The sequence below is a fragment of the Papaver somniferum genome, chromosome 1, assembly GCF_003573695.1.
Source record: "Papaver somniferum cultivar HN1 chromosome 1, ASM357369v1, whole genome shotgun sequence".
In the NCBI taxonomy this organism is placed as follows: Eukaryota; Viridiplantae; Streptophyta; class Magnoliopsida; order Ranunculales; family Papaveraceae; genus Papaver; species Papaver somniferum.
In genome coordinates, this window is record NC_039358.1 from 241,039,697 (window position 1) to 241,111,785 (window position 72,089).

At 36.7% G+C, this 72,089-nt stretch overlaps 4 protein-coding genes across 4 annotated transcripts in view; 3 read left to right on the forward strand and 1 right to left on the reverse strand.

Annotated features, from left to right (window-relative positions):
* LOC113274514 (probable pectinesterase/pectinesterase inhibitor 61) overlaps positions 1-3,674 on the reverse strand; it is a 3,834-nt gene extending 160 nt beyond the window's left edge. Inside the window, exons 1-4 of the mRNA XM_026523883.1 lie at positions 2,993-3,674; positions 2,631-2,774; positions 989-1,312; positions 1-223 (exon numbers count right to left, since the gene is read on the reverse strand). The exon at positions 1-223 is cut by the window's left edge and continues 160 nt beyond it. Of these exons, the coding sequence (XP_026379668.1) occupies positions 1-223; positions 989-1,312; positions 2,631-2,774; positions 2,993-3,299 (998 nt within the window). The 5' untranslated portion in view covers positions 3,300-3,674. The remainder of the gene's footprint in view (positions 224-988; positions 1,313-2,630; positions 2,775-2,992) is intronic.
* A 12,044-nt stretch (positions 3,675-15,718) lies between these two features.
* On the forward strand, positions 15,719-19,228 carry LOC113274525. The gene is made up of 2 exons (XM_026523887.1): positions 15,719-15,922; positions 18,322-19,228. The coding sequence occupies exons 1-2, from the start codon at positions 15,719-15,721 to the stop codon at positions 19,057-19,059; spliced, it is 942 nt and encodes a 313-aa protein (XP_026379672.1). The 3' UTR covers positions 19,060-19,228.
* A 23,658-nt stretch (positions 19,229-42,886) lies between these two features.
* On the forward strand, positions 42,887-44,065 carry LOC113274548 (F-box/kelch-repeat protein At1g57790-like). Its single transcript, XM_026523923.1, has 2 exons — positions 42,887-43,265; positions 43,386-44,065. Exons 1-2 carry the CDS (start codon positions 42,887-42,889, stop codon positions 44,063-44,065), a joined length of 1,059 nt encoding a protein of 352 aa, XP_026379708.1.
* A 6,559-nt stretch (positions 44,066-50,624) lies between these two features.
* Positions 50,625-53,902, forward strand: LOC113321580. Its single transcript, XM_026569465.1, has 2 exons — positions 50,625-52,287; positions 52,534-53,902. Exons 1-2 carry the CDS (start codon positions 51,212-51,214, stop codon positions 53,756-53,758), a joined length of 2,301 nt encoding a protein of 766 aa, XP_026425250.1. The 5' UTR covers positions 50,625-51,211; the 3' UTR covers positions 53,759-53,902.
* Positions 53,903-72,089: the final 18,187 nt, after the last annotated feature.

Genomic DNA, 72,089 nt, shown 5'->3' on the forward strand with positions numbered 1-72,089 from the left:
GAATTATTGAACTCAGCATAAAATATAGTATCGGGAACAGTATCATTTATCTTACCACTCCATGGTATCCACCCCTGGGGACTAATATGATCTTCAATGAAACAACCCATGTAAACCACTTGGGAGTAATTAGCCCATGGACGTCCCAAGTAGGTCTGAAAAATGTTCTTAAACGGCTTAAGTTCTGGCGCAGGTAGAATCTGAGAATTATGGATGACTATTCCTGTTTCCAAAGAAATAAAGTTAAATTAGTTACTAATACGCCAAATTGGATTCTAAATAAGTAATTAGCTTGATAGACTCACCTAAATGTGAACTTTAGATAACAAGACTGTTTTAAGACATACTCAATAAAGACAAAATAAAGGCACTAAGTAGTAAATTCATAATCCATTATCGGTCATATTTTATAATGACAACAATGCTCTTGTCATTGTCATAATCTTATATTTTTCACAAAAAAAAATTAAATATCTTTTCTTTTCCATACCCAATAAAGACAAAATAAACCTGGAAGTAAATCCAATAACCCCATATCGGTCATATTTTATAACGGAAATAATGCTCTTATCATTCATAATTCTATATTTTTCACAATAAAATTTAAATACCTTTTTTTTTTTGGAAAACAAAAATCTAATTTTTCTAATTTTTTGTTATTTACAAAACCATGATAGTTAAGAAGATGATTGAAGAAATTTAAAGAAAACTTAAAACTAAAAAGAAACTAAAGAAAATAAAAATGAAAAAGAAAAGAAAAGGAAAGAAAAGATAATTCAGAAAAATTAAATGTTTTTAAAAAGTTAAAAACTAAAAATTTAGAAATTACTTTTTTGTAGAAATAAATTATTAATTACTCAAGGTCATTTGAGTAATTTGACTAGCCTTAGACACCCATATCAACCCACGCTAGTCAGGAAGATTAATCATTTTGTACGCATCAAAATTTTTGAGTTAAAAACAGTTTTGTTAGGTAATGATAAATTACCTGTGCTATCAGTTGAATTTTTCCTGTTTTGTGCTGTAATAGCGTTCCACTGTCCAGGCAATGGCTTACGAGCATAGATTCTAGAGCTTTGTATCACAACCGTTGAGTCGCCGAAAATGAAATCGATGGTTCCATAAATGTCGCATTCCCGAAAAAATTGATGTTTAGAGTACACGTAGAGCGTATCCTGAAATCCCCAGAAACTGCAGCGGTAGAAAATGGCTCGATCTGAACTAACCCTCACTGCTACGGCCTGTTCCTTGAGCGGGCCTGCCCAATTCTCAAAGGTAATATTCATTGCCATGAAGCCATCACCGGTGGCAGCTGCAAGATAATCAAAACACAAATTAGAATTTCTTCTGAATTCAGAAATTTCTTCATGCAAAGCAGATCTATAAATATTGTTATTTAGACTGTAGCACCAAAGTTCAATGGTGCTTATAAGAGCAAGTCTTACGGTGGAAGAATTTCATCTTCCATCTTCCATGCCACCTCAATATTTGGAATTGTAGATGAAAATGCAAGTGTAGTGGTGAAATAATAGAAACACTATTCTTAATAGCGTTCAGCGCTATTCTTAACAGCGCTAGATAGAGCTATTAAGAATAGTGCTATGGCGCTATTAAAATTAGCGTTTTTTTTCTTAGCCATTAGATTTTCAGTCGCTCGTATTAAATCTATAGATAAAAAAAGCGCTAGCGTTTTGTGCTATTCTGATTAGTGTTGAGCGCTATTCTGATTGGCGTTTTTCTTCTTCTAGTGCGCTATTCTGAATAGCGTTTTCATGAACCATCCCACGAAATCATGGAACACTGATTGGATTTTCTGTGGAAGACGCTAACTTGAAAGCCACTAGATTTGATATTTCATGATTTTTCCACACTTGGAATGACTTTGGTTCCATCATAGGACTTGCTCTAAGAAGCGGGAAATGTCCTTGACAAAATCCATATTCACGGACCAAAGGTCCAAAACCAACACACATGCCTGTATAAACACTAAACTTTAACCATATTAACTTCATTCTTTTCTTCAAAGCCCCTTCGAGTATTTTCCCCTACCAAATGATATGTTGCGTCATTTCACAAGATTAAGGAACATATCAACTTCCACGACATGATGAACGGGATATTTCTAATTTGTTCCTCTGTTTTTAATGAAGTTGGGCTTCATGTAACCTAAACTTTTGCGGGCTCCTGATTCTGTTATTGGCGTCGTACTAGGTTGACCTTATTCTTTCATTGTTTCCCACCCCTTCAGTAACCCCCTCGTAGGAACCATCTAAATCACCCAGAGGAATATGGTCACGGACATGTGCTCAAGTGTATACAGGATTGTGACATCTGTCCCGAGTCTATGTTTTTGACTCGCGAGTCAATGTTTTTGGATAACACGTGCAGCTCACATGCAAGCATCCACATGTGCAAGCTGGTCGTGCGGGAAAGGTTCAAAAAAAAGAAAAAAAAGTCAATGATGCGTCATGGCTTCTAAAAGGGGGACCATTTTTCTTTGGGTTATACACCAGATCCAATATAAGACAAACTATCCTTAACATATCGAACACTACGGCCCCAAGCAAAACTTGCCTCCTATTAGCGATTTCAGCGATGTCCGAGTTAAAACCAAAGGTTTGGAATCTTACCAAACGAAGCTGTGTGGTATGTCGATATATGATCGCCTTTTACGCTCTTGCCGCCGGTAATGATTGTCCGATTGATCCCATCTCCGATCATTACCACATTTGTCTTCTGGGATCCTACTTCTAGGTTCTGCTCTTCGTATTTTCCTGTATTTTTTTTTATCAGTAAAAATTATGATTAGTTATGTAAATAAATAGAATAGTAAGTGCATTGTACAAAGTCTCAATAAAATATCAAAGAAATGCTCAAGTCTAGAAAAGAACTAGACCATGTAAAATCCCAAATACAAGAAAAAGCCCCTATCCACGACTAAAAAATTGGGATAAATCCAATTGTGGATGAACCCTAATCGTTCCTTATGTACCTGCTTTTATATATATTACGGTGCGCATTGAACTACGATCAGGAACAGCGTTAATGGCTTCCGTGATTGTTCTGAATGTTCCGGTACCATCATTGGCAACGACGAAATCCGGCTTCATTGACGCCAAGGACATGTTCAAAAACCTCCATTCTTGAGTAATCGATCGGGAACCATTTCTTGACAGTACCCGTTGAAGGCCTTGGGCTGGTGAGGGTAATGGTGCTGAGAAAGTTGCGGGCCTTGCGGTGGTGGTGATGAGAAGAGAGAATAAAATAGTGAGGATAATGGATAAATCGTGTTTAAACATGGCTAGCTGATCACTGCAGAACTTGATAATCTAGCTGATATCTTTGGGGAGTAACTAATTATCTTGTCCAAAAGGTATTATGAGTTTCTCCTGAAATTGTTGAATTTATTGTTTTGTTAATGGGATTTATTGAATTTGTTATGGTTTTGAGAGTGACCAGAGAGAAAGAATGATGATCAGATCATGACTTAATTGGGTTTGCACATTCTTGGGAAATATCAAAACAGATTTTCGTTGCAGAATTGAGAGAGAAATAGAGAGTAATGATCATGTTAAGATAAAATCATTTGTTTCTCTTGAAATTGTTGAACTTGGATTTGTTGAGGGTTTTGAACTTGGTTTGTTTTGATTTTTATGTTGGTAGAGAAGGAAATATCACAATGATGCCAGGAAAAGGTCATCCATTGACACTTGAAGCTGGTTAAATGGAGAAATACCTGCCCTTGATGTTGTTTGTCTACAGAGGGATTGAACTAGGTTAGTTTGCTTTTGGAGATGGGTGGAATTTGTGGAAACTTCAGTCTGTAAGTGTTGTTTTTATGATGCATATTGCCTTTTTTTTAATTAGTAAAGATGATATAAATTGTTTTGTTCGATCTGAATGGTTTGTCTATCTTAATTAGGGTAAAACATGAAAAAATATTGACAATTTTCTCAACGTGTCACCGTAACATTGGTAGAAAGGTTACTAGGTTTTAATTCAGGGAAGGTGTTAGGAAACAATAATTCAAACCCATTGAATATGGTATATTAGAATTTTCAGAATACGATAGTAATCCAAACCCACTCATATTAATATATATGCCGATTTCAGTCCCTTGTTAATTATTTAACATCTTGGAAACCCTTGTTTTCAACTGCTTTTTCTTCAATGTGAAGGTTTTTCTGCTTTGAATTATTACGACGTAAATGCTGCCAACAACTGCAAGCTACACTTTGATGTTTGGTATGACAAAGTCTAATAGTTCAAACGGTCTAGCTGTTCACATCAAAATCTCCTTTTGAAGTTTTTTAGCTGCCCAAAAAAAAATCCTTGGATGAGGGTTATATCTCTAGCTAAGAGTGTAGAGCAGTAGTGATTTTCATTCATAGTTATGGAGCAGGTTTAATTAATGCTCGGAATCTACTGTTTTTCAACTGAGAAGATCATTCAGACGAGAAATTAACCTTTTAATTTGGTTCATATAATAACCCTTAACCCTTCAATAATAACCCTCCACATTGAGCTATAGTTGTTAGAAAATCATATCAAGGTATTAAGTTAGAAAACCCCAAAAAGGATATATAATTAATGGTGGGATACATCAAGATGCATGTTCATTGGTTGTTGTTCGAAAAGGAATATCTATTTTTGCCTATATGTTCGCAGTCTGTCTGTCTGTCTGTGGAGTATAAGTAAGGTACACATGCTTATGTAGTTTAAGAAGAAAAAAATGTAATGATTTAGAACAGAAACCCTAAAATGGATTACTTGTATCTCCTATTTCAGGGGCCCACGTTTCGTCATCCGAAAAAACTCATTTCCTAAGAGCAAGGGCTATGCCATCCCTTTCAAAACGAACGAGACACCAAGTGATCGGCTGAAAATCTCACCATGGGGTAGAGGAGATGGACACATTATACGGTACACAAAATATGCTGTCCTGTATAACGTATTTGAGGATGAAATAAACGGACATGATTAGCTGATATGAAAAGTTAGGGTTAGGAAATATGACCCGCTATATCAGATTTAATGGACGTGTATTCTTAAAAAGAGCTTAGTTTTATAGTAACAAGCCCCATTACCTCCGTTTTCTGAATTTTTTCTCAAACAATGGAAATAGGCCGTCTTAATTCCTTTTGTTTTTTTACCAAATGGGCAAAGACTTATTAGTTACTCAACGTGAAACCATTTGCTAAGACTTTTCCATCATTTTTGTCGACATTTGACTGGAATCGCTCACAAGCTATTTGCTAGTTTCATTTATATCGGCAAGTTCATTTCCTGTGCTCATGCCAAATGATTATTGCCACAGTTTTTGGTTTTTGCTGATTCATTTTCCTCCATAAAGTGAGTTCATAATTATGTATTTGGACTTTATTTTGGTAATTACAAAAACTAGAGGCAGGAAACGGAGTTACGGCTGGTGATTAGAACTAATTAAGATCAACGGGAGACCATAATAAAGTGACACTAGTACAATTATGTTTTTTGGTCACGGTTAGCCTTGTCACGGTTCGACCTATAAACGAGACCAAAATATTGATAGTCCCGGGTAAATATGATTCCGTAGCCATTTCATACATCTTTGGATACGGGTTCATCGGATTCGCGTCTAATCTGCCTACATCAATCCATAACACGATCAAAAGTTAGAACCGCTTTGGATTCTTAACCCACCTTCTACCCAGTCTCCCACGATCTCTCCTTCAACTCCGCCCACCTTCTTACTTCTTCTCTCTATGTTCAGTTCAGTCCCGAATAAAAACTTTATTTTATCTGTATTGATTCATTGATTGTTCGATCTGATATCTTGTTCTTATGGAGTTTGAATAGGAAGTTCCAATCAGTCATTCAATGTTTTTGTCTCCCTCTACATAGAAATTACATAGTTCAGGAAATCTTATGGTTAACTTTAGAAGAGGACAGAGTAAACAACGCATTTAATGATGAATCTGATGTTCGATTTGGTTCAAGCGGCTTGGGTTTTTCTGGTAAGAGTCTGAAATCGTTAATTTTTGGATTCTCTGTTGGTTAATAGATGTAATTTAGTGTTGAATTAGTGAATTCTTTGTATTTTAGGGTTTTCTTATTTATAATCATGGCACTTTATATTTCCGATTTTGATTTTTTTGAACTTATAATTAGGTACCCTAAGATAGCCATTGAAGTGTGGGAGATCCATGCCTTTTGTTTATGTGAACGGACAAATAAGAGGATCGAACCATTTCTTCTGACTCTTTTTCAAATTCGATAAATGTTGATTGATTGTATATTTCATTATAGTTCTATGATTCAGCGTTTCATTTCTTATTTGATCCCTTTGAATTCCATAAAAGGTAAGTTATATTCTCCTCAACATCTTATTTTAATGATGAACTGGTTTTGTAAATTGCTTTGATAGTGAACCCAAAGATCATAATGGAAGTTAATCCAGTTGATATCAGATTATTGCACTTATAAGGATGTACAAAGTATCTAACTCCGCTTCCTGAGATTACACTCCTTCCTTGGTGCTTATTTCAATGTATTCGATATCCTTAACCTAACGTGACTTTGATTTGATTTTGCAGTATGAGGCCTTTCCGTATGTAATTTTAGAGCTCTGGTTTTGTTATCGTTCAATTATATGTGGTTCAATTACAGGTAACTTTTGTCTCCTCAGCTGAGATTTGCAATATCTTTTGTAGCTTCAGTTGGAAGTATTTTACTGATATTTAAGTAGGGTGATAATTCAGTGGGAAGTATTTTACTGATATTTAACTAGGGTGATAATTTTTTCCTGCATGTCTTTCATCCACTTGTCATACAAAATTCATTTATCTGAAAACTTGGATGCATAATACCATATCAAGGGCAATTGATGCAAGTTTTATAGACTATAAACCCGTTGTACATGTTGAGTTTGTTTTAGTGGGATGAACTGCAAAGGTTCCTGAACTAATTCTGAGTTCTGTAACTTCTTAATGCAACACTAAGTTAGTTTGGCCCGAAAATTTGCACTATTTCCTCTAAGGATGCCATTTTTTGGCTTAGGAAAACAACTGTAAGGCGATGCTCCATAACCAAATTTACATTTTTTAATGAACAATGACTTCGTTGATGAAGATAATCCTAAGACTGAGTTTATTCTGACAGGTTTGTTTGTAAGCCTACTTTTTATCCATCTAGAGCTTATTGGTCTTGGTTCTTACATGATCTCTTTGATCTGAGGCACCTCAGCAGCAAAGATCCTTAATAACATGATAAGAGATTGGTTGCTCAACCAAATAGAAACTAGCTATATATACAAGTCTGGTCTGGGATTTAATCATTACCCTTTTTTTTTAAAAATCTTTTTCATGTAAAGCTTTATGCCGCAACCACAGGTGTCCGTTGGCAAAGAATTAAGAAATATTAGGAAAATCCAAGTTGCGAACCCTTTCAATTTACTGATATGAAATACTTATACTTGATACTTGATAGTTGCTTTTGTTGTTTCAGCAACACAACACTAGGCATTACATCCAGCAATCACGTACGGAACTATCTTGTTACAACTAGCCTTTTTTTGTAACCCATCCATAATTATGTATTTGTTGGTTCTCTTACCTATTTTTTAACATTTTGCGCCCTTAGGTCAGTCCCTGACTTCCAGGTACATTTTAGTGGAACCTTTTGATGAAGGGTTTTTTACTGGTTGTATTGTTTGATAAACCTTGTACCGGTAGTTTATTTTGTTTTAAAACAAGAGAAATGATGAATATATAGCTGCGGAAAGGTACACTATACTTCAATATCTGTCTGTTTGTGCTGGTGCACATGTATCTTTTGATTCTTTTCAATTGCAATATGGATCTTTATTATCCATCTTTGTCAAGGAAAACCACTTATCATTACATTTGGTTACTCTTTCCTTATATCAAAAATTATTCTCATAATCCAACTTTAAATGATGCTTGGTACCTTAGAAAGAAACAGATGTGTTTCTGAAGGTACCACTTACTGCCACATGCTCATGTTCTTTTTTTGTAATCCAGGCACCCTTCTCCATTATAATTTATTATTACTGGTTTCGATTTTACCAGTGTATCAGTTCCATATATTTGCTCTGAGGTTTGCAAGCTAAAATCAACGCTGCCATCAATGATTATTCCCTCTTTTGTATAGTTGGAATGATAGAAAATTTACATGCATGTTTTCAGTGGGTGCGCATCTTAATTATGATGCTTGCTTAGGCTTTTCAGATTAGCTTCACTGAAGATTTAGAAATTTCGACGTATTACTACACACTTCCGCAGTATATATATGATCTTGTATTGTAAATTTAGTCATATTGTTTTAGTGTTATCTTCGTTTGCAGCTTTGTTGGAGGCCGCCTTTCCTACTCTTTTAGGAGAAACATATTTTGATACTGATTGTATTCACTCTAGTAAAATGTATATATATTAAGAAACATGTAAAATATTGTGATTTTCCACCATATAATCATATTCAGTTCCATGTTTGGTGTAATTATATTCAGATATTGTTACTGCTTTGCCTATTTGTTTTGTAAGCAAGGAGGAATAAAGATGTTTCCCAACTCAAAACTTTGTCCAATATCGAAGTATCTTATCAGTGCGTATTGTTTGGACACGGTGATGGGATCCTGTCTAATATACAAATTAGTTACGGTGTAAACAGATATTCGTGTCCATTAAATAGATCTTGTGCCGGTGTATTTTAACAGGAGTAGATTTGGGGTCCTTAAAAGAAAAATCTAAGTACGGAGAATTACCAAACAATCCGTTAGACAAGGGTTATTACTAATTCATCATGAACCAGACAGAAATGGGTCAATGACTCAATGGCAGATGACTCGAAGGCCTAATATTCCGTTTTATCGAAAAAAATCATTTTTGTATACAAAGTTTCTGCCGTCATTTATTTTGTGGCCGTTGATAAATTAACTAACACTTTTTCGGTGGATTAACCTTTGATTTTGGATTATATTTTGAAGACAAGTAAAGTTTGATAATTCAAATACACAAACTTCAAATAGTTTTATACTTTAACTGATTTTTTTAGCGGCCAACAAGAATACTCTTTATATATTTTTTTTAATTGCTAATCTTGTGCCTGAATATATGTCCAAATATCGCAATCACTAAAGAATTTATAAGGAACAAAGCTTCTTGCAGCTACACTTGCATTTGCGTCATATGGTTCTACTTCATAGAGGCTGGCTTGCGAGTGCTTATTAATTACTGACCGTCTGACAGGTTCTTGAATTGTGGTAGATAGAAAGTAAAGAGAGTGAACTACAAGTAATCTTCTCAAAGACCTAGTGATGCACAAGTACTCATAAATTGGGATCTTTTTTGTAGTAGTCCAGATCACTTTCATCTGAAAAACCACCTACCTTAATCATAAAGTGAGGTCTTGAAATCAATCTGGGGGCTTTTATAGAAGCTACTGGCATCAGTATCCTTCAAGTTGAGATGTATATTTATAGTTAAGCTCAGTTCGCCTGCACTAGGACCACTCAGAACACAACAAGTTGTAAAGGGCTCAAGTCAAAATTTTGCACTTCTTTTTTGCAACAATGATACTCGCTATATTTCTGATTTCTATTTACATATATATAGGAGCACCTTACAGGTAAAGACATTCTGCATTTATTCGTTCAATTTCTAGCTGACCGTCCTATTGATCCTACACTTTTATGTGTACTCCTCAGACAAAAGACATGACAAAAACAATAATCTAAGATGCTGGTCATGTAAAAAGAATTAGTCATGTAAAAAGAACGGCAAACAATGTGGCTCATGTAATAGCCAAAAAAGCTAGAACCACAAAGACTTCCTCTGATTTTGATTGTAACATCCCCAATGAATTTGCTAAGCTTGATAAAGGAAGTCAGTAAGAAGTTATGTAATATTTTGGCTTAATCTAATGGTTTTTAGCATCAAAGAAAGAAGATGCTTGAAGCATCAGAGTGCAGGTCGACAACAAAAAAAAGTGTCTGATTCGTTATCCAGCCTCATGGAAATTAAACCCATTTAAATTATTCCATCCTCGGAAACCTTTCGATGTCAATGGTTTTATCTAACTTCCACCACAGGTGCAAGTCATGTACATAGTAGGCGAAAGATTCTACGTCAGAAACGAAAGAAGGTAACTGAACTATGCCAGAACCTTAAACTGTGGCAATCCTGGAATTGAGATGATCTCTCCATCCGGTTTCGGAACCTTTAGCAGACCCCGGTATAGGTAATAATGGATACTTGTAACACCAACAGATTGAGTGAAAAAGACAGCTCCAACCAAGCTGAGTTTTAGGGTCACAATCGAAACGCATGGTACGAATGAATCATAAATCATATGTCGATGAGAAAAATTCATACTAATTAATTGCTTATTATATTAGTTAAAACAAATTTATACCATGACATAAACTTTCATAATAACAAGGACACGGCTGTATGAACAATATACTTACAAAGGGTTCACAAGCATCATCACAGGTTTATAGGCAATGTGTTTGTACAAATAAACAATTAGGCAGAGTGGAGTGGAGAAGGAAAGTTGGATTTGTACAGTGCCTCGTCGCCAAGTAGTAAGGTCCGAGTGTAGTGATGAGAAAGGAAATTAGAATATGGACGAGGAATCATTCCTCATCTAAGGATATTTTATTTACTTAAAATATTAAAAGTGGGGCCAAAATCTGTTATTAATATATTTTCTTAGGGTTTTTATTACAATAAAAGACAAAGCAATCCTCGCTTTTCACTTTTTTTGGGTAAAGGATTGAAACCTCGCCTATCTCTAAATCCCCTTCCACCTTCCCTGCTTTCAAGCAGAGAAAAAATCAACTCTTTTTAAATTAGACCTTTAGCAACTACGAGGTGTCACTATCATCCTCTAATTTTCATCCGCTCCACTCAGCCTTAGTAAAGAAACCATATGAACAAAAAATTAATAGAAAAAAAAGATCCAAACATAAAAGAAAGTTTGGGAGTTAATATAAGTGGCCAAAGTCCATAACTGACCCATAGCATATGCTTTTTTTTTTTTTGATAATGAAGAAATTATATTAGAGAAAGGGAAGAAAATACAGAGAAGCTTCTTACAAGAAGTAAGAAGCAAAAGAAAGCAAGGAAAAAATTACAATATTAAATAAAAATTACATCCCAGTTAAAGACTAAAGTTCTTAAGTTTCCTCTTAGATAAGATTTAAAAGTTGCAGCCCATGAAAGAAGCAAACCTCTAGCACTCTGACAAGCTTGATCAATGCTTTTCGACTTTTCATCGAATGTCCTTGAATTTCTCTCCAACCGGATACACCATAGTGCAGCAGCCGGTATTAAAGACCAGACTGATTTATCATGTTCAGGTAATTTAAAAGTGTGCCAAAGCTGCAACAAATTATAGACTGTGGAAGGCCATTGACCATTTATACCATGAGAAGGAAGCACTGCAGACCAAATACTTCACGAAAATGCACAATCGAAAAATAAATGTTTAATGTTCTCCTCCGCATCACCACACAGTAAACATTTGTTCACATGGTGATACCCCCATTCTACTAACATGTCAATTGTAATAACTCTGTTATGAGCAGCAAGCCAGAGGAAAAAGTTATTCTTTTTTTGGTACCTTGTTATTCCAAATGGCCTTATGGGGAAAATGAGGGTGGTCATTGACTTGATGAAGTGCAGAATACATTGAACTGATGGAGAAGGTGCCCGTATTTGATAAAGACCATCTCCTTCTATCTTCCATGTTGCACAAAAATGGTGGTTCGTCACCAATGATGTCAAGCAGGGAGATAAGTTGTTCAGCTTCAGAATGAGCAAGATGTCTTTTGAAATAAAAGTTCCAACTTTGTGCATTGTCATTTGACTCAATATGACTAGCAAGAGACCCCATTTTGTTGTTACTTAATTTAAATAAGGATGGAAATAGACTTTTAAGAGACCGTGTACCAACCCATGTGTCAAACCAAAAGGAGATGGATTTTCCATTTTGTATAATCAAAGAGGTATGCAGGGTTACCTTGTCAACATGGTTATGGATTTCCAGCAAGAAGTTCCGTATGTACCTTTCACCTTGTCAGGAAACCAAAAGGAAGAAGAAGCCCCATGCTTCTCATTGATCAGCGAAACCCATAAAGAATCCTGCTCCATGCCAAATCTCCAACTCCATTTTGCTAACATGGACTGATTAAAGTGTTGCAAATTCTTTAATCTAAACCACCTTTATCAATGGGAGTACATGCCAGATCCCAAGTGGCTTTGTGTTTCTTTTTTGTATCACCATCATTCCACAAGAAATCTCTTATTTTCTTTTCAAGAATCTTGATGATGGACACTGGAGCTTTAAAGATGCTGAAATAATATAAAGGGAGGCTAGTGAGCACACTCTTAATAAGTGAGATTTTTGCCTCCTTTCGTAAGCTGAGCTCTCATCCATGGTGCTAATCTGTTGTCAAATCTTTCTATAACTGGATCCCACAATGCTTTAGATGTTGATTTTGCACCCAGAGGAAGTCCCAAGTAGAGAATAGGAAATTTATCAATCTTACATCCAAGCTTGTCTGCCCATGAGCCTAAACTGGGAGTGTCCCCAATTCCGACCAGTCTGGTTTTTGAATTGTTCATTTTGAGACCTGAAACAACTTCAAAGCACTTCAATGCACTAAGGACAAAATGCAGCTCGTCCCAGCTACTCTTGATGAAGATGATAGTATCGTCGGCATAGTGTAAATGTGAAATCTTTCGACCTCCTACCTTGACAGAAAAACCACTAAGGTAGCCATTGAGAGTCAGTTTGTTTAGATACCTAGCAAATCCATCCATGGCAATATTGAAAAGTAGAGGGGAGAGTGGATCCCCTTTCCTAACTCCCCTAGAACAACCAAAAGATCCGAAAGGAGATCCATTTATGAGATCCATTTATGAGAACCTAGCAAATCCATCCATGGCAATATTGAAAAGTAGAGGGGAGAGTGGATCCCCTTTCCTAACTCCCCTAGAACAACCAAAAGATCCGAAAGGAGATCCATTTATGAGAACCGAAAATGTGGCAGTGGAGTAACAGAAGTTGATCCAATTACACCGTTTGTCTTTAAATCCAACCTTCTTCATAATCATTTTTGAAGATAATTCCAGTTGACCCTATCGAATTCCTTTTCTAAATCGATCTTACATATGATACCAGCGGAGTTATTTCTGATTTGTGAGTCAACTAACTCATTCGCAATCAAAATACTATCATGTATCTGCCTGCCCTCCACATGAGCGAACTGTGTCTTTGAGATTATCTTGGGAATAATAACACAAAGTCTTCTTGCAAGTACTTTACAGATGATTTTGTACATGCTTGTGAGTAAACTAATTGGCCTCAGATCTAGTACACTCTCCACATGACTCTTCTTAGGAATTAAAGAGATGAAAGTTGCATTATGAATAGGATTGATTTTACCTTGAGAGTTAAATTCATTAATTGTTCCCATGATATCTTGTTTTATAGAAAGACCAACACTTCTTAAAGAAGATAATGGGATATCCATCTGGCCCAGGAGCTTTAACAGCTTCAAGCTCATTAATGGCATCAAGTACTTCCTCTTCTGAAATATCTCTTTCAACTGCATTAGCTTCCTGTTCAGAAATACAGTTGAAATCCAAATCCTCCACAATTGGCCTACAAACCATATCTTCTTTAAATAGAGTTTGAAAGTTGTGTATGATGTTGCTTTTGATTTTGTTTCTGTCACCAGAGAGAGACCCATCAATCATTAGGTGTTTAGTTCTGTTCACCCTTCTTCTATTTGAAGCATACCCATGAAAAAATGAAGTGTTATTGTCTCCTTCTTTTAACCACTGAACCCTTGATTTTTGTCTAATGGATCTCTCAAGCATGAGTGTGACTTCCACGTATTCCACTTAGGCTTTTTGTCTAAGAGATTTTTGTTCAACATTTAATCTATGTCTCTCCTCAAGTCTGTCCACAACATTAATATCATGCAAAATCTTTTGCTTCTTTACATTGAGATTACCAATGACTTCCTTGTTCCATCTTCTTAATTCCTTCTTTAGGGCCTCTAATTTGAACCAGAAAATAAAGCATATGCTAATCTCCACATAAATATCACTGTTAGCACTGATATACTACCTCCGTTCTTAATCAAAACGTACTATCACTTTTAGCCAAAAAAAAAAAAGAAAAGTTCAAATAGATAAAGCAAAAGTAACACATACCGAAAGTGACTCATAAATTATAGTTGCACAAAATCCCACAACTACACCCGTTATAACGATAATAACACAAAGTTTAAGTTATATGAATCAAACCAAACATTGATGATATTGTTCACCACTTTGACACTAGTATGATCTTCACAAACACTTCATATCAACATGATGTGGTTACTAGAGATTCAAGGTAGTGTATACATATAACAATGGAGAAATATAAGATGAAAGCTAGATTTTAAAGCTTGTTTTCTCTCTTGATAACTTAGTTCACATAACTGAATTCTATTTCAACCTCTCCTCTCTCTCTATCATTTGAATCCTTATATAGGCAGATGTATCAGCATAAGACAACTACTTTCACGTGCAAGATCTATGTTGATGTATTCTGTATATCAGTTTGTCTTACTCGTCAGGTTTATCAGGATTATGAGAGCTCTCCCTATCGACCGTGTTGCTTCTTATCCTTTCACGCTTTTTCTGTTAGAGTAGTCATCGCCTAGATTTTATCATGCATCTTCTCTCCGCGTTCTTCTTCTTCCGTCGCGTGAGTACTATTCTCCTTGTCTCTTAGTAATCATTATCTCTTCGTGTTTAGGGATGTTTTAGGTTAGAGCGAAGTTGTGAATTAGTGTTGTGCGGTATTTCGCCCCCATATAAATATAACCAAAGGATATCCTTCCCAACTGAATGTAGTTAGGAAGGCTTCTTTTGTTGTGTTGCAAGTTGCAACTGCAACCTGGAACTATAGACCTAGTTCTAATGATAAAAATTCTTGAATCTTCTTAAGCAAAGTTTAAATGTGGAAAACCAAAAATGCAGACCTCCCTGATATCCACACGGCCACGTCTGCACTTGAACCACTCTATTGCCAACTGGGTAACAAGAATTCATGTGTAACCTCGAAAGATGTTTGCACCCATCACGCAAAGCCTGCAATCCACGGTCACAAAAATTATGGCAACGGTTCACACGAAGCACCTCCAGGTTATGGCAATTTGAACCTATAGTCACCCATCCAGTATAATAAATAAAGGATACCAAAATTCAATTATTAATCTGCTTGATTGGTGCGCTTGCGCTATATGAAAGCTCAAAATTATCTACCACATAAAAAAACCAATAATTCTTGAACAATAAAGCATAACCAAGTCCAAAAACAGAAGTGGGAAATACCAATAGGTACTAGAAATAATATATTAGAGAAAGTTTGGTCCAGTTGACCGAGTCAACTGTCTGTTTAATCAATTTTCAAAATATATTTTACAGTTTGGTCCTAAAAATTATGGTTTGGTCCTTGGATGACGTCACGGATGATGTAATTGTCACTGTGTGGTGACAGAAATATCCTTTTGGGACCACATATATAGGGAAAAAACCCTAGAAAATATCTTATTTTCAGATTTACTTTCTCCTTCTTCCTGTTTTCAGATCTAGTTTCCCTATTTTCCGCTCCCTTTTCCAGTTTTTTCCTGCTAGTGATGAAGAAGATGAAGATGATGGTGAAAGATTCTCTCTGCTCTTCATTCTTTTGTCTACTGGTGATGAAGAAGATTAACGATGATGATGATGATGGATACAATGAAGTTTTGCGGGCTTTTTTTTTTAATGTTTGCTCCTGTTTTGATGATGAAGACAATGATGTTAAAGATTATGCTGCTACTTATGATGATGATGAACCTTTATCATCTTCACATGCTTGGGTAAGTTTCAGATCTACAAAAGAACCTTGAAATCCTTTGATTTCTTCATCTTTTTATTTTTCATCATCATCACTTTGGATCTTCTGTTCTTGATTTTTAAATCTGATGATGTTTCTGTTCGTGTTATTGTTGAAGACGATGAAGATGATGATGATTAGTTGCTACTGCCGATGAAGATGAAGAAGTTCATTTCTAGAATGAATTCTGGTTGTGATGAAGATTTTGATGTTTTTTCATCTGTTGTTATTGATGATGGAGACGATGAAGATGAGTTGTTGTTGATGATGGAGAAGGTGAAGATGATTTCTGGAAAATCTAGTTTGTGATGAAGATTTTGATGTTTTTTCTTCTGTTATTGCTGCTGATGATGAAGATGAGTTGCAGCTGATGAAGAATATGAAAACGCGAAGTTCATTTAAGTTAAAAATGAAAAATGAAAAATTAAAATGAAAAACCAAACAAGTCTTTATTTTTTAATAGCAATTAAAACCTAAATCCTTCTTCCTAAAAATCAAAATAGACCTTAATTTTCTTTCTTTCTTAATCATACTTAAATTAGTTATGATTGTTCTTCTAGTATTGTCATAAATAGAACAACTATGTATAAACCCTAGTTTTTACCTTTTTTTTTTCTATAATAAAATAACCTCTAATTCTTATTTATCTAAAATAAAATTTTTTTAACCTGATTACATCAAAATTGATGGTGTTCCCATACTCGAATTGTTCCCTTAAGAAAATTCCACAACCAAGCAGATGGAAATGGAATTAACTAAGGATTTAATTATTTTCCTATGACCAAGCTCTTAGGAACTCCATAAGCATAATTTATAAAAAGAAAAATCTATAAAGTGATGTTTTTTTTCTTCTCAGTTATGATTATACTAAAATTGATTTAGGGTGTTGATTATTCTAACATTAATTATGTCAAATAGCTTACGTAAATTTGGTTAAATAATCGATTCTTTTTTTATTAATGTTAATTAAGGGGGTTTAATGATTATTTTATGATTATGGGCTATATATGATAATTATACATAATTTCGTGGGCTATATCGAATGATTATAAAGGTTTGTTTGGTTAAATTAAGCACTTATTGAAATGGGCTATGGTTAATAAATGTGTGGGCCATATTTAAGATAAGCCGAAGAGAATTACTTGTAGAATCTTCATGGTTGGGACTAGGGGTGAGCATTTTATCCGTCATCCGCGGATTTAATCGGAACCAACCTTATTTGTGCGGATGGATGTCCGGACCGTTCGCTAATGGATTGGACGCGGACTTAACCGAGACCAACCGTATGTGTGAGATATATTTAAGATAACTTAAAGAGAATTACTTGTAGAATCTTCATGGTTGAAACTAAAATAAAAGCATTACCAAACCCAGCCTAAGGCTAAGGCTGAGTTTACTTAACGACTTTTTATTACGAAACCCAGCCTTAGCCTAAGGCTGGGTTTGGTAATGCTTTTATTTTTCCAAAAGCACTTTCAAAACCTATATATGTCAATAATTTTTGAAATTGGTGTTTGGTAAAAAAAAATCAAAGTGCTTTTTACCCAAAGCACTTCCCAAATTCCTCGATTTTCAAAAGATGTGGAGGAGGAGCTTTTAAAAGCTACAAAAGCATAATCTTTGGTCCCACCTAAATTTAATATTTGATTTATCTTTTTTGTCCCTATTTTATTTTGTAAATGACAAAAGTTACCCTTAAACTTATATATAATCGATTTTTTATTTCCTATATTTTAGTCTTTAAATATTATTATTTTTTATTTTGAAACTATTTCATTTACCATTTCATTTCATTTATCAATAAGAAAGATAAAAACAAATATTAAATAATTATTTAATAAATTTTAGTTTGATTTTTTGTTAGAAAATTATATATATATATATATGTGTTAAAAAGTAGTTAAGTAAAATAATTTTTTTAACAATCATAATAGTAATAAGAATTAGTAAATTTAATATTATATATATATATATAGTAAAAATAATTAATTATTTTTAAAACTAATAAAATCGAATAAAATTCAAAGATATGTCTGTTTTTGTCATTTTCTACAACAACAATGGTTGAATTTGATATTTTACCATCGTAGAATAAGAATCAGTCTTCTTTCAGCAAGTTGCATGAAACTCTCGACTTTGATCACTAACTAACTAAACTCATAAGATAAGACTTCTTCTTTTGTACGCCCGGTTCACTAGGTTCTACCAATAGTAGAATGGCAGCTTGAATGATTCGTTCATGTATCAAGTTCATTCTTCACTTCCTCTCTTTCGCAGTCGAGTTCCTAAAGGACCTTGTCTCAACAGCGCAAGCAAGATAAATTGCCTCTATTTGATGTCGATTCATCCAGACTTCCATTACTTCAAATTTACTGTATTCAGTTTAGGAACTTAGGTAAGAGTCTCTCGATCAAAGAGCTGACGAGGGGGGTGAGCGGAAGAAGGAGTCTACTGGACGCGGTTCAACTAGCAGAGACTCTTGGAACAGCAGGAGTCAGAAGTCCCCAAGTAAGCGTATTATGGGGGACCATCAAGCACATCCGGCAAGAACCAAGGGAGATCTCCTTCTTGCATAACTCAGATCGGAGCAAGGTGCCATCGGACGCAGTCTCACGATCGGGCATGAGTGTAACGATCCAGAAGTTGTCATTGTATACTCGGAAGGCGGCGGGAGAAAGAAGGGAACACTGGGCGGGATCTTTCAGCAGCGAATTCCCCATACAGATAGAGGCCCCTATCAAAAAGATACTCCGAAGGCTTCGGGATCGAGGTCTCATTAGTCGAAGAAGACCCTGGCCAATCCACGTGGCCTGCTTGACGAACGTCAGCGACGGAGACATCGTAAATCGGTCCGCGGACATCGCTATCAGTCCTCTGTCCTACTACAGGTGCCGCGACAACTTTTCTAAAGTCCGAACGATTGTCGACCACCAGATTCGCTGGTCTGCTATATTCACCCCAGCCCACAAGCACAAAACCTCGGCGCGGAATATAATCCTAAAGTACTCCAAAGACTCAAGTATAGTCAGTCAAGAAGGTGGTAAGACCTTAGCAGAGTTCCCCAACAGCATAGAGCTTGGGAAGCTCGGACCCGGTCACGACCCGACACTCAACTACTAGTGTCGATGTAGTAGTTTTTTCTATTAGTTGCAGACTTCTTCGTAGAGTAGGCGTTGTCTGCTATCAATTCCATGAAACTTCCTTTTCATGCAAGGACAGGTTGGTTCGAGGACCCCTTGGTCAAAGTAAAGTAGGTCCTGATTCCAGGACGGAGCCGTATGACGTGAGGGTGTCACATACTACACACTTTGACCGCTTTTTTAATCAGCTTTAACTTTAGTTAATATTTTACCAAACGTCAAACTGTTTTTTTCTCACAGCACAACACAACAACGCACAACAGAAAAGTGCTTCTACAAAAGCTGCAGCAATACCAAACTAAGCCTAAGGCTGGGTTTAGTAATTCTTTTATTTTTCCAAAAGCACTTTCAAAACCTATATATGTCAATAATTTTTGAAATTGGAGTTTGGTAAAAAAAATCAAAGTGCTTTTTACCCAAAGCACTGCTTAAATTCCTCAATTTTCAAAAGCTGGGGAGGAGGAGCTTTTAAAAGCTACAAAAGCATAACTTTGATCCCATCTAAATTTAGTGTTTAATTTATCTTTTTTATCCCTACTTTATTTTATAAATGACAAAAGTTACCCTTAGACTTATATACAATAAAAAAAATTATTTGTATTTTAGTCTTTAAATACTATTATTTTTTGTTTTCAAACTATTTCATTTACCATCTCATTTTATTTATCAATAATAAAAACAAAAACAAAAACAAATATTAAAAAATTATTTAATTAATTTTAGTTTGATTTTATTGTTTGAAAATTATATATATATATATATATATATATATATATATTAAAAAGTGGTTAAGTAAAATAATTTTTTAAACAATCATAATAATAGCAACGATTAGTAAATTTAATATTTTATATATATATCTACATATTGAATAGTAAAAACAATTAATTATTTTTAAAATCAATAAAATTGAATGAAATTATTTTCAAAGATACGTCTGTTTTTGTCATTTGCTATAACAACAACGGCTGAATTTGATATTTTACCAAACACACTTTGACTACTTTTCAATCAGCTTTAACTTTAGTTAATATTTTACCAAACATCAAACTTTTTTTTCCTCACAGCAACGCACATCAGAAAAGTGCTTCTACAAAAGCTGCAACAATACCATACTACGCCAAGGAAAAATCAATTTTGTCTTATGTACAAATTTGTTTCGTCTCAAATTGATTTTGGTACATCCCACTAATTCGGTACCCCTATTAGAAATCTTGCAGAGAACATTTGCATCCTCAAGAAAACAAAACAATAAATTAGATAAGTTCTGAGAGTTTTTTTTTTTTTGAAAAAGATAAGATGGAATTAGAAAAGAAAGTGCCAAAACAGCACCCTCGAAAGATACGTGAGAGAAAAAAGAACTTACAACTGACTATTCTCTAAAAAGATTTTCCAATCAAAAACGAAGTCATCTAACTTCATGTTTTTGAATGAATCAACATTAACAGACCAACTAAGCAACAACAACTTTATATCTATAATAAGAGAGTTTAAGGTTTTCCTCCCTTGCTTCTTCGCTATTTGAATGTCATTTATTTCCAACCACACCACCCACCACAAAGCAAACGGAAGACAATATCGCAAGAACACAAGGGGCTTGGTCGAAATCTTCAATTTCCACTTCCATAAGAAATCAATAATGGTTGTGGGATGAATCCAGGAAAAACCCAGCTGTTGAAGAAAATGTTCCCAAATCTTCCAAATGAAAGGGCAATGGAGAAACAAGTGCTCAACCGATTCCTCATTATTATCACAGAACCCACATAAATTCACCACTATCATGCCCCTTCTCGACAACATAGAAAGAATGGGAACAACTCTATTTGCAGTAGCCCAAACCAAGAAACTAACCTTAGGAGGGATTGTCTTGTTCCAAATGTATTTATATGGAAATTTTGGAGGTGTGATTTTTCCTTGATCATGCATAAGCCAAGCATAGCAAGAACTAACAGAGAACATACCTTTGGGGTTGTAAGTCCACTCCCGTTTATCATCGGTTGCAACAGGAGCTCCTCGATCGTCTAAAAGTCTAGAGAATTATGTAACTTCTTGAATTTTCTGATCCTTAAGCCTTCTACAAGGGTCAATGTTCCAAGACGGTCCAACCCCGTCATCGATGTAGATATCTTCAACTGTAGCTTCCTTCTTTCTGCTGATTTTCCATAGCTTTGGAAATAACTCTCTAAGAATTTTTTCATGACACCAAACATCATCCCAAAAATTCGTCTTATTTCCTCTACATGTTGAAATTTTGGACCCATTTTTAAGGAAAGCAGACTGATTGAGAATACCCCGCCATAACCCCCACCCATAAGTTCTTTTTGAGTCTTTAGGTAACCAAACTTCTTCGATGCCGCCGAATTTCTCAAAAATGATTTTCCTCCACAAACTCATCTTCTCCTCTCCATATCTCCACAACCACTTTGTTAACAGAGCGTCGTTGGTAACCTTTAAATTTCTGATACCCAGACTGCCTTCACTCTTAGGGACAAAAACTTTTTTCCACGACCTCCAATGAAGGCTTTTCTTGTTAACAATATCTCCCCAAAGAAAATTTCGCATCAGTTTTTCTAATTTCTTCGCTACTGAAATAGGCATTTGAAAAAGTGAAAGATAATACAAAGGGATGGATGCTACAGTGCTATTGATGAGCTCAACCCTTCCGGATTTCGAGAGGTACCTTCTACTCCAAGGAGCTAGCTTCAGAATCATTCTTTGAATCACAACATTCCAAACAGATCTTAGTCTAGTAGACGCCCCAATAGAAATCCCAAGATAAGAAATTGGAAACTCTCCAACTGCACACCCTGCTAATCCTGCACATTCTTGAATACATTCCTGCTGAACCCCAATACCCATTATGGCACTCTTAGCGAGGTTAACTTTCAGACCTGTTTTGGCCTTGAAACTCTCTAACACCTCCATAAGCTTTTGAACTTCTTCTACCTTCGCATCTAGGAATACAATTGTGTCATCCACGAATTGAAGATGAGAGACTTCCATACCATTTTATTTCACATAAAAACCTTTTACACAACCTTCAGACTTCACATTATTCATAAGTTTATTAAAAACTTCAGCCACCAATAGGAATAAGAACGGAGATAGAGGATCTCCCTGCCGGAGACCCTGAGAAGATTTAAAGAACCCTTTCGCTGCTCCATTGATGATAACTGAAAATCTAGCATTTGAAATGCAATTTCTAACCCATCTTCTCCATTTCCAACCGAACCCCATCTTCTTAAGCACACCTTCTACGGATCCCCAGAGAACATGGTCGTAAGCCTTTTCCATATCCAACTTGCACACAATCCCTTCTTTTCCATGTATCTTTCTAGAGTCAATTAGCTCATTAGCAATTAAGATTCCGTCTAATATCTGTCTCTCGGCTAGAAAGGCACCTTGTAATTGAGAAATCAGATTTGGGATAACCACCTTTAATCTATTGGCGAGAACTTTTGAAAAGATCTCATAGATAGTACTGACCAGGCTAATAGGCCGAAAATCCTTCAACTGAACAACATCTTTCTTCTTCGGAATCAATGAAAGAAAAGTGCAGTTTAAGCGCCAATCGACACCCGGATCTCATTAAATTCCTCCACCACTTTCATAAAATCGTTTTTAATAACTTCCCAAGAAACTTTGTAAAATTCAATCGGAAACCCGTCGGGCCCTGGAGACTTATTCAACTTGAATGATTTGATAGTCGACATGATCTCGTCTTCAAAAATTTCTCTTTCAATCCAAGTGCTCTGCGTCTCTGAAATAGTTGAAAAAGACAGCTCTTCCAGGTCAACATCCTCCTCCTGATCTCTAGTATACAACTTCTCATAAAACTCAGTCACCTCTTTGATAATTCGATCTTGACACACAACCTCCTCTGTACCAATCATCAACTTAAACATCGCGTTTTTCCTTCTGTTCACATTCGCTATTTTGTGAAACATCTTTGTATTCCTTTCCCCATCCTCATGCCAACGGATTTTAGCCCTTAATTTCCACTTCTTCGCTATCAAGACAAGCACTTCATTATAATGTCGACGATGACTAGCCCTCTCCAAAATCTCCACATCTGAAATAGGAGCTGATACTTCTTCCTTCTTGTCCAGAATGTCAATTAGTACTTCCAGTTCCCTTAACTTCTTATCCAAATTCCCGAGAGTCTCTTTACTCCAGCCCTTTAATATTGACTTCAACATTTGCAATTTCTTAGCAAAGATGAAACTTGAAGAACCCTCAAAACACATGTTATTCCACCAAAAGAACATCAGATCTTTGAAACTAGATGCTCTAACCAGAAAATTTCAACCTTAAAAGGAAAGGGACCAAATACGATACCACCACTTCGTAGAGACAATGGAGAATGATCTGATACCGTCCGTGTGAGAACACATTGAGCCATTAAAGGGAACTTGTCCTCCCACTCCCCACTAACAACAAATCTATCCAATCTGCATAAAATAGGTGGAATTTTCATATTTGACCAGGTAAATAGGCCTCCATTCAGTGGTAAGTCGCATAACTCATGTCTTCGCAAAAAGGAATCAAACCGCCTCATATTCACATCTGAAGCACTTGGTGTATTTTTTTCAGACGAGACCCTAATAACATTGTAGTCCCCACCTATACACCAAGGTAATTCCGGCCACTTTGCTCTCACCTCATCTAACTCAGACCAAATTCTAGTTCTATCTGCAACCCCGTTGGACCATACACATTAGTAAGAACACATTCAAAACCATCACAAATTCTGGTGCCTCTGATGGAAAGACAATGAGTTTGTGCAAACACCTCCTCACAATTAAAAATAGCATCGTTCCACACTGTTAAGATCCCCCAGACGCACCAATCGAATTTACTGCAGCCCATTGATTCCCCCCAGTACCCCATAGACTCCTTACTGTAAAATCATCCATGTGGTCCATTTTTGTTTCTTGAATAAAAACCACAGCTGAGAGTTATTGGCAAGCCAAGCGACTGCGCCCTACCTGGCTCATACGTGGTTTTGCCACCTGCATCCACCATGGTCCAATGGGTATATAATTTTTTTTTGGTAATGTCACAATTAGTCACCACATCATGTTTAAGCTAAATAAGACTACTATGTTTACATGACCAATGTTGCCATGGCTCCTTCTCCAGGCTCTCCTCCTGATCCCTATAGCTATAATACCGTAGAGTGAAAAGAAGTCTTAGCTATGAAAAGAGAAAAAAAAATGCGGCAGTAACTAAGAGCAAGTCAGAATGCATTGTGTAAAGTCCAACTATATTGATGGGTGTGGAGGATGCGTAAACTAAATTTTTCACAGATTTAGTAAAGCAGAGTGCACCAAAAAGTACACAAAAAAAATCCACAGAAATACCATCACGGAACAGACACAAAATGCGGATGCAGCAAAATAAAAATAAAAGCATCCATACAGTAGGATTTCAGCATTCAGATGATAAGCCAGTCGAGATAGTGATCTGAAACCTGTGACCAATTAGGTTCAATCCAGCTGCAGTGCAAGTTCTCCTTGGAATCACGATAATATTTAGCAGAATGTTTGCTCCCGAAAGAGTGATACATACCTGTATCAAGAGAGTAATACAAAATCCCTTCATTATGCAACCTCGGAAAGTAGATCTTGTGCTCCATATGACTAGTCGGAGCCAATGCTGAGACGCAAGATGTATTGCTGATACATAACATATGCCGCCCCAAACGTTTGACTTCAACCCAAACCATTTCAGTGTCATTCAATCTAAATATACGAACTCATTTTCCTAAATGGCCTAATTGCACAGACATAAGCTTCCCGTCACACTCCACCAAGAAACTCTTGTAGATAAACTCACAATTTGGCGGGGCTACCGTGGCTAGAATTTCCCAACTAATTCCAGACCCAAATTTAAATACCCCCAAAGTTCCGTTGATGTCTAAGCAATAGAAATCTCCAAGGTAGAAAACTGAATTGTTAAAGTTTACCCGGAAATCCACATTATTCCTTCTGGGAGTTAAATATATGCTATCAAACTCATTGCCTGTCCAACCTTTGTCTCCCCGTTTGATAAAATAGATTTCAACCCTGTCACTAAATCCACCACCACGAATGCCAAAGACTACACAATCTGAAGAAGTCGGCAAGGAGGAGAATGAGATACCCGTGAAAGCATAATGATGGTACGAATCTGGCAAGTCTGGAAGTTTAACAGTTGATCTGGTGAAGGGATTGTAGAATAACAAAGTCTTTCCCTTTGACAAGAGCAACCACCCACCTCTTGAAAACCGAATTCTGAAACCTTTTAACAGCTCGGGAATGTTCACGAGGTAGTTCTCATTATTATGCATTGGATTTATGAAACTGTAGACGGCTTTATGCTTATGAAAAACCAGCCATGGGGATAAATCTGTGGTCTGCGCTGCCCTAGTAGAGAATCTTCTCAAATCCAGCATCGCATGATATTTTTTACTTACTCCACGTAAATGTACGTAATCCGAAGGATGCAGATAATTTGATATCAACCATACCATATGTTCATCCTTAAGCATCATCCATGATCCTGCTTCTTGGATATCCTCTTTCTCACCGTCTTTATATACTGTTCTGTTCTCGGTTGCCCTAATAGCTTTATGTATGTATTCGTCCTTTCCTAACACATGGTCCTTTTTTCTTATGTTGTCATCAACCCTACAAAACAAAAGAACAGAACAATAATACAAATTCAGATAGTACGAAAAGTGAAGTCACTACTGAGTTACAGAAACAAAAGTCGATAATCTTAACTGGATGAACATGGCTTGGAGATCTGGTTTACAATCTCCTATGCGTTCAAGAGATGCAGCTCCAATACAGACACCGCCTGTCGTTGAGCCTTGGTGCCGAGATATTCTTAGTTTGTCTACGGAATGTCAACTGATAGTGCATGATTTTTCACAAAATCTCAAGGATGTGGTGCAGCAGCAACAAAAGGTTTGTGTGAAGGTTTTTTATGCGGGGAAAGAGGAGAAATTAGGGTTATGAAATTGTATGTGTGAAGGTTTTGGAGCCTACACTGTATGTGTGAAGGTTTCTTATGTGGATGATGCTCTTGTCTACCAAGCTACTTCAGAAGTCAGAACTGTTCATGATGTTGTTTCAAATTTTATCACATGGCCCAAAGATAGGATAATCTACCAATAGACTTCTTAATCTTTTGTGATCTTTTTGGAGACTTAACTTTTGGTAACAAACATATCACTGCCACTTTTTTGTATGTTTTGTGTATATCACATTGGTATGTGAATGCTTTAATTCTGGGTTTGGTTTAATTTGAATGAGTCTTTCAGTTTAATCCAATTGTTTATTTACATTTCAGTTTAATCTAATTGTTTCTTTACATTTAACAAATAGTAGTGACAAAAGTGAAATATATATTCTGAAATATGGGTTTGATCTTATTCACAAGTATTGTAAAATAGTTTATTTACAATCATAACTATGTGTTGTCCAAGATAGTCCTACTACACATAGTATAGTTGTATCAAGGTACTTCTACAATGCTAACAAGTGTACTAACTGTAATATTCACAATACTAATAAGTGTTGTGTTAAAATTTCTACGATATGCTACTTATGTTGTCCACGGTTGTTCTACAATACAAGCAAGAGTTGTGTTAGGTTATCAAAAAAAATCGAAAGAGAATCACAACATTGACAAAATATTGTCGAACCATGAATCACATCACCCTTTACAATACTTGTCAACCATTGTAGAAAAACTTGGACTTTCTACAATACCCCCGTTCCACAATGCATGAAATGGAGTTGTCGTAGGGGTACTACAACGCTTATCTTGTGTCGTCAATGATGATTTTTCCGGTAGTGACTACTGAATTAGAGACTAACATTTCATACAAAAGAAAGTAAAAAAATCAACATGGGAAGTGGGAAAAGACAGATAACTGAAGAACAGCTGGATAACAACTATTAATGGCAGGCCAATCCAGATAAACAACACTGAGTGACTTAGTGGATCTAGATGGCCACAAACGGAACTTAAGCACTCTAAACATGTGCAGTTTAGCCAAACACAAATGGGGAAATACACACTCATGGAAGCCATACAAGAATAAGAGATTTTTCAAGTAAGCCGTTGTATAACCAACTGAAGAGTGAAGAGTGCAGATGACACAGAGGTCAATCATGTGTTCACAAAATGCTATACTACATGTTCCCCTGTAGTAAAAAGGTTCTTTTACATCTTGCGTACTCCTGTTACTTGTGTGATGTCTGAAGCTCGGATTGAAAAACAATTCATAATAAGCATATTTCTGCTAGAAGAGTGGTTTTCTACGCCGTATAGTGAAATCCCTCCTCACAAGAAATCTTACCTGGCACTATGAAACAATTAAAACATGATGCCAAAAATTAATAATGTAAGGCCCGGCCCCGTATATTCTGCAAATCAGCATTTTCAACTATTGCCTATTTTGACAATCAATTTCAATGGATCGGTCCTCCCTCAATAAGCAATATTACATAAAGACAAACAAGAATGTATTGTACTTAAAAGTTACCTTGGAGTTGAAGAAATCATCAACCATTTAGGCGTGTACCATGGTGCTGGTAGATTGGGACATGGTAAAGTGAGTAAAACACTATCATCCTCCAAGTCATATTTGTACAAGCTCATCTCTTCATCTTGAGTAAAATACACACAACCCTTTGATAAACCCAAGTTTGAGGCCAAGCAAGACAGTTGTGTATTAGTACTCAAAAAGAGTACATGGCCATCCATACTTTTAACTTCCTCGAGAGTCATTGAAGAGAAATCCAATTTCCATACATCTATGCTGGTTATACAGTTCTCGTAAATACCTCTTGGAAAGCAATTTCTACGAATTTGGAAAACTTCACCAAAGATTCTACAAAATACATTTGACACTGATAATCTAAACTTCCTGCCACCACTTCAAGTCCGAAATTGCCAATAGCAGTGGCACTAATAGCATCACTAATACTGAGAGCTTTGGCGTCCTCAATGTCAGAACCATGTCGTATTGCTATCTCGAAGTAAGCATCAGACAAACACATGATGAATAACTTATCCTTCAAATAAACCATTTTCCGAAGATTTTCAGCCACATCAACAAACTCATGTTTTCTCCATTGTTTTTCACCAGGGTGACAATAAATAAGAATGTTCGGACTTTCATCTCCATCATAAAGAATATAAACCATTGAATCATAATCAACATTATCATCATCGCTACTAAAACTACTACCCGTACTGCCATTACCGCTAGTGCTACTACCACTAGTATTGCTGAGCTTAGGAGGTGAAGATAAAACACAATCTCTGATAAAATATCCATCTACTAGATCAGGTACACTAGGTAAGCGTATGGTTTCTAGTGATACAGGATTCCATAGAAAAAATTCTCCAAAATTGAAATTCGGGTCTTCCTTGTCAAAACAAAGAGCAATTAACCATCCTTGATGACAATTTTTCTGCCAAAATCTTTTAATGCTCAACTCTGGTATGAATTTTGTTAAAGATTTGTTTGTAGAATCAAAATCATCTTCAAAGATGTGACAAAAAGTTTGAAACTTACAATTTTTTCCATGTGGGAAAACAAGCCAAGGTGCTGTTCTTGGTGATGGTGGGAATTTTCGTTCACTTCTCTGGTGAGCTGATGCTGAATCTGATTTTTCCATGGAAATTGAAGAGATTGAGCTGAAGAAGAAGATCGATTGAAAAGCGAAACCCTAACTATTCGGCATGAGAGTGAGTGAGAGACTGAAAGAAAAAAAAAGAGGCATGGGGACGGATTGAACTTGTGTCCAAGTGAAAAGGGCGGTGGATCTGTAGCGGGCCTCGGTATGGTCATTTAAGGTGGGACGTGCCTTACCTTCAGCGACGCAACGTGTGGGTGGGCTAAAAGAAATTTTTGCCCAATACTTTATTTTACTTTTGAAAGCTGCGATGATAATACTTGACATGCTATTTCTTTTCGGAAAATGGGTCATTTGTCCAAATATTTTTAAATCACGGTTCAAATGGACCAGTAAAAAACAGTTTGGGTGAAATGGAAAAAAAAATAGCAAGGATGAAATTGGATTTATCATAGCTTAAATTTAAAAAATAGAAAAGATGAAACTGGATACATCCTGTGTAAATTAAAAATAAGAAAAAATATTTGAAAATGGGCACGATGAAACTGGTTACATCCGGCGTATTTTTACATTTTTGTCTATTTAAACAGTATCAAAATCTAACTGTCCATTTCACCTAAGAATTGTTGATTTTAGTCTTTTTAACCAATTTTGTGATTTCTTTTTTATACATATGGAGTCTCATGTTGAAATTTGTTTTCAGAGAAAAATGTACGGAAGTGGTTGCGGTTTTTGCTATCACACCTTTTTTTTTTTGTTTTTCTGGAATTTTGCTTCTATGTAATCTTTGTAGATATGCTTATATTTGCCAAGGAAAAATGAGCCGATGCAGCAATGATACATCTAGTTAGGTGGTGATGTGTCCTATTTTGGATCAAGGATAACTTGTTCAATAGTAATGAGGAAATTATGTTATTCTTCACACCCTTTGCTTTTAATTTTCGTAGCCTGGTGAAACATGAGGACTAAAAAGAAAAAAAAAAAGTAAAAAGTAAAACAAGAACCAACACTCCGTGGTGCTATGTTAATAAGTAAGACTGTATCAAACTAGCATGACTACGAGTTATTTACTTTTTTCTTTGGAATCTTTCAACGGTTGAGATCATATTATCAAGGATTATCTATATGGGACCGAGTTTCAGTCTTCTTGCAGAATTTCAACGTAGAATTTCAAACTGTAGTTGCGCGAGTTTCCTTTCTTGAATCTCTTGATAATTGGCTAACTCAAATTTACACCTGGGCTAAATCCCAAGAACAATGAAAATTACAGGGACCAATTTTTGTTTTCCAAGTTTTGGGGTGGGTTGCAGCACAGGTAAGCCACCCCTAATCCCGTCACTGCTTACCTTAAGACCGGTTCTTATGGGGAGAGGTATAAAAATTGTTTTGCCATGCCACAAGTTTCTTCACTATGGTAAAACCGGCAAATTCTATTAAAGTAATATATTTTATTGTGTTTAGTGAGACCTTTATCAATAAGAAAATCATTTGTTTGTGTTTGGTGGGGTATTTATTAAGTTTTAAGAATTATATAATATTTTGTGGGACCCTTATATAATAAAAATCTGTTATAATAACTAAAAAGTAGGAGCGAAGCAGTAATACCAAAATTAAAAAACTACCTAACGGTGGAGACTACACCATGAGAGAGGTGGAGACTAAAACGGGAGCGCCGAACGGTCGAGACTCGACCGCTCGGTGGAAACTTAAACCAGACCAGTTTGCCAGCTCCATAGTGGGTGCATAAATGGCAAACTTATTGATTTGCCACACCAATAGGAACATGCCTAAGCTAAGTCTTCTCATCTACTTCACTTTCCGGATATAATCAAAGAGGTGGGATCCATGGAAACTATTAAATGGACAAGGTCAGACAAGATTTGCGTCATTTTCTCCACGAAACCCAAACGACAATGAATTTAAGTGTAATATTTTGATGATATGTTACTCTTATAAGACTATACATTTGTACAAAAAAATGAACGCAATTCGAGATAGTAAACCTCACCATCTATCAATCTTAATTTCAACCGTTAAATTTGGACGACTGATATTCAAAGTGGTAGATGGTCGTTTTATACATTTCAAATTGTGTTTATTTTTTGTAGGAATGTAGAGTCTTATAAAAGTAACATATCATCAAAATATTACGCTTAAATTCATTGTCATTTGGATTTCGCGGAGTGTCCATGGATCCTCCCTCATAATCGAATCAGCACACGTACAAAACAACTAAAAGATAAAGTTGGTCCGGCTTCATGCTATAAATGGTTCCTTTTCCGGTTAAGCCTTGCTACATGCTATTGTCACCTCATGTTATATATTATGGTTAAGGCCAGAATCTTGATCCTATCTACAAAGCCATGTGGAAGTTTGATGTCAATGTTCATTTAGACGTGCTACCAAAACATTCTTCCCTCATTAACTAGGCACTCAAACTACCAATTCACTGCATCATTTTCTATTGGGTTTTGTTAACTTGTGCATGAGTGCACAAGCTAACAAGGGTATGAACGGCATTTTTGTCATTGTTTTCAAATGTTCTCATTACACCTAGACGAATAATTACAACATTAAGAATAGGAGCCAGTTTCCATATTTACCCCAAGTTTTACATTTTTAACTTAGTTAGAATAGATAATGAATGGGTCCATAATGAATCGATTGGTCTTGATACAAAGTAACTTTTATTTTTTAAAAAATATCTTTTTCATGTACGTTTTGTCCACTGTCTATGATTATTTAGATATACTTTCTCATCCCAATTCTTCCAAATTTTTTCTTAAAGAATGAAACATAAATAAATAAATAAAACTGGAAATTCAAACAAATTATCCTAAGTACTAGTGGGGTTTTATCCTTGTGTGTTCTTGAGCAAAGTAACATGATATGGAGACAGGATTATCGTAGGAATCAACGATACCTATGGAATCCCCATCCTTCTTCTTCTTGTTATCTTACTTTATGTTGTTTGAAAACTTAAAAGAATCCATTGTTCGTGAATGTTCGTGAGTTATTCTTGCACTTTTGTATAAAGTACAAGGTGAGTGAACCTTATATATAACATAGTTTCTAGGTTAAGAAACCTAAGGGAAGAGAGATTATTTTTAGAATTTTCTGCAGAGGTTATGCCTCAAGGTTTGGACCTGGTTTCGTAACTCAATGCATATGAGTTCGCGAGCATAAGACTTTTGATCGGAAACACTTATCCAGGAAGTTTTAATTAACCTTGTTCTTGGCTCAATAGATAAAAGAAAATCTAGAGTACTAGAGATGGTTGAGGATAATAATCAAAAGATGAAATACTATTAGTAATATTAGAAACAGAAGATACGGTGTAATCAATACCAGACCATCATGTGTTAAGAAAAATATTATTCTTGAACATATTGTGCTTCTTCCCTTTTTAAGACTTCAGGGGAGGCACGATTTATCATAATCAAATTAAGTTGTGGTGGGCATATGTCAAATGACCATCATGAATAACAAGATTCTTGAGTAAACCTCCATGATTTGTACCCGCTTTAGTAAATAAACAAATTTCATATTTAACGGAATAGAATTTAGAACTCTTACCTGTATTTTTCCTTCTCCTTGCCTTACTGAAGCCTTGAATTTGCTAATCTGTTTTCTGAGCTCACAAATTGTATGTTCAACCTAAGTCTGAAGGTTCAAAACAGTTTGACTCTGTGTTTTCCTTATCAAAAATTATTTGAGAAGTATTTGATGGACAATTTACGTTAGACTTAATTCAACTGGGAGCATCGGATCTTGCCCTTGTCTCAACACGGTTAACCTTTTGATAATCATTACAATTGTGAAAAGGCTTTGTAGAGTGTTTATAGGAAAATTTGGATTATCACAACACTTATTCCTTTTCCTAATGGTTGAACGTTGACAACCCGCAGTGTCAAGAGTATTAGTCTTAACATATGGCTTAGGTTTGATCACTTCATGAAATGCCCAAACAAGTACATCATGAAGTTTTCATTCCTTATGCGAAAATGACATTCCTTTTTCGGGTGACCGTTCTTACAGAAATAATAACACTTATGTGAAGCGTCATTATTTGGATTTTTATGTGTTGTCTTTGGAGGTTGATATTTGCTCTTTCGAACTTCAATCGCTGGCTTAGGTAACTCACATTTAGTAGAACCATCGGATGAAAGGAAGCACTAGTTTAACAAACTTTACCTCTTTGCTATTACTTGGAGCATCTATACCTATATAGCCAATCCTAGTGTGTCACGATGATTCTTAATTGCTACTAGCATAGTGGATGATTTGATGAACTAGTATTGAATTAATTCAAGTCTCTTTCTTAATTGGATATCAGCATCGACCAATTACGGTGAAACACAGTAACTCAAGATTGTTTGTGATTTTCAATCTTGAATCGATAAATCAATCACAAGTATAATTAATGAGTTGCAATAGACGGAGTTTACTTTGATTTTTTTAAATAAAAATAGATGACGAAATTTCCTTTAAATCAATCGTTGTTGTTAGAATCGATTGATGTTTGTTCGTGAAGGAAATGATTGGAATAGATTTTCGTTTCGAAAGAGTTTCAATTTTAGAAAAATAAGGTTTAGAATTGAATTTTAACGTACCTAGTTTAGACACCCCTTATCCCCTTCTTTATGTTGGTCTACATAGTAACCAGCCCATACTAGCAAGGTAAAACTAGATAGGGTTTCAATTTTAGAGAACAAGTGGGGTCCGAATTCCGGAAAGTAACTTTACTTTCCTATCGACTGAAGTGAAGTGATATTACTGGTTGAAATCATAGGCAAAGATTGGATTTCTATAAGGTTGGATCTTTGATAGGAGGAGGGTATTCCACGGAATCTAGTTTCTGTATTTTGAGTCAAATTTGAAGAAATAAATCAAAATTTGAAGATGATAAATTAATCATCTGCTGAAGAAATCCAAGAATGGGTATGGGTTTGTCTCTCTACTCAACCAGAGGATGAATTGAAGGTCGTAGAAGAGGAAGAAATATCTAGTTTCCTGACAAACACTGTTTCCTAATTGCAAAACCAAAATGTTTTTGGAATACAGAAAAAGGGGCAAATTCAATTTCTACTTTATGTTTAATTTTTAAAACTTAGGGTTTCTTTTAGCCTCCTCAATTCAATCTCTTCACCTCAATTTCATCAGATCATCAGTCTCTTCAGCTCAATCTCCTCACATCAGTCTTTTCAGCTTCAATAACATCAGAACTACCGGATCAGAGAGGTCGTCGGAGACTACCACCATCACCAGCAGCATCACCCTGGCTTGTCTACCAACATGGAAAAGATCGTAAGTTTCAAACTTTTTATAATTTGTCTGAGCCTTTGAATAAATCTTTCAACAAAAACAAAATCATACTAGAATTATGTAATAGAAGTTTTTGGCAAATGAATTCGTATCGAGATTGGGTAATCGTTATTTGTGATGATGATACTTAAACAAAAGAAAATTATGGAAATTGTTATCTATGGAATCCTGCATCACTTGAAACTATCATGTTACCCAATGTGCTTCGAAGTCTGCATCAAGAGTCCTTCTTTGGGTCGCATTATCCCAAGGATTGCGTTTTGTTTTGGTGTTGCAGGGGACCGAATAAAGGGAAGTAGCAGTAGCAGTTTTAGTTATGATGATTGGATGGTTTATATCCTTTTGAATGATGCAAAATGTGAAGTCTGACATACTTTTATATTGTCACCCTGGTGAAAAAGAATGGAGAAAGCATAAATTTGTTAGTGCGGCTTCAAATACTCTTCGGTCAATGCTGCATTTCAATGGTAGGTTATTTAGAATGTTTTTCGAAGAAAGTGTTCACTTAGAGATAGAAATACTGCACCATGGTCCTGATAAGGAAGAAACACCGATTGTAAGTGACTTTATTTTGGTCAAGGACAATTTTGAACGTGAATCAGTAGCAGGATGGTTGGAACGTCGTCGTGCTGAACAATCTTGGATGGAGTCTTTGGGGAATGCTTTAGAATAGAAAGATATTACGTTCCAAGAGGTGTTCCAACTGGTGTTTATCAGAACTGTTCAACCCAAACAATAATATCTAAATTGAATTTTGATTCAATGGCTTGGGAGAAAGTTAAGAGTTTGGATGATTATGTCTTCTTTCTAGGTGAATATCAGCAACTGTCTTGCTTGGCCTCAGACTTGGATTTTTCAAAGGGTTGTGTGTGCTATACGAAATATATGGATATGAGCTTGTATAAATATACTTCCGAAGACGACAGTATTTTGCTATCTGTACCATGCCCTGATATATCTTCGCCATGGATGGCTGGTGATTGGCTCATTATTAATGCAACTCAGAGGGTCGATGATAGAAGAACTGCTGAGCTTGTTTTAAATAAGGATGAAGACATTGTTATGTTGTCGATGTTTTAGGAAGATTCTAGAGTATTCTAGAATCGTCTAGGTGTTTGTGACCTTTATTGATGACTTTTCGAGGAGAGTTTGGCTTTACACCATGAAGCATAAGAATTAAGTCACCGAGGGGTTTAAGAAGTGGAAGACCATGGTAGAGAAACAACTTGGTCGTGTGATTAAGAAGATACGTTCCAATAATGGCGGTGAATACATCGAAGATCCATTGAAGGAGTTTTGTGAGGAATAAGGTATCGTTAGGCACTTTACAGTCAAGGGTACACCACAGCAAAATGGAGTAGCGGAAAGAATGAATCAAACGTTACTTGAGAGAACACGGTGCATGTTGTCAAACGCAAGTTTAGACAAGATTTGGTGGGCTAAAGCAGTTAATACGGCGTGCTATTTAGTGAATCGATCACCATCACCATCAACAGCTATTAAGTGTAAGTCACCTATGGAGGTATGGACCGGTAATCCCGTCAATTATTCTAATTTGAAGGTGTTTGGTTTTCCATCCTATTTTCATGTGAAAGAAGATAAGTTGGGTGTTAGGGATAAGAAAGCAATTTTCTTAGGTTATCCATTAGGTGTTAAGGGGTATCGGCTATGGTGCCCAGAAATGAATAAGTTTATTATCTGTCGTGATGTGACCTTTAATGAGAAAGCGATGCTTGATTCAAAGAAGTTCACTCATTGTGACTCTCAAAGTGAAAGTGAGAGTGGTAGCGTTGTTGAAGATGATTCGATGCAGGTGGAGCAAAGGGTTCCTAGTTCATCTGCTATAGAAGAAGAAAAAGAAACTCTTGTAGAAGATGACGTTCAGTTTGAGGTTCCTAGTGAGGAATCTACACAACAAGTTGAGAATATTCCATCCTTGACGTCTTAACGTGAGAGACGTGAACCAGTCCGTTATGGTTTTGATGAGTTTGCATCTTATGCATTCTCTGTTTTTGAGGATGAGCTGTTTACCTTTGAGGAGGCAATGATTAATACTCATGTCGTTGAGTGGAAAACACCCACGGATGAGGAGATGAAGTCTCTTCACAAGAATCGCACTTGGGATCTTGTTAAGTTGCCTAAGGGTCGAAAGAAGATTGGGTGCAAGTGGGTCTATACGGTAAAGGATGGAATTCCAGATTCCAAGGGTGTCGTTAATGGTGTACGATACAAAGCAAGGTTAGTAGCTAAGGGATATGCACAAAGGGAAGGTGTGGATTATAATGAAGTTTTCTCTCCGGTTGTTAAACACACTTCTATCCGAGTCCTTTTAGCATTTGTGGCGCAGTTTGACTTAGAGCTCGAGCAATTAGATGTCAAAACAACATTCTTGCATGGAAAATTGGAGGAAGACATTTATATGTCACAGCCCATTGGTTATGAAGTTGCTGGTAAGGAAGATTATGTGTGTCGACTTAAGAAATCATTGTATGGTTTGAAACAGTCGCCAAGACAATGGTACAAGAGGTTTGATACATTTATGTTGCAACAAAAGTATACTCGTAGTAAATACGATCAGTGCGTGTAGTTTAAGAAGTTTCCAGATGGAAGTTTTGTTTATCTTTTATTCTATGTGGATGACATGCTCATAGCTGCAAAGAGCAAGTCAAAAATTGATGTTTTAAAGAAACAATTGAGTTTAGAGTTTGAGATGAAGGATTTGGGTCCATCTAAGAAGATTTTGGGTATGGAGATTACTCGAGACGGATCTAAGGGAAAGTTATGTCTTACTCAGAAATCCTATCTTAAGAAGGTTCTTCGTCGCTTTGGAATGCATAACTCCAAAGATATTAGTGTTCCAATTCCTCCTACAGTTAAGTTATCAAAACAGTTGTGTCCTACTATAACTGAGGAGAAAGAGTTTATGTCCAAGGTTCTCTATGTTAATGCGGTAGGTTCTTTGATGTATGCTACGGTTTGTACTCTTCCGGATATTTCACAGGCAGTTGGTTTAGTTAGTCGTTAAATGGCTAATCCTGGAAGAGCACATTGGTATGCGGTGAAGGGAATTTTGAGATATCTTCAAGGGACCTTGGATATTGGTTTAGTGCTTGAGAAGGAGCAGAAATTGAACGTCTGTGGATTTGTTGATTCTGATTGTGCGGGTGATAGGGATAAGTGTCGTTCTACTTCGGGGTATTGTTTTACATTGAGTGGAGGACCTATCAGTTGGAGGTATATGTTACAACCAATCGTAGATTTGTCTACTACGGAGGCAGAGTATATTAATGTGACAGAGGTTGTTAAGGAAGCATTATGGCTTTTTGGTTTAGTTAAAGACTTGGGGATTATACAACGGAGTGTTGTTGTAAACTGTGATAGTCAGAGTGCTATTCATTTAGCTAAGAACCAAGTTTATCATGCATGCACCAAGCATATTGATGTTCGTTATCATAAGGTACGAGAAGTTGTTGATAACGGATTAGTACAACTATTGAAGGTTGATACTGAAGATAATCCAGCAGACATGTTGACGAAAGTCGTTCTGAAGGTCAAGTTTGAGAGGTGTCTCAGCTTGATCAATACTGCTCCTTGTTGAGGCCCTAGGGGTATTTGAGGCTACGGTTAACTTGAGAAGATCAAGCTCAGTTTGGTGGAAACATCGGCAAGGTGGAGAACTGTTATGTTGTCGATGTTTTAGGAAGATTATAGAGTATTCTAGAATCGTCTAGGTGTTTCCTTAATTTAGTATAGCTAGAGGTTTCCTAATTTAGTTAAGCTCAAGGTTTCCTTTTGTAGATATGTTTAGGTTTACTAGTATAACTCATATACTTGGAAGACAAGTTTGTAACCTATATAAATAGGTGTACAAGTCTTAAAGGAAAAACACACATCGTAATTCAGAGAAGAGTTCTCATAACTAGAGAATTTTAGGGTTTAGAACGTTTGGTTCATAGAGAATTGTTTAGGGGTTGTGAACAGCATCCTGCTGGTCATAGTTGTGGTTTATTCTCTATAATTCGTTCTATAATAAGAGTTGATCGTAGCCGTTTGTTGACGTAGGCATATTTCCGAACCACGTTAAATCTTGTGTCTTTCTTTGTTTCGCTTAGTGCATCTTATTTCTGTTTTCTTTAGTTCTACGTTGATCCAAAGAACTATTAGTGTCTTGTGAGGTTAATCCTAAGGCATTAATCCTAACAAGTGGTGCGGTGAGCTGGAGAGGATCATAGTTTGAAGTGAAGATGTCTAGTTCTACATCAAGTGGAAGTTTTTCAAAGGTGCATGGATTTGATATTATCAAATTCAACGGGAAGAATAATTTTACATCATGTCAAAATGATGTTAAAGATATTCTTGTTAGTATGAAACAAATCAAAGGGATCAAGGACAAACCAGCAGTATTACCAAGGGAATGGAGCGATGAGAAGTGGGATGACCTTGTTTTGGAGGCGTGTTCAACTATTCGGTTATGTTTTTTATCAAGGGAGATCACTCATAATTTTTCGAGTGAAACCTCTGCAAAGGTGTTGTGGGATAAGTTAGAGAATCTCTACTTGCAAAAGGATTTGACTTCGGAGCTTTACTTGAAGCGCAGGCTTCATGCCTTTAGGATGGCTTCAGGTAAGCCTATGGTTGATCATATTAACGAGTTTAATAAGATCTGTTCTGATTTATCTAACATCAGTGTGACTATTTCTGATACGGACAAACCTATGATATTATTATGTTCTTTGCCTCCATCGTATGATGCTTTCGTTGACTACTTGTTGAGTGTGAAAACCGAAGGAGACAATAAGTTGGTTTTCGATGATGTGGTCGCTGCTTTACAAGTTAAGGTATTAAGGAAACAAGAGTTAAGCGATGAAGCACAAGCCAAGGGTTTGTTTGTTGATAGAGGAAAGAATAGTAATAAGAAGCAGAAGTCGAAGAATCGTTTCAAGAAGAACGATATTGAGTATTATTATTGTCGTAAAACTGGTCATATTAGGGATGATTGTCTCAAGCTTAAGGAAAGAGATGAGAAACGTGAGAAATCAGATGCCAAGAATGTTGTTTCTTCGGTTGCGGAAGGTGGTGAAGTTTTAGAAGACCCAATGTGTGGTTTTGATGAGGAAGTGTTAACCGTTACATCAAAAAGTTATCTCAATGATGGTTGGATGCTTGATTCCGGTGCTTCGTATCATATGTTTCCTTCAAAGGATTGTTTCACTACTTATAGAGATGTGAATGGTGGTACTGTTATGATGGGCAATTGTAATGCCTACAAAACAGTTGGAGTTGGTATGTACAGGTTCGTTCTAATGGTGTTATTACAACACTTTCAGAGGTTAGACATGTTCCAGATTTGAGGAAGAGTTTGATTTCGTTAGGAGTACTTGAATCACTTGGATACAAGTATGTTGCTGAATATGGATTCTTGAAGGTATACTACGACGGTAGTTTGAAGATGACCGGTGAAAGACATGGTAATTTATATTTCTTACAAGGAGATATAGTTTGTGGTGGAGCTATGGTTTCTCAATCAATTGATGAGAAACAGGTGGAGTCAACACGTTTATGGAATATGCGTCTTAGGCATATGAGTGAGAAAGGTATGTCCGTGTTGAGTAGTAAAGGCTTGCTTGGAGGTGAAAAGACTTGCAAGCCTGATTTCTGTGAGCATTGCATCTTCGGGAGGCAATGTAGAGCAGTTTTGGTACCGCTGTACATCAACAGCAGGGTATGTTAGATTACATCCATTCGGATGTTTGGGGTCCCTCTCGTACAGTTTCTAAGGGAGGTGCTAGGTGGTTTGTGACCTTTATTGATGACTTTTCGAGGAGAGTTTGGCTTTACACCATGAAGCATAAGAATGAAGTCACCGAGGGTTTAAGAAGTGGAAGACCATGGTAGAGAAACAACTTGGTCGTGTGATTAAGAAGATACGTTCCGATAATGGCGGTGAATACATCGAAGACCCATTGAAGGAGTTTTGTGAGGAACAAGGTATCGTTAGGCACTTACAGTCAAGGGTACACCACAGCAAAAATGTAGTGCGGAAAGAATGAATCGAACGTTACTTGAGAGAGCACGGTGCATGTTGTCAAACGCAAGTTTAGACAATATTTGGTGGGCTGAAGCAGTTAATACGGCGTGCTATTTAGTGAATCGATCACCATCAACAAGCTATTAAGTGTAAGTCACCTATGGAGGTATGGACCGGTAATCCCGTCAATTATTCTAATTTGAAGGTGTTTGGTTTCCACCTATTTTCATGTGAAAGAAGATAAGTTGGGTGTTAGGGCTAAGAAAGCAATTTTCTTAGGTTATCCATTAGGTGTTAAGGGGTATCGTCTATGGTGCCCAGAATGAATAAGTTTATTATGTCGTGATGTGACCTTTAATGAGAAAGCGATGCTTGATTCAAAGAAGTTCACTGATTGGACTCTCAAAGTGAAAGTGAGGGTAGCGTTGTTGAAGATGATTCGATGCAGGTGGAGCAAAGGGTTCCTAGTTCATCTACTATAGAAGAAGAAAAAGAAACTCTTGTAGAAGATGAAGTTGAGTTTGAGGTTCCTAGTGAGGAATCTACACAACAAGTTGAGAATATTCCGTCCTTGACGTCTAACGTGAGAGACGTGAACCAGTCCGTTATGGTTTTGATGAGTTTGCACCTTATGCATTCTCTGTTTTTGAGGATGAGTGTTTACCTTTGAGGAGGCAATGAGTAATACTCATGTCGTTGAGTGGAAAACATCCATGGATGAGGAGATGAAGTCTCTTCACAAGAATCGCACTTGGGCTTGTTAAGTTGCCTAAGGGTCGAAAGAAGATTGGGTGCAAGTGGGTCTATACGGTAAAGGATGGAATTCCAGATTCCAAGGGTGTCGTTATGGTGTACGATACAAAGCAAGGTTAGTAGCTAAGGGATATGCACAAAGGGAAGGTGTGGATTATAATGAAGTTTTCTCTCCGGTTGTTAAACACACTTCTATCCGAGTCCTTTTAGCATTTGTGGCGCAGTTTGACTTAGAGCTCGAGCAATTAGATGTCAAAACAACATTCTTGCATGGAAATTTGGAGGAAGACATTTATATGTCACAGCCCATTGGTTATGAAGTTGCTGGTAAGGAAGATTATGTGTGTCGACTTAAGAAATCATTGTATGGTTTGAAACATCGCCAAGACAATGGTACAAGAGGTTTGATACATTTATGTTGCACAAAAGTATACTCGTAGTAAATACGATCAGTGCGTGTACTTTAAGAAGTTTCCAGATGGAAGTTTTGTTTTTTTTACTCTATGTGGATGACATGCTCATAGCTGCAAAGAGCAAGTCAAAATTGATGTTTTAAAGAAACAATTGAGTTTAGAGTTTGAGATGAAGGATTTGGGTCCATAAGAAGATTTTGGGTATGGAGATTACTCGAGAGATCTAAGGGAAAGTTATGTCTTACTCAGAAATCCTATCTTGAGAAGGTTCTTCGTCGCTTTGGAATGCATAACTCCAAAGATATTAGTGTTCCAATTCCTCCTACAGTTAAGTTATCAAAACATTGTGTCCTACTATAACTGAGGAGAAAGAGTTTATGTCAAGGTTCCTATGCTAATGCGGTAGGTTCTTTGATGTATGCTACGGTTTGTACTCGTCCGGATATTTCACAGGCAGTTGGTTTAGTTAGTCGTTAATGGCTAATCCTGGAAGAGCACATTGGTATGCGGTGAAGGGAATTTTGAGATATCTTCAAGGGACCTTGGATATTGGTTTAGTGCTTGAGAAGGAGCAGAATTGAACGTCTGTGGATTTGTTGATTCTGATTGTGCGGGTGATAGGGATAAGTGTCGTTCTACTTCGGGGTATTGTTTACATTGAGTGGAGGACCTATCAGTTGGAGGTATATGTTACAACCCAATCGTAGATTGTCTACTACGGAGGCAGAGTATATTAATGTGACAGATTGTTAAGGAAGCATTATGGCTTTTGGTTTGTTAAAGACTTGGGGATTATACAACGGAGTGTTGTTGTAAACTGTGATAGTCAAAGTGCTATTCATTTAGCTAAGAACCAAGTTTATCATGCATGCACCAAGCATATTGATGTTCGTTATCATAAGGTACGAGAAGTTGTTGATAACGGATTAGTACAACTATTGAAGGTTGATACTGAAGATAATCCAGCAGACATGTTGACGAAAGTCGTTCTGAAGGTCAAGTTTGAGAGGTGTCTCAGCTTGATCAATACTGCTCCTTGTTGAGGCCCTAGGGGCATTTGAGGCTGCGGTTAACTTGAGAAGATCAAGCTCAGCTTGGTGGAAACATCGTCAAGGTGGAGAATTGTTATGTTGTCGATGTTTTAGGATGATTATAGAGTATTCTAGAATCGTCTAGGTGTTTCCTTAATTTAGTATAGCTAGAGGTTTCCTAATTTAGTTAAGCTCAAGGTTTCCTTTTGTAGCTATGTTTAGGTTTACTAGTATAACTCATATACTTGGAAGACAAGTTTGTAACCTATATAAATAGGTGTACAAGTCTTAAGGGAAAAACACACATCGCAATTCAGAGAAGAGTTCTCATAACTAGAGAATTTTAGGGTTTAGAACGTTTGGTTCATAGAGAATTGTTTAGGGTTTGTGAACAGCATCCTGCTGGTCATAGTTGTGGTTTATTCTCTATAATTCGTTCTATAATAAGAGTTGATCGTAGCCGTTTGTGGACGTAGGCATATTTCCGAACCACGTTAAATCTTGTGTCTTTCTTTGTTTCGCTTAGTGCATCTTATTTTTGTTTTCTTTAGTTCTACGTTGATCCAAAGAACTATTAGTGTCTTGTGAGGTTAATCCTAAGGCATTAATCCTAACAGACATGGGTAAAGCTGTCAAGTCAAAGGAATACAGAGTTTATGTAGCTGCTGATGACAAGATAGAGTATACTGGGGAAGTGAATTGGTGCGTTTTCCGGTTGATTTCAGATTATCTTCATCCAGTGGATTACCTACATTCGCGTGCAGTGAGTAAAATGTATCTACCGTTAATCAACCTGAGAAGATCCCTTTCTAGTTCTACTAGGACTTTAGAGACCGCAGATGCATCCCCATGGCTGGTTTCTCCTGACTGTGATCAAACCGTCTACAAATTCGTAAATCCAATGTATAATAATGAGAGCTACCTCATGAACATTTCCGAATCGTTCGAGGGTTTTAGAATCCGCTTTTCAAAAGGCGGGTGGTTGCTCATGTCAAAAGGCAAGACAGTATTCTTCTACAATCCTTTCACGAGATCAACTATCAAACTTCCAGAATTATCAGATGATCCCTGCCTTAATTTCTGAGGTATCTCGTTCTCGTTTTTGCCTACTTCTTCAGATTGCGTAGTTTTTGGCATCTGTCAACGAGTGGGGTCTGAGACGTCTGATATTTTCACGTTCTTCAGTAAACGGGGTGATGACCGATGGATAAATGATTCCTTTCCTTCTAGTTATTTACCTCCCGACGGGAAAATGATGAAATTCGAGGTGGATTTTAACAACCCCGTTTTCTATCGCGGTGCATTCTATTGTTTAGACAACAATGGAACTTTAGGAGTCTCTACAATAGAGCACAGCAGTAGTTGGGAAATATTGGCCACTGTGACCCGTCCTAAATGTGAGTGTATCTATAAGACTTTCTTGGTGGAATGTGAAGGGAAACTTTTATCTGTGTTATTAGGCCATTTAGGGAAATGGGTTCGTGTTTTTAGATTGAACGACGCTGATATGGTTTGGGTTGAAGTCAAGCATTTGGGACGGCATATGTTGTTCATTAGCAATACATCTTGTATCTCAGCAATTGCTCCGACTGGTCAAATGGAGAACAAGATCTATTTTCCGAGGTTGCACAATGAAGGAATTTTGTATTTTTCTCTTGAAACAAGCATATTTCACTGCGTTGGGAGCAGACATTCTGCTAAAGATTGTCGTGATTCGAAGGAGAAACTAAACTGCAGTTGGATCGAACCAAATTGGTCAGAGATGTCAGATGAATATCGTAACTGGTATGACATCTGAATTATATTGTTAGCCTCCTTTTGCTGTTCTTTTTCCCCGTAGCGTGGTATTATATATTAACTATAAATTTTTTTTCTTTTTTTCTAGTGTAGTCGTTATTGTAACACTAGTATTTTCTTTTTTATATACGTAGTGTCCTAATAATGTCTTATTAGGATGGCCAGTAACTGCATCTGTGTTTATCATCGCAATGCTAAAATCTCATTGCGTGGAACTGTGCGATGCTTTCTACATATTATTACGACAAGTCCTTTTATGCCCGCTGATGCACGGGCTATTGGCATCTCTTGAACCGAGCATTCTGCAGTTTAATTTCTTTACTTTTATTTTCTGCGGATGCATGGGCTTTAGTCTACCTTTTAACTGATGAACAATAGAATTTCGAAGAGGTTTGTGAGAGAAGACTATCATTAATTGAAATGCATGATTGAAACATTACGACGGAAATCTATGATAAATTTCATCTTTTCCTTATTTTGCCGAGGAAGACTGAAATTTTTGTTTCTTAAAAGCACCTGGGGTGCTCTTAACGGGTTCGACTCATCTTCAAACTTGAAGTCTTAAACAAAAGATTAAGGGTTGGGATTTGGGTCTTCACGATGTATCGGAGATTATAAATAACTTCTTGATAAATTCGAACTCTTCATCCAAACTAAGTGTGGCTCCAAGGGAGCTCTTTAGCTTCTGGTATCTCCGTCAAGGTTCATATTTTCTGACATAAGAAAGACCATATTCATAACTTGCAGCCCCAAATGATATCACTCTTATTTTTCAGCCTCAGCAATATCACCTACAGTCTACGGAAAGTATTTTGCATCTTCTCCATGAATAATTCATCTGCTTTTACGGGCGTCCAGATCCTAGAAAAATACAGTAAAAAGCATTTTATCGAACTTAAGTAATAAAAAATAATAAAATGCTTGACCAACTAAAGACAGAAAAGGTATATATGAGTGTAACATTAATTTTTGAGACCTTTGAGAAACAACATGTTAACATCCTAGTCCTACAACAAATACTAAGGAAGCAATACTGCTGGGTTATTAATGTGGAACAAGATAAAAGAAAGCAATACTAGATTGCTATAAGCAAGAAGAGAAGACAATTCAAGTAAGAAGAGAATGATAAGTTTTGTGTTTAATAATTTGATTGAGTAATAGATAGCTCTTACAAGACTTAATCTAGCCTTTATATAGGCTTGAAAAATAACTAAACTAGGAAACAGAAAACTAAAAGGAAATCTAAAAGAATCCTAAAAATAAGAAAGACTGAAACTAGGAAACCATGGAAGCCAAACCTCTAAGCGGAATCTTCTGGAATTGTAGTATGCCCTGCATCAGTCCCCCCTTCTAGAGTAAAGCTCGTCCTCGAGTTTTCCAAACAAACCAGAAGTTCATTGTCACCATGAAACGTAAAAGTCTCTTGAACATTAAATGTGTTGGAGATATTCCAATCATTTGGTAGATCAATAACATAAGCATTATCATTGATCTTCTTTAAAACCTTGAAAGGACCATATTTCTTCATCTTGGTTTTGTTATAAGTACCCACTGGAAATCTCTCTTTTCTTAGATGTATCATCACGAGCTCCCCTTCCTTGAAGGTTTTAAACCTCTTGTGTTTATCAGCATCCTCTTTATATTTAGAATTGGACTTCTCCAGTTTAGATTTTACTTCATTATGTAATTCAGTTGCTTTGTCTACAAAAGAGTCGGCTGCAGTGTTTGTACTCTGTGTGGTGGGTAAGGCTACCAAATCAAGAGTATGATTAGGTACTTTAGAGTACACAATCTCAAATGGAGTTTTCCCAGTAGAACGATTCACAGAAGTGTTGAAAGCGAATTCCATATGTGGCAATAACACATCCCACTGCTTACTATTATCCAGGCACTTAGCTCTAATCAAATTCCCAAGTGATCTATTAACAACCTCAGTCTGTCCATCAGTTTGCGGATGTGAAGTTGTGCTGAATTGTAGAACTGTGCCTAAGCGCATCCATAAACTTTTCCAGAAATAACTCAAAAATTTGGTATCTCTGTCAGAAGTGATAGACTTTGGAACCCCATGCAATCTTACTACTTCTTTAAAGAACAAAGAAGCAACATTAGAAGCGTCAGTTGATTTCTTACAAGCCACGAAGTGAGCCATTTTAGAGTAACGATCAACTACGACCATAACAGAATCATTACCTCTAGCAGTACGAGGTAAACCAAGTATAAAATCCATACTTATATCAACCCAAGGTGCATCAGGAACTGGTAAAGGAGTATACAACCCGGTATTTTGAATTGTACCCTTTGCTCTCTGACAGACCATGCATTTTTGTACGAACTTTTGTACATCACGTTTCAAAGATGGCCAGAAATATCTTTCTTCAATCAGGGCAATGGTTTTATCTCTCCCAAAATGACCACCAAGACCACTGCCATGTAATTCTCGCATAAGATGTAAACGTAAAGACCCTTGAGGAATACATAATCGATTCCCTTTAAAAAGAAAACCTTCTTGTATAAGAAAATCATCAACCCCATGAGTTTGAGAACTGCATTGATCCCATAGTTTGCCAAAATCTTCATCTTCTGGATAAATGTCTTTGATATAGTCAAATGCATAACTCTCATTACGAATTGTAGTTAATAGATGACTTCTTCTACTTAAGGCATCAGCAACTTGATTCAATTTGCCACTTTTATGTCTCACGGAGAAAGTTATTTGTTGAGTGTGGAAAGCCATCGATCATGCATTCTGTTAACTTTAGCAGAAGTATTCAAAAACTTCAAAGCATGGTTGTCAGTGTTGACAACAAATTCCCTATGTATAAGATAAGTATGCCACTGCTTAAGAGATTGAACAAGAGCCAATAACTCTAATTCATATGTAGACCATTTCTTTTGTGCATCTGAATTCTTCTCACTGTAATATGCAATTGGATGACCCTCCTGTGATAATACTGCACCAATACCAACAACAGATGCATCACAATCTATTTCAAAAGGCTTGTTGAAATTCGGAAGTGCAAGAATTGGTCGTACAAAGCTTTTCTTTAAGAAGAATAAAGCTTTTATCCATTGCTTCCGTCCACTCAAACTTCTCCTTCTTGAGACAGTCAGTCAAAGGTGCAGAAATAGAGCTAAAGTTCTTCACAAATCTTCGATAGAAAGAAGCCAAACCATGAAAACTACGAACATCACGAATAGAAGTAGGAACTGGCCAATCTTCAATTGCTTGAACTTTAGAAGGATCGACATGAATACCATCAGTAGAAATCACATATCCCAAAAATGTTACTGAAGAAGCCATGAAGGTACACTTCTTCAAATTAACATATAAAGAGTTGTCAGCAAGAACTTGAAACACTTGTGAAAGATGTTGGAGGTGTTCTGGCTCACTGCGACTAAAAATTAGTATGTCATCAAAATAGACAATAACAAATTTACTGAGAAAGGGTTGGAGAACCTGATTCATAAGTCGCATAAAAGTACTAGGTGCATTAGATAACCCAAATGGCATGACCAGCCATATAAACCTTCACGTGTCTTGAATGCTGTTTTCCACTCATCTCCACCTCGAATGCGTATTTGGTGGTAACCACTGCGTAAATCCAACTTAGTAAAAATAATAGAGCCCGACAGTAAATCAATCATATCATCAATACGCGGGATCGGAAATCTATAAGGAATGGTGATGCGATTTAATGCTCTGCAATCGATACACATCCTCCATCCATTGTCTTTTTTACTAACCAAGAAGGCAGGACTGGCACAAGGACTGTTGCTAGGTCGTATCAAACCCTTTGTAAGCAAATCATTTACCTGTCCCTGTAATATCTCATGCTCAGCAGGACTCAAGCGATAGTGTGCTTGGTTTGGTAAAGAGGCTCCAGGAATAAAATCGATGCAGTGTTGAATATTCCGTAAAGGAGGTAATGCAGTTGGTAGTTCATCTGGAAATAAAACATTATATTGAAATAATAAGGGCTTCACCTTTGCAGGCAACTCAATCATAGGCTTAGAATCTTCATGGGAATGTAAAGAATGTTGTGGGTGCAAAGAACGAATAACAGTGGCTACGACAGCATCAGTCTGCGCACAAGAGTTTGAAGTGGAATTGGATGGACTAAGAACCTTGGTTTTCCCATTATGAACAAAAGTGTAAGTATTCTCGAATCCATTGTGAACCGTGAAGATCGTATTGCCAAGGTCTGCCAAGAAGAAGATGGGTTGCCGTCATATTAATGACATCACATAGAACTGTGTCTTCATAACCCTCAAAAGAGAATGACACATAACACTGAAGAGTAATCTTCTGTGTGCTAGAGGCATTAACCCATCCTACAGTGTAAGGTTCTGGATGAGAAGTTACTGGTAGTTCAAGCTTCTTAACTACGTGATCAGCAATATAATTATCCACACTGCCACTATCAATTATCATCTTGCAGATTTTACCCCCAATATAACATCTTGATTTAAAATACTGTGTCTCTGAGACTTGCATTGTTGAGTAAGAAATAATGGACGAATCATCCCAACAAACTCGTCGTCATCACCAGGTGAGTCTTCATCTTCGAACTCATTAAGCGCACCAGTGACTTCATTAATGAACTGAGGTTCACCAATCAAAGCATTGAATTTCCGACAATCACTAGAAGTGTGCCCCGATTGCTGAAATTTATTGCACTTATCTCCACGAAATTTTGTATAAGCATTATTAGCTCGCTGTTGCGGTGGAAATTGTTGTTTCCTGTTATGAAACCGATTCCTTGTAGTATGAGGAGTTGGTTGCAGAGAGTGAGACTGCTGACCCGGCTGAAGATCAACTGGATTGGCTAAGATAGGTGTAGCCAGAGGTGGAGTATAAGGCACAATATGTCTAGGTGGTCGATGTGAATGGCTAACATCATCATAAGGAGGCCTGGGAATATTCAAAACAATATCTGGAGAAATTTTTTGAGATGAATTGGTACCCCTGTAAGTATTTTGATAACGCCCTTGTCTGGATGGATAAATCCTAGAAGAACGAATAAGACGATTTTCTATCTTAATAGCTTGCTGCACAACCTCGACCATAGTAAAAACTGAATGAGTCATACCATTTTGTATTAATCTATTCAGTCCCGCAATGAATCTTGCAACTAACTGTTCTTCAGATTCTTTGAGTTGATTTCGTGCGACCAAATTATAAAAATCTGACACATATTCTTCAACAGTTCGTGCCCCCTACTGAATGTTTTGTAATTTGATGAAAAGTTGCTGCATAAAGTCTCTAGGTAAGAACCTATCCCTGATCAAAGTTTTCATACGTTTCCAAGTACGTATTTTCGGTTTGTTAGGCGTTTCTACGATCATCACAGATCTTATCCCACCAAGCTGCAGATCCTCCTTTGAGTTTGTATGTCACAAGTTTAACCTTAGAATCTTCAGGGACTTCCATGAATTCGAAAAAAGCTTTTACCTTAAAGAACCAATCAGTTAGTTCTTCAATACGAAAATTTCCATAGAAGTTGGGAATATCAGCTTTTAGTTTATATTCTGGTAAAGAACTGTAAGGGTTGTGACCAGTTTTTAAACGTCGTTCTTCAATCCAATTCTTCTCTAGATCGTTCTCACGTTCATCTTCATCATCACTGTCAAGTGCAGGAGAAACTATCTTCTTCTTTGAATGACCTATGAAACCTTCATACGGTTTCTTAATGTTTAAAGTACGCAATACATCTTCAGGTACTTCATCATTCTGTAAAAACTGAAGTATATCTTCTTTAGTTTTTCCTTCTAAGTCTACAAGCTCAGGCATATCCAAATCTAGATTTATATGTTTTGCAACCTTCAAAAGTTGATTCTGCATAGTGTCAAGCTTGGTATCTCTTAACCCTAATTTGTCCTCCATGGACTTCTCAAGAGCTTCAGTAATTTTTTTTGCCAAAATCTCGGTATGAGATTTGATGAGAGCTTCGATTGCTGCTAGAGTAACTGGTTGAGCAGTCATATTTTTTTATTTTATTTTTTGTATACGAAAAGGAAAAAAAAGGATTGAAAGGTGTTGCGGAAGCGATGTAAAGGATCAAGTTATAGGATGAAAACCTAAAACTAAGCGGTTGATACCAACTAATGTGGAACAAGGTAAAAGAAAGCAATACTAGATTGCTATAAGTAAGAAGAGAAGAGAATTCAAGCAAGAAGAGAATGATAAGTTTTGTGTTTAATAATTTGATTGAGTAATAGATAGATCTTACAAGACTTAATCTAGCCTTTATATAGGCTTGAAGAATAACTAAATTAGGAAACAGAAAACTAAAAAGAAATCTAAAAGAATCCTAAAAATAAGAAAGACTGAAACTAGGAAACCATGAAAGCCAAACCTCTAAGCGGAATCTTCTGGAATTGTAGTATGACCTGCATCAGTTATTCATTACGAACCAATAGTATCGTTCAATTCCAACACTAAACCAACTGAAATTCATGAATCACCACGAATAAACATGAGTTAGACGAAGAGCGGAAGCTCTTTGGTTTTATATTGTTTTGTTTTTTCAGAAAGAAAGAAAGTGGGTCCTTACTTTACTTTTCTATCTACTGAACTGAGACCAAAGTGCTTTGGGTACTTTGACGATAAAGATTGGATTTTTAGATCTTTTAGATGGAGGGTTGGGAGACCGCATGTAAAATCAGAGGGACTAAGCGTTCTCATATCAATTTCAATCAATCAAACACACCAATATCTGGAATTCAGTATCAGTGAAAAGAGAGAGTGAGTTGAGAAGTTTGGTGATGATGATGATAATGTCAAGATACAATCAACAATAGCTATGGTGATGGATGGAGTTAGAGGCAAAGGTTGGATTTTTATAAGGATCGGGTATCTCCGTGCAGGTAAAACTGAACCCTAACCACCAATTCAGATCTGTTGGAATTTGGAATCTAGTTTCCTAAATTGTTGAAGAACAGATTTGGAAGGAATGGAGGAATACATTTCGTTATTGAAAACGGGTTAATTCAGTCAATTCTAGAAATCAATTTCCCTTATAAATACACCTTGATTTGTTCTGTTCAAGTGCTTCAATTCAATCAAAGAGTTAGGGTTGCTCCTAGATCTTCAGCTCAATCTCTTCTTCTTCAGCTCAATCTGTTCAGCTGTATCTCTTCAGATTCCATGGAAAAATCAGAGTTATCACATCAGAGAAGCGAACGAAAGCTCCCACCATCACCAAGACCAGCACCTTGGCTTGTTTTCCCACATGGAAAAATCCCTAAGTTTCAGACTTTCTGTGATATTTCTGAAGAGAATAGCAAATCATTCAAAAAATTCATACCAGAGTTGAGTATTAAGAGATATTGGCAGAAGAATTCTCATCAAGGATGGGTAATCGTTCTTAATTTTGATGATGAAGACCCAAATTTCAATTATAAAGAATTTTTTCTATGGAATCCTGCTTCACTAGAAACCATACACTTACCTAGTTTACCAGATCTGGTTGATGATCATACAGTCAAAGATGTTGTTTTGTCTTCACCTCCTCAGCTCAGTAGAAATAGCTGCTATGATGATAATGTTGATAATGCTTCTATGGTTTATATCCTTTATCATTGCGGCGGAAGGCGCTATATTCTAATCTATTGTCACCCTGGTGAAAAAGAATGGAGAAAACATGAGTTTGTTGATGTTGGTGACCATCTTCAATCAATGTTTTATTACAAGGGTAAGTTGTTTGTAATGTGTTTAAATTATGCTTTCATCGAGATCACAATACAACATGGTTCTGGCATTGAGGATACCGAAACTCTCGCTGTAAGTGATCCTATTAGTCTCACTTACAACAGTTCCCGACTTGAAGTGGTAGCAGGAGATTTACCTTGTCGATGTCAATTCTATTATGTAGAATCTTTTGGTGAAGTTTTTCAAATTCGTAGACTTTGCTTTCCAAGAGGTATATATGAAAACTGTGTGACCAGCATAGATGTGTGGAAATTGGACTTCTCTTCAATGACTTGGGAGGAAGTGGAAAGCATGGATGACTGCGTCTTCTTTGTGAGTAACAATACACAACTGTCTTGCTTGGCCTCAGATTTGGGTTATTCAAAGGGTTTTGTGTATTATACACGTGATGAAGAAATGAGCTTGTACAAATATGACTTGGAAGATGATAGCATTTTGCTTTCTTTCCCATGTCCTGATTTACCACGTCCATGGTGCACGCCTGAATGGTTGATAATTTATGCAACTCCAAGGTAATTTTTCCATTTTTGAGTTGGTTATAAAACGACTTACTTGTATCCTCCATATTTGTGTCTAAGTAACTGTGAATAAGAGTTGCACTCATTTTCATATCAAATATTTCCTCCGTTTCTGCAAAAAAAAAATATTATCAAATAGGATGTCTTTTATTGAGAGTTGTATGATGAAGACCTTTCTGATTCAATAGTCACTTGCACCTTTGATACTGCCTGATAATGTTACGTTCTTTTGTTTTGTAGATTCGGTTACAGTATAAGAACAACAGAACATGTGTCAACAAAGAATGAATGCATACATAAAGTTATTGCGGCAACTGAGAACGGAACATTGGACAAAAAAGGTGATAAAGAGGATGTTAAGGAATGGATGATGCTTAAGGATGATCATATGGTATGGTTGATATCAAATTATCTGCATACACTGGATTACATACATTTACGTGGAGTCGGTAAAAAATATCATACGATGTTAGATTTGAGAAGATCCTCATCTACCAAGACAGTGCAGACCACAGATTTATCCCCATGGCTGGTTTTCCCTACACACCAAGCAGTCTACAACTTTGTAAATCCAATGCATTATAATGAGAACTACCTCATGAACGTCCCTGAATTTCTGAAAGCTTCTAGAATTCGCTTCTCAAAAGGTGGATGGTTGCTCTTGTCAAAAGGCAAGACTTTGTTCTTCTACAATCCTTTTACGAGATCAACTGTCAAACTTCCAGACTTGCCAGATTCGTGCCTTCATTATGCTTTCACAGGTATCTCATTCTCGTCCTTGCCGACTTGTTCAGATTGCGTAGTCTTTGCCATTAATAAAAGGTTTCGTGATGAGGTTGAAATCTTGTTTATCAAACGGGGAGATGAAAGTTGGACCCAGGATGTCTGTAGTAACGTTTATTTACCCACCAGAAGGAAAAATATGGATTTCGAGCTAAACTTTAACAATCCGGTTTTCTACCGTGGAGCTTTTTATTGCTTAGACCTCAACGGAACTTTGGGGATATTTAAATTAGGGCCTGACATTAGTTGGGAAATTCTCACCATGATAAACCCACCAAATTGCGAGTATATTTACAAGAGTTTCTTGGTGGAGTGTGACGGAAAACTTATGTCTGTGTTATTAGGCCATTTAGGAAAATGGGTTCGTATTTTTAGATTGAACGACATTGATATGGTTTGGGTTGAAGTCAAACATTTGGGTCAGCATATGTTTTGTATTAGCAATACTTCTTGTACCTCTGCAAAGGCTCCGACTAGTCGAATGGAGAACAAGATTTTTTTTCCCAGGTTGCATAATGAAGGAATTGTATACTATTCTCTTGATACGGGTATGTATCACTCTTTTGGGAGTAAACATTGTGCTAAAGATTATCGTGATTCGAAAGAGAACTTGCACTGCAGCTGGATTGAACCAAATTGGTCGGAGACTCAAGATAGATATCTTAACTGGCTTAACATCTAGATACATCCTGCCAGAAACCATCTATTGGACTCCTGTTGTAACATTGTAACAGTAGTATCTTGAGTGCCCTTGTAACAGTAGTATGAACGTAATTGTAACATTAGTGATTTCTTTTATATATAAGTTTTTCCTTGCAACTTAGAAATAACTGCATCTGCAAGTCGACAATAGTATTTTTCATCTAAATATCTGCAGGTAGCAGTGCGATTGCTAACTACTATAATTTTTATACATAGTATGCTACACTTGCTAAGAAAGAGGCAACTCTGCTAAGGAAAAATTGTTGATGTTAAAATTGTCCACCTCTAATATGATGAGTCCGGCAATTTTTGTGAGCAGTCCGCACAAAGATTTGTTGGCTTATTCCAGTAATTTTGGTGTTGCCTGTGCCAAATCCAGTAATTTGTGGAGCTCACCACTTTCCTGCTAGTGTAGGTTTTGAGTATGAACCATAAAGCTTGCGTTCTGAACTATCTGGTTTTAGCCAAACTTATTCATTGTATGAACTGAAAAATACCTTTTACTTGTGACAAGTAAAGCGATCTCATCCATAATGACTGGATGTTAAGTCAGTGCTGTTAACATGTTGACAGTAAACTTGCTTGAATAGCCATTGCAAGTCATACAATCAGCGTGAGAACGCCATCCTCACCAGCTTCTTCCTCGAGGATAATCTTTTCATCTCCCGCTTCTGGACTTTTTCACTTCCTACTTTTCTTGTTTTTCTGCTCCGACTTTATCATTGTTTGTTGCTTGGTATTTTACCTGTGATGCAATGATAGTACACATGATTAGAATCAATGTCTGTTTCTCAAATCATAATATGAACCTATATACTCGTTCTGTGACTCTATCAGACTTGAAATATTATGTGTTGTTGTCAAATTTTATTAGTTAGATGATATCCGATTGCTACCACATTTATAGATGTTGCACTTGCACTTCCATTCGAGCTGTTCGATACAAGAAACATGTTAGTTAAGAAGACAATACCTGATTGTTAGAACATTGCATAAAACTTGATTAGCTTTCACATAAGACATGTGTAAAACAAAGGATAAGAGGGAAACTGACATTCTTGCTGTTTGATGCTGGAAACCAACCTCAGTAACTTTTGTTGCAAGTCTTTTACTGTGCTGTTTCTGCATAGAACTAAATTATCTGCCTGCCTTGTGGTTTCTTGTTTCTAGATGTGTTATGGGCGTATAGTTTTTTCTATTCACTTACTTGTCCTGTTAGTTCTATAAATGTTGGATGACGCTATGTTCTACTAGACATGATTAGAAAACCTACAAAAGAGGAATTTTCAACTTTCGACCTTAACTAGTTGCATTTCCTTGTTTATCAGAGATGTTTTCGTAGGAACGATTTTGTAGGGACAATGATTTTTTTGAGGGATCATGGTTTTAAGGGGGTGTCCTAAAGCATTGAAATGACTAACCTATCCTTAATCTAATTTAATTTAAAACCAACCCAATAATCACCTATGTATATATAACCACCACCTCCTCCCACCACCACCTCCCACCATCGCCGATTACCACCACCACCTCCGATTATCACCACCGCCGATTACCACCACCACCACCTCCGATTACCACCACCACCAACCACCGATTACCACCACCACCAACCGCCGATTACCACCACCAACCGATTACCACCACCACCAACCACCACCACCACCACTATATATATATATATATATATATATATATATATATATAGCTTAATTTAAAACATTAACAAAGATATTCTCACAAACCCATTACTTGTCATTCGTTTTTGGTTGAATAAATGAGAAGTAATCATTAAAATGAGTTGAAAATGGAAGTTGCAGAGAGGTTTAATGGAGGGTTTTTTTTTTCAGAGAAAACTTCGGTTATCATGAATTAATTCGGTTGATTCGCAAAAAAAAATACTTTTAACCGAACTCCTTGTATTAGAACAACACAAGTCCATAAGTTCGGTTCCTTTGCAAAATAAGGATATCACCGAACTTTAGTTTACGAAAATAATGAAAAGTACACAAGTTCGGTTTGTTCGCAAAAATGTTAAGTTTTCTTTGTAACCGAACTCTACCTTTGAAACTTCGTAACCGAACTCTACCTAATTCGCCAAGAAATAAATTTCGTAGTAACCGAACGTTTGCCTAATTGAATATATGCATATATAAGCCCAGTTTGGTTGATTCGCAAAATATGTAGAAGTTTGCGAACCAACTGAACTTCTAACACTAGGTTACTTTTAACCTGCAGTTCGGTTGGGAACTTGGTTGCATTGAAGTTTGCGAACTAACAGAACACACAAGATGTACCCAAATAAATTGTTAAGTTCAAAGTTCGATTACCTACCATTTAATCCTAGGTAACCGAACATTACACTGTACGACCAAAACCTCCATTAACGAGCGAGTTCGGTAACCTGCGTGTTTGAAAAACATAACCGAATTACACTTTCAGGTGTGTTCGGTTACATGTTCTTGACATATGGTAACCGAACTGGCCCAAATCTACATACAAAATTTCATTTTTTTTGAAAGTTTGGAGCAATTCAACCAACATTATCTAAATTTGAAGCATACCTGGGTACCCAAATACCCTTCCTCCGGTTGTGGTTGGTAAAATCCATCGTCTTTCATGTTTTCCTTCTTCATCTTCTCTAACTTTACTCTCTCAATAATTCTACTTCTTTAAAAAAAAACATCTGATTTTTTAATCTCACTAATTGTCTTTAACTTAATCATCTCACTAATCATTACACTAATTATTATTAACACTAACTAATCATCACCCAAAATTAATCAGGAGTGTAATTTAGGTATTAATATAAATATCTAGATAAGGGGTGACCTAGATTTACTTCTAATGTCTTTACCCAAAATAAAACCATGGTCCCAAAAAAAAACCATGGTCCCCAAAAAATCGTTCTTTCGTAGATGAAAAATGGTGGACTTAGCCAGCCCATTGTAAGGGTGTGCACTTGCACCCCATGCGGAGCTGGCTCCAAACCCTAACTTAAGCCCAATAAAAAATATTATGCTATTTGCAAGCCCAATTTTACTTGTTTTAAAAACAGAACACCGCATCAAATCATGTCATTTTGAAACCGCCTTATTAGCTGATTAATATCAAAGATGAATGAAAGTTGGACATGTTTCATCAATATTTCTGTTCATTCCAAGAAAGCTCGGAGGTTCACGAGTTCTAAGTATAGTGACACAAACAAGCAGTAAAATCAAAATTTAGTGAGAAACAATACCATAGCTTCCTGGCATAACTTCTTCTTCCAGGCCCATAGCTGCTGAATCTTCCGACCCTCATGATATAAAACTTGAAGAATGAATTAAACAATTAAAGCTACAAAAACTTAAACATGATAATTTTTTTTTGATCAACAAAACAATATAATTTTATATATAGGAGAAAAGAATGAAAGAATTACAAACCCAGAACTGTTTTATAGATAACAATTGAAAACAATGTCTCAGGAAGAAATTATCTCCTAACTAATTCTTCCCATTTGAAGACTAATTCTTCGAATCTAACATTCTTAAGACTATGAGAGTAGTGAGACCAATACAAAATGATTGCTTTTATGTTTAAGATAATAATATGCACCCCTCCTCCCTAGCCCCTTCACAGAACATACGTTGATTTCGCTCTTTCCACAAGGTCCAGAAAACTGCAAACGACAGAACTTCCCATATGTAGTTAACATTATCAGAAAATATTTTCTTGCTAAAACCCTTGTAAAGGTCCTTTATATCTCCACACTGTACCCAGCTAACTCCAAAGTCATTGAACAATCTATTCCATATCTCAGACGCAACCTTGCAGTGAATGAACAAGTGGTCTATGGACTCTAAATCTATTTTACACATACAACAGCGGTTAACCAAAGTTCTTCCCCTTTTAGCTAGATTGTCTTGAGTTAAGATTGAATTATGATGTACCAACCATGTGAAGAAACACACTTTAGGTGGTACATTATTAGTCCACACAACTGTAGAAGGGAAATCAAAAGAAGAATCATGGTTGTCTAAAGCCGAGTAGAAAGAGCTTACCGTGAAGATACCGTCTTCCGTCCATTTCCAATGCGTTGCGTCCTTTTCCAAAGTTGGAGTGAAAGAATGAAGATGATTTGTAAGAGCTGACGCTTCTATAATCTCATTGTTTGTCAGCCTCCTCCTCAAGTCTAGGTTCCAATTAACTTGCCCATTTGTATCTATGGAGTAAAATTGGCTCACTAGGTGTTGTTTTTTCCTAGAGACCCTGTATAGATTTGGAAAAGTAGCTTGAAAGGTCCCCTCACCCATCCAATGGTCTTGCCAAAAAAGGGTTTTATTTCCTTTGCCCACTTTGTAGATGATCCCCTGTTTGAACTTTGACATCCTGTTGCACACACCCCGCCAAATGCTATTTCCATAAGCAGTCTTTGGGATCTTGGTATCCCACACCAAAACAGCAGCACCGTACTTCTCATATATTAAGATTCTCCAAAGCGCTCTTTGTTCCACAGAATATATCCATAACCACTTATATAACAGAGAGTCATTCATGGTGATTAAGTCTCTAATACCAAGCCCTCCCTTGTCTTTGTCGGTGCACACCTTTCTCCAAGCCACCAAGGGGTACTTCTTAGCTTCTGAAGTTCCTTTCCACATGAAGTTTCGCATAATACCGTTTAGTCTTTTCGCCACAAATTTTGGCATTGAGTAAACCGACATCATGAAGATTGCAATTGCACAAAGAACGAATTTGATTAATATTAATCTTCCTCCGTATGTCAAGCATCTGCACATCCACCCTTGAAGTCTTGCCTCAGAATTTTCAATGACAGCATCCCAAATTCTTCTACATCTGTATGAGGCCCCGGCTGGCATTCCCAAGTAAGGTATAGGGAAATCTGTGATAGTGCACCCTAAACTCGAAACTACAGGCTGTTGACAATGAGTTTCTCCCATTCCAACAGCAGTGCTCTTGGCAGCATTGATATTTAAACCCGAGCACAGACGAAAGCAAATAAGGGAGGCACTAATGTAGTGAATTTGTTAAACAGAATTCGATGAAAATACTAGGGTATCATCCGCAAATAGTAAGTGACACACTTGAGTTCCATTGTGGCTAACGCGAAAACCCTCATATAAACCATTTCCTTCCAGTTTGAAGATCATTTTGCTGAAAGCCTCCATGACCATAGTAAAGAGGAAAGGTGACAAAGTGTCGCCTTGGCGCAACCCTCTAGAGCATTTGAACATGTCGCCTGGACTCCCATTCAATAAAATTGAAAAACGCGGAGTTGATACACAAGTCTGAATCCATCTTCTCCACTTTATCCCAAAACCCATTCTTTGCATCACCTTGTCCAAAAAATCCTAGCTCACCTTATCGTAAGCTTTCTCAACATCTAGCTTGAAGACCCACCATGGATTCTTAGACTTTAACCTTGAATCAATGCACTCATTTGCCACGAGAATACTATCAAAAAACTGTCTCTTCGCCACAAAAGCAGCTTGAGTTTCCGAAATTATTTTTGGAAGAACTAGCTTCAGCCGGGAGGATAAAACATGGGTCACAATCTTGTATGAAGTATTAATCAAACTGATCGGCCTAAAGTCTTTGACATCTTTGACTGTAGTCCTTTTAGGGATAAGACGAATGAAAGCATTATTTGCTCTCCAATCCATAAAGTTTTTTTCCTCGAAGAATTTCACGAACCTCATGTAGTCCACCTTGATGATATCCCAGAAGTGAATATAGAACTCTACAGGAAATCCATGTGGTCCCGGGGCTCTGTTCTTACCCATTTCTTTGATAGCCATCTTGACGTCTTCTTCGGTGATTGGACGTTCTAGACTTCGACAATCCTCCATATCGAGAGTAGTGAACTGCAATTCCTCCATGAAAGGTCTATTACGATCTTCTTCCTTGCACAGCTCCTCATAGAAATGTTTCAAGTGATGTGATATTCTCCGCTTGTCCTCTGTTAACTCACCATTCACTTTTAAGCACCCTATGTTATTTAGTCTTCTTCTTCCATTTGCAAATTTATGAAAATAACTTGAATTTTTGTCTCTATCTTGAAACCAATGATCTTCAGCTTTTTGCTTCTTTCTTTTATCATCCGGTAAAGCCCACCCACAAACATGATATTTGTTTTTCCTTTAAACATGATATTTGTTTTTCCTAACACATGTTGGTTGTGACTTGAGAGAGGTTGATAATTGAATGATGAGTCTTGTAACGCAAAATTACAGTAGAAAAACTAAAATTATAATTCATCCACATTCCATTATTTCATGAGGGACCTATTTCGAATAGAATAACCTTTTGCAACGTGTTATTATGATTTATTCATTGCCAACATCTTACACAACCATTGGTTTTTGATATAGACAATGTGAGAAGATGTACTACCTAAGAAATGTAAAAGAGAGAAGTTTTGGGATATAAAGATTTTGGTTAGAGAAAATAATGGGGTTCGTTGTTACCTTGTGCATTCTCCACCAACAACTCATATGACTTTAAAACCCAGCTAATGCTAATAACGTTTCATCTATGACAACCCATTCTTACATACAAAATAGACTTAGTAGCGGTAGTAATACCTCACTGAGTTTCAAGGTCTTGTAAACAACTTCTCAGACCACTCAATCTCAAAAGATGGATTATGCTACACCACAAAAACTAGGAAAACAAAAACAAACATTAAGACAAAAAAAATTTGAACAAAAACTTGTTAATTAGGCTTAGTCCTGTAGACTAGATATGTAGCTCCTAGATTGGCCATCCACGTCAGCATGGGCAACCTCCTAAGTTATATGGGATGGCTAATCTAGCAGCTAGATTAGCAGCGGGACCATCATATAACGCCGAACAGTTCGGTGTTTTAAATCTCAGCCGTTAGATCAGAAAATTTTCTCCCAGCGCTGAACGGTTCAGCGTTTAAACCACTTTTTTAGCGCCGAACGGTTCAGCGTTTCAATCTCGCTGATAGTAGGACTGCGAGCACTTGGTAGGAGAGAGAACTATCAACTATCACTGTTAATTTTTTTCCAACACTTATTATTTGATTTGCAACACTTTTTGATCAATCTAGCACACCAATCTAGCCCATAGGGGTTAGCCTATACAAGTATCCTACAGTCATATATTGCCGAAATCAGCAACGACCGGTCAATGACGGGCCACACCACATATCCGAAAAGAACTAAAAAACCATTTTAATTTAAGATTCTCACTGAAAAACATTGAATTTGGATCAAGTAAAACTTCTCAACACCCAAACTTATCATTATTGAAAAATTTACCATTTTAATTTAAAATTTATCACACCCATGCCTTACCTTGACTTCCTGGTATGACTTTGTCTCCCAAACCAATAGCTGCTCCCAAATCTATAGGTGCTCCGATATTGAGAAGTGACTACTCGGACGCTCATGATAAGGTTCCTAAACAAAAAGAATTAAAAAAAAAAACTTTAATACCAAAGATAATCGAATCAAAACAATAAACCTACAAGGACTTGCTAAAGATTTCATCAGTTTTTTGGTAATTGAAAAGAAACTTACAAAGGTTACCGCTGAGATTTGCACCGACAGGGGCTCCGTCCGGACACACAGCACAACGGAAAGAACTACGGAATCATCTTCATTTGAGATTCTGGAAAAACAATGATTTATTTTAACGAAAGAAAATTTCAACAATGATATTAGCTTAGATATGCGACTAATGAAGGGTTCTATAGTCATGTATGCACAGAATTCATCCAAAGTCAAATTACAGCAAAGTCATAAAACAAACAAGCAATTAAACAAAATCTATGCCTTACCTTGACGTCCTGGTATAACTTTTTCTCCCACGCAACTAGCTGCTCCGATGTTAAAAAGTGGCTTCACCGACGCTCTTGATATTGGTTATAACCTTGAAAAAAAAAAGACATTAATACCAAATCAAACAATAAAACCTAGAAAGGATTGGTAAGGATATAATCAATGTTTTGTTCGTTCCGGAGAAACTTACAGAGGTCACCGCCAGGACCTGTACCGGCAGGGAATTCGACAGGCTACACGGCACATTGGAAAACATCAAATACTAAGATCTATACAGCTTCGCAATCATAATCTCTTTTTTCTACTCTTTTTTCCTTTCATGAATTGTTCAGATCCGTAAACACGATTTGACGAGCATATGAATTATTCAGATCCGTAAACACGATTTGACAGAGAATCCTGTTCCAGTTAGAGTCTTTACATAATATCAAGAACACGATACAGACATTACATGAACAGAAAAAAAGAATAAGAAGACTATCATTCATTAAGAACCCTGATGGAAATCTTCATATCTCCATTGTTTCTTGATCTATAACCTCATAGTATTAGTATAACAAAAAAAAGGAACATGATGATATTATTATTACTAACCCTAAAACCATCCATGGATACGACCAAGAACATTCCTTATGTAAATCCTTTTTATTTTTTCCGGTAGGTAAGAGGTTTTGTGAACCAGGGAGATGAGAGAAGATGTTGAAGAAGAAAAAAGCCAGAGAAAGACGAAACCCTAGACTTTCTTTCTCTATTATTCATCCGGTTACAATATCAATACAATCCTGGCAAAAAAAGAAAACAATATCAATACATACCAATTCTTTTACGTTTGTTGGAAACAGATTTGACTCGACCAGTCGGTTCTGTCTGTTTAGCCTTACAGGTAGCAAGGGTTCGTTGCCCCTCATTAACATGGCTAAGAATACAATATTAACCTACAATGGAGTACTTTTTGGGCTGATTAACTGCCCCGGTCAAATCAGGGTTGACTTTGGTAATTGTTACAGATATACGCAAATAAATAAGTCAATCAATGGAAATAAATGTAAATATGGAAACATCTTTATTTTTATTTTTCCTTTTTTATAGGATTCATCTGTTCTTCCCTGTCCATTGTAATGGTGCCATTAATTCGCCAGCATCTTCCACAAACAAATTGTAAAGAAATCCACGGTGGTTTTTGTAAAACTGCACAGTAAAAAATTAAACGGAGATTGATCTGAAATGGCTTTTGTTCTTGATGATAAGGTTGAGCTGAGCAGATCAGAGATTGTGAGAGAAACTCTGTAAGAAAATGGAGGGAGTAGTTGGGGATGGTGAAAATTAAATGATGAGCCATAAATGCAGATCCTGTGACGCAAAATTACAGTGGAAAAGGTCAGATTTCTTGGAGTCATGCAGATTCCATTACTTCTGTGGGACCCACCTCGGCTGCATAACTGGTCCGCGCTCCAAACAGAAACCAGTTCTTTTTGAACTGAATCCACGCATCCAATAAGTCAATCAAACTCTGAATGTAAAAAAAGGAAACTACTGTAAATATAGAGTAGTTTTGAGTCGTAAATATTTTGGTTAGACAAAAAATGGGATTGGTTGAGGGCCTAGTTAGTAATTTCGCAAATGATTCGCGATTTATCCCGTTTTATTCGTGTACGTTTGCAATTCCGAACCCAAGACACGTGTTATGTGGCATTCCCGAATTATTCGCGAATCGTTCACGAACTTTACGTATCCCGAATGATACGTCCGTTTAATTCGCCAGAATTTTTTTAGCTTTTACGTTTTCAAAGGCCCTATTTTTGGGGCTTTACTGCCTCCCAAGCATACACAGCCCAATATTAGACGTTGTTGTAATTTTTATGAAACAAAAATGACAGAAGAGATTTGAAGGTGAAGGTGAGAGAGATTTAAAACTCGCTAACCAAGCATCTAAACCACTATACCACGTCCTCTTTGATGACTAATGTTATATATATTATTAATATCATCACATTAAGTTTATTTTTTCTTTAAATAACTCACACGTATGCATAAAAATTAGTGTATGACCTTATAAATACTAATTATTTATTATATATAGATACCGAATTTTCAGAACCGAAGTCATATTTATAAATCGAATTATACACGTACGTATGCCGCTATGAATTACCGACGAATCACGTTCGGTTGACCGAATGTTGGATCGAATTTGGATTTTACAATACCGTATAATACTCGTACGTACATTTGATGGATCCCGAATTACTAACTAGGGTTGAGAGTATGAAATTAATAACGAGCTAGTCATTAATGCACAAAGATCTTTTGATGCGAAAAAAGATTGCAGCAAATCTTTCCGTATTAAGACCAATTTCTTTTTCTTTTTTCGATACGGATTTCTTCGTGTGTATGTATGTATATATATATACATATTTATTTATTTTTACTTCAGGCTTAGAAAAAGAAAATACAAAAAAGAAAAAAAGGAACTCCAAAATGAAATTTAAGCTTTCATATAGGGAGAAATGGTAAAATCAAGCACCATATCAATTACAAGAGCAAAAAGAGAAAAATGAAAATAAAAGAAAATAGTAGCGTTGGTTTGCTAGGTCTTTGCTTTATGCCAACACGTGCTACAGTTTGGCAAAGAGATGAAATATGAATTTGGATTTCAACCCGAAAGGAACAGATGGATAGTTTGAATCCGTTCATCGGAGGTAGTTGGGTGGCGGACACAAAACATGATGTGACATGTGATTCTTCTTGAATCTTGATCTTTCCAGGGCCCCAGGCAAATGTCTGATTATTGAGCACGGGAGAGAAGAATATTTTAGTGCTCTTTTTTCTTCCGTTTCTTATTAGGGCATTGATAGACACGCCGAGAAGCAACACCCGGCTGTGCACCGAGAGGGATCCGACAATCTGGTGTGATTAGGCCTGTCAATGGAAAAATATCCGTCGGATATTTAGAATTCTGATATCCGACAGGTTAAGCATTATCGGATATTCGATATCCGATAATATCCTATAGGATATCAAAATCAGATATCGATTCCGATAGGTTAAGCTATCGGATATCAGATATATATCCGATTCTGACAAGAAAAACAACTAATCAACTATTGTCTGTAAAACATATGCAGTCATGCAGAGCAGCAAAGGTGATATTTAAGTTAAATTTCTCATACATACCATCCAAATTATCTTCAAAAAGTCTTAAAACGTTACTCTTAAGTAGTTATGTCTCTAAGTAATTCTCTTACACACACATACATGAAAAGAAACACAAGCAAATGCTATAGAAAGTAAGATAAGTATCTATCACTCTCCTCTCCAGGCTCCAGCCTCTGACCCTCTTGAGTCTTGACTTCATTCGTCGTTGATTTCCAAATTTTCCATATCTGCATCCAGACAAACACACATAGATTAGATCCAAATTGAAATGCTAACAAGTAACAATAAATAGAGATTAGTAGTATTTCAGAAAAAAACATCTAAGTAGATAGTTTGTTTTGTACTGCTCATTGCTCTCTAAATCAAAATATACTGGTCAAAACCAGCATCCGGTATGCTTTTCTCTTATGTAGTCATAGCATATTTCAATAGGAACTAAGAAGAACAACAGATTACAGATGGATATATGCACTGAGTTTAAGCAAAAAAAAAAAGAAAAAAAAATATGTTACCTTCACAAATGAAATCTGGCAACCAATCGCTTAAGCACAACAATGCTTCAACAAGCTCTGGATCTAATGAAGCTCTGTGTGTTGTAAGCACTCTACCACCTGCACTGAACATTGATTCGGATGCAACACTGGTGACTGGGATAGCCAAGACATCTCTTGCCATCTTTGCAAGAGTTGGGTACTTAAGTGCATTTAACTTCCACCAACTTAAGATTTCAAACAAATACTCATTTTTTGTTGTGCCTTTGCTAAGCATTGGTTCTTCTAAATACTTGTCCAACTCAGACTTCTGCACCTCAAATTCAATGTTCTCCATCATAAACTCAGCATATTCAGGATCACGTGCTTCATCTGGATTGTCTGAATCCATCATACTTGAGCTAGAGACGGAGCTGCGGGCGCCAAAATAGTGTTCATCTGCATTTGAGTTTTGTGAATCATACTCATAAAAAAGAGCTGTCAATTTTGTTTTCAATTTGTTATACTCTACTGCATAGCCAGTTCCATACAACTTCTTATAACGAAACTCTACCCATTTGGCTTTGTATCTAGGATCTAACACAACTCCGATGCCCATAACCAAATTACTTTCAAGCCAATACACATCGAACTTCTACCTCATCTTCAACCCCATTTCTCTGATATACGCATACTCACTGTCTTCCCATTGTTTGATGCACTTGTTAATTTCATAGACCCCATTGTAGTACAGATTTGCAGTTGGATACTTCATCCCTGCAAACCTGGTTGAAACATCATTAAACACCTCTAAACAATTGCCAATAACTACCCCTTGTTTCCACTCGTCTTCACTTGGTATACAATCGAATTCAGGATCAAGGACAGCAAATCTTTGAAACCCTTTTTTCAACTCAATTGCATTTTTAAGCATAAGAAAAACTGAGTTCCATAGAGTGTCCACGTCAAGACTAACTGCCTTTCCAGACAACCTACATTGTGACAGTGCCGTTTCAAACCTCTCTTTCCTAGATTGTGAAGCTTTTACATACTTAACACAATCTCTAATTGACTGTACAAACTTAGCAGCAACTTTCATACCATCTAGGACAACCAAATGAAGAATGTGGTTGGCACACCTCATGTGAAACAATTCCCCATCAAGAACTAGATAATCCTTATTATTTAGCCACTTAATCAAATTTCTCATCATCACACCATTAGCAGCAGCATTATCAGCAGTTAAAGAAAGGAATTTCCTATCTATGTTCCATTCAATAGTGCAAGTTTTGATACATTCTGTGAGAACATCTCATGTGTGTGGTGCTGGCACTAAAATATAAGTTAATGTTTTCTTAACCAAATTCCATTCAGCATCTATGTAGTGGCATGTTACACAACAATACCCATCTTTAGTATGCTTAGCAGTCCACATATCAGTTGTAAGACAACATCTAGAGGTCAGATTATCCAATTCTACTTGCAATTCTAGTTTCTGTTCATGAAAAAACTTCATCACATCACTTCTGGTTGTGTTTCTACTCATGATCTTAACAGCAGGGTTCAAAGACTTGCAAAACATTCTAAAGTAAAAATGTTGAGCCATGTTGAGAGGGTAATCATGCTTAGCAATCATTTTAACCATGTATTCCCTAGAAACTGCAGGATTATACTGCCAATTAGATAATTTTAAAGCTTTGTTACCTGATGTTTTCAGTGAAGTAGAAATCTGTTGTTGTCCATCCTTGTTCTGTGGTCTCTTTTGACAAATATTTAGATGATTACGCAATCTTGTAGTACCACTGACACTATCAGCATCAACTACCTTCTTGCAATGATGGCATGTACCTAGTACAACAGCTTCCCTCACGTGTGTTTTCTTGTTGTGTCTTACTTTACAATACCTTTCAAATTCATCCCACACTGGTGACCTTATTGCTCTAAGCTTTTTCTTCAGAGCAGTTATCGGTGGATCCTCACCAGCTTCTGCTTCTCCATCTTCATCATCTGTATGAGAGCCTGACATGTTATCATCAGCTAGGTTCACTTCTGGTTCTGGTAATCTCCTAGTGTCACTAGTACACGGTGTTGAGCCAATTGCTGAAGCTTGAACACTTTGTGATTGTGAACCACCCCTAGAAACGACAGCATTTGATTGAGATTGAGGCAAAGGGGTTGACTTTGAGGTTGCAACTGTCTTGCCCTTGGCTGGTTTTTTTAACATTTTCGCAAGTGCTTGCTGTGTAGCCTGTGCATTCCAGTAAACCAATTTTCAACCATCAGAAACCCTATTTTCAGTAAATACTAAAAAGCATTCATAACTATCAACAGTGCAAATGTGCAATCACCTATATTAAAATTGATGATATCATATTCAGGATTATGCTGTTACACATCATTACTGAAATTCAACAAAATATAGTAAACAAGGATGTAAATTAAGATGCATTATCAGAGAATCAGAAACATAATTCCAAGAGAATGATTATGATACCTGATAGAGCAGAAACCTTCTTTAGAGCCTTTTGCTTGTCTTTGTTGTCAAAATTAACTTCTGTTTAACACCAAAAAGATAGAAATCAGATTCTTCACATAAAGAAAGTAAAACAGAAACTGCAACTGTAAACCCATCTCAAAAATATATCAATTCAATCAAACCCTAAACTAATAACTATCAATATTGAGTTATTCTTCAACCTCAATGCCTCATATTCTTATTTAAGTTAAACCCATCTCAAATCTTTCTCTAATTTCATCCATACATGTAAGTCATATTAAACCCTAATTTTTGATTGCAAGACGGAAACCCTATTTTCATGTCAATCGATGAATCGAACAAAAAAAATTAACAAAGAAAATAGAAGAGAATTAGTACCTGATTGAGGGGGTGAGTGATTGGTAAACAACTGAGTGAGTGAGTGAGTGATTGATCGAGAGAGGCAGTCTGGCAGAGACAGAATGGAGACTCGAGAGGCGACTGAGATTTGAGAACAAACGGTGAGAAACTGAGAAGAGAAAAAAAAATGAAAAAACGAAATGACTTCTCGAGTCCTCGAGTAGTAAAATAGTCATATGGGAAAATTACAAGTACGTCCTTAACATATCGGATATCTAAACAAACGGATATAGCCTAATCCGATTCCGATATGTTAAGGAAGAAATATCCGATAACATATTATATCCGATATCCGATATCCGATATCCGATAAAACGGATACAATCCTATAGAATATCGAATAATCGGAAACGGGTTCCGTATATCGGATAGATATTGACAGGCCTAGGTGTGACCCTCAGCATTGGGATAGAGAATGGGGCCCACCCCATCACTCACACGGTGGAATGTGTTCTGTGCATCCATCATTTTCGTTCTTATTATCTCGTTGTTGAACTGTAAAGAAAAAGTTGGTGAAAGTAAAAAAGTGGATTCTTTCATTGTTTGGCTAGTGGGGGACCCACTTAAACTATCTGAGTAAAGTCACCTGTTTCTTTTTTTTGTTTCTCGTGCAAAATATGATTTCGTTTTGTTGGGATGTGATACGTAAAGAAATATTATTAGAGCATGGTCCCTTTGGAATATGATTTTTTAGGCAAGAGTTTGATAAGGCTAATCCCTATGGACTAGATTGAATTGTTAGATTGGCCAAAAAGTGTTGCAAATCATACAAAAAGTGTGGGGAAAATTTTTACACTGCTAGTTGATAGTTCTCTCTCCTACCAACTGCTCGCAGTTCAACTATCAGCGAGATTGAAATGCTGAACCGTTCAGCGCTCAAAAAGTGGTCTAAACGATGAGCCATTCAGCGCTGGGAGAAAATTTTCTGATCTAACGGCTGAGATTTAAAGCGCTGAATCGTTCAGCACTGAGCGCCGAACGGTTCGGCGTTATATGGTGGTCCCGCTGCTAATCTAGCTGTTAGATTAGCCATTCCATAAGACTTAGGAGGTTGACCATGCTGACGTGGATGGCCAATCTAGCAGCTAGATATCTATCCCATAAGACTATGCCTAACAGAGAAACAAACAATTCTGTGGGAAGTGTTTCATGGGATGCAAGGAAAGACCTTCATGGAATTGAGTAAAACATACACACTTTTTTTACAATTCTATGGAGATAGTTTTTTAGACCAAACGGCGGAAAACATGTTATTTTCATGGAAAGACGGTTAATTTGTGGAATTAATTTATATCAGACACAAACTTAATTTTGTTTGGTTTAATCAGGATTAGGATCAAAAAGTAAGGGAATCGTTACAAAAAAAAAAACATCGAAAGAAAATTCTCAACCGTCGAGAATCCTAAATCCACCCTCTAAGTGGGTTTTCTATTCCCCATATTTGGGAATTCTAAAAGTATAGGAGTAGAATCCCTACAATTATTACACATCCCAAAGGGTATTGAATCGTATTCCCGGTACGGAATCATATTCACGATCTTATGAAATGTCCCTGGATGTATTCAAAGTTTCCGCAGGAAGGTCGTTTACGAATCAGAATGGTGATTGAATCACAACCGTAAAAGCTCAGGTATTTGCAATGTCAAGATCCCAACTGTCCATAGGAACCACATATGCTAGATGATGCTATGAAGACTAAAAAACAAGAAGAAGAAAAGATCGCAACACTCTGCAAAAACTTCAAACTTAAAGCAAAATTGAAGAAGGAGTTATTACAATGCAAGCATTTTGGATATGAAGATCATGAATACAAACATTGTCCACAGAGAATCAGTTCATGCTCAAAGCCCGGTTGCAGGACTTTTATGCATTTACGGACTTCTTATGAAGAAGACACATATGGAAGGCATTTCTGGGAATGTCCCAGGTGTTATTTGGTGGAGTGGGCTGGTTGAAGTTGTAGGACAAATCGATTCACTATGGTATTATGTTATTTAATTTGTTGTTTATTCTGTGTTATTACGATTATCTAAAACCATCAATATCAAGTAATTTATGTTTTTCTTCAAAACATTGCACCATCAATTTCATAAATAAAAACATACTGCATTGAACAACCACATCATACATGAAAATAAAAGAACATTAAATTAAAACAACTACATATGCGTCAACTCTCTTCGGGTGGTGGAATTCCTAGGGCGATGTAGGGATCGTATATGTTGAGTACCCCAAGACTGTTGAAACAAGCATGGAAGTCGAAAGGACAACCGCGGTGAGATGCTGGCCACATCACTAGATTTATGGGAAACACTTCATGTTCGGCTTCACCGTTTTCTTAGCCGTATCGCGCGTCCTTACAACAGACGCGCATCTGATGGTGCGACTCGATGTTCAAATGAACAGATATGTTCATTTGAACATCCGTTTTCTTGGTTTGTTCATCCCATAGTGGGATCAAAATGAACAAACTTAGAGTTTTTTCATCCCACAGGATTTGCTCTAATGTCCTGTTAGAATTGGCATGAGACGAGTAGGGAGTGACTTTAAAGAGATTGAATTTGAATGGGAACAAAATTAGGTTTGCAATCGGAGATGTCACAAGAGACGATGGAACCCACCAACTCATGGTGTTTATGCAATGTGTGAGGTCTTCTTCCCTGCCCATATTTTCACCTGGTTTGTTTTCTCTTGACTCATCTGACTCAAAGAAATAAAAAAAAAATTCAATTATTTTACACGGTTATTTCTGAGTCCGACCTAGCATAGCCCAAAGAACAAAGTAAGAAGGTGAAAAGCAGAATTTGGACTGCACCCACTTCAACAAATTATACTACCAAGTACCATTTTTGAGATAGCTGTTGGAATCTCGACTGTACCCACAGAGTGCTTGACCAAAATCTGGGACAACATAATCTAAATCGTTGAGAGGAGCTAAATAATTCTACATTAGTAGCGGGATGGAGAGGGAAGTGATGAAGGGTCTAGATTCATATCTCATGTTTATGCTTGGACCACATTATACTGCCACTGTTAGCCCTTCTTACTAATTATTATTTCGGTTTGTTTCTTTAACCTGGCGAGATTGGGGTATATCCAGATTAATTGGGGTATACCCAATTTTAAAGGGACTCTTTTTAAGAATTTTAGGGGGAGTCCTAATGGGTAAGTTACAAAAATACCCTTATCCTTTAAAACATATTACCCTAAATCAGTTTTAATCTTTTCATTTCATCTTCTTCTTCTCTTCTTCTCCTCCTCCACAACCATACCGTCTCCACCACCCCCACCATAATCAAAACTCGTCGATTAATTCATTGAAATCGTCGATTCGAAAACTCCGATAAATCTTCATCAATAGATCCACCACGACGGAAGGGAACTCGTATGAAAGAATCTAATCGAAAACCCAATGAGTATAACCCTGGAATTTCAAAACTAGTTCAACAAAAAGTGAAGAAAAGAACTGTCGAAGAAGGAGAATTCGCAGCCCCTGATACACGAGAAATGGTGCGCTTAAGAAAGTAAGGGCTTAATTAAACTCACTCTAGTACTTCTATTTGATGTTTGCATGTCAAATTAGGTCAGAAAAATCGAAATTATGAATTGGCAGTTGCGACGCCGGCAAGGTATTATGTTATCGACCTTGCCGGCTTTTCATAGTTAGGGTTTGGCTGGCAAGCTCTTAGGTTGAATATCTTGCCGGCTGTTTAATATCTGTAACTTCTTCCATAGGGTCGGCAGGTTATTCAACCTGCAAGCTTGCCGGCGGAATTTTTTGTTTAATGAAGCCGACATGTTATTATTTTTTACCCTGCCGACATGTTATAACTTGTTTTGGAACCATTGGTTCCTGATGCCTTGAATTTTTTAAAACCGGAATGGTGTTTGGATACAACCATGTCGGCTGTTGGTTGGCCGGCAATGTATGGGTAATGTACCTTGCCGACCTGTAATGTGGAAAATCTTTGCGTC

Excerpts from the sequence above, each read along its gene's own strand:
- LOC113321580 (XM_026569465.1), top strand. The coding sequence starts at position 51,212 with ATGGAAAAATCAGAGTTATCACATCAGAGAAGCGAACGAAAGCTCCCA. Across the intron at positions 52,288-52,533 it reads ATAATTTATGCAACTCCAAG|ATTCGGTTACAGTATAAGAA; the intron begins GTAATTTTTCCA and ends TTTGTTTTGTAG.
- LOC113274548 (XM_026523923.1), top strand. The coding sequence starts at position 42,887 with ATGGGTAAAGCTGTCAAGTCAAAGGAATACAGAGTTTATGTAGCTGCT. Across the intron at positions 43,266-43,385 it reads GTGGTTGCTCATGTCAAAAG|ATTGCGTAGTTTTTGGCATC; the intron begins GCAAGACAGTAT and ends CTACTTCTTCAG.
- LOC113274525 (XM_026523887.1), top strand. The coding sequence starts at position 15,719 with ATGGTGAAAGATTCTCTCTGCTCTTCATTCTTTTGTCTACTGGTGATG. Across the intron at positions 15,923-18,321 it reads TATCATCTTCACATGCTTGG|TTTAGGAACTTAGGTAAGAG; the intron begins GTAAGTTTCAGA and ends TACTGTATTCAG.